Source organism: Danio aesculapii, chromosome 17 (assembly GCF_903798145.1).
Source record: "Danio aesculapii chromosome 17, fDanAes4.1, whole genome shotgun sequence".
Taxonomy (NCBI): Eukaryota; Metazoa; Chordata; class Actinopteri; order Cypriniformes; family Danionidae; genus Danio; species Danio aesculapii.
Window position 1 is genome coordinate 20,131,748 of NC_079451.1, and position 72,089 is coordinate 20,203,836.

A 72,089-nucleotide genomic window follows, 5' to 3' on the forward strand; every position below is an offset into this window, starting at 1 on the left:
ATAAAAGTTCTCTTATTATACTGTTTGTGTTACTATTATCCAAAGGCCATCAATGTGTAGATGCCAAATAGAGGTCAAGGTTTTGACATCAAATCCATCTGCATTTTTGACGTGTTGTTTTGATGTCGTTTTGACAAAGGAGTCTGCTGGGAATGATATGAGCCATATTTTCAATTTTTTCCATGAGTATAAACAAACAGCTAATTTCTCAATTGTATAGTGACTCTGAAAGAGGTCATGAAAACAATTTACTCTTAGTTTTCCTGTTTAAATTCATAGCACTGGAGATGCTGATCTCTAAAGGATAAATGAATAGGGTGTAGAGAGACTGGTTTGGGGAATCCTCATCGCTTCACTGTATTGTTATCAATAACCCTTCACAGTATTTAGTGAGTACAGTATATACAGTATGATCTCTTGTTCAATGTCACAAGCACTTTGTGCATGTGGACATGGAGTAAGGGAACAAAAAACTTTTTTTTATTATTATTATTATAAACACCTAATAACTTTTCAGCTTTAAACTTTCCTCATTCCTAATATGAACAAATATGGTCCATGCAGCAGGCCCTCGGATGAATCCTTCAGGAGCTGTTTTCAAAATGTGATCCATGGATAATCAGTGTAAACGTTTGTTTTTGAAAGAATAAGTGCGTAATTCTGTATTGTTGGAGAATGAACTGTGATGCTTCACAAACATGCCAAGAAACCCTGCAAATAACATCAATTTGCGATTGCAAGTTAACAGTTGCAGTAAAAACTATTGTGAAAAATTTAAATATCAGTATAAAAAATATAAATATAACCTATCAGTTGGGTTGGTCTATATTTTACCCAAATTTGGGATATTAAAACCCAGCATTTTTAGAGTAGCTACCGCTTACAGTATCAAAATATACATGCAGGGTTGGTTTATTTAACAGAACTATAGCTTAGAATTACTATAATACTTGCTAAAATTGAAACACAGAATTACTAGACAACAGTATTAATCAAAAGATGAACATTTATTAATAAGAGACACCAATGGGCAGAAATAGAATGTTTGGTAACACTTTAGTTTAGGTCACAATTCATGCTATTAATAAACAGCTAATAAGTGCTTTATTAAGCTGATAGTGTTAGTTAATGGTTTGTTAATACCGTGGATTGTTAATACTTAAACTAAAGTAATAATTTTTGTAATTATTATATAAATGATTTCCAATTACATACATTTAAACTGGTTTAACAATCATTTTAGAAATTAAAAAAAAACTAGCATTTAAAATATTTTTGTTTGTTTTAATTGTTAAAGGTTGTTCAGTAGCACAACATTAACTCATCTCTAGAGGGAAAAAAATCTCAAGAAAAATTTAGCATATTAATTTTGTTAAAGTACATTACATCCAGTAATGTACTTATATAGTAAATATACAGTGCTCAGTATAATTGAGTACACCCTATTTTGAAAGTGAATATTTTTATCCATTTCTCAGTAAATATAGGCTGTTTTTTGGTGCATTTTACAAAACAGATTTACTAAACAGATATATTTATTAAAATAATAAATTAGTCACCAAACATGTTTAGAAATTGAAAGATAATACAATTAAATTCAAGCAAGATATTGCAAAAAAAAAAATTAAATAAATTACAACCAACAATTTTTTTCTTTTTTTTGTTTCTCTCGATTTTTAATCTTTTAAAAATTTGTATTTATTAGTTTTCAATAACATAGAAATTTGGCTGTACTAGTTTTTGGACCGTTATCGTAAGTTATTATGTTAGATAAGCTGCAGATTTGGCTTCAGTACGGACTAATCTAATGTATATGCACAAATATAATATAAAGATATGAATTAAAAGATAGATTTGTGAGGGGTGTACTCATATATGCTGAGCACTGTATAATAAAGAATTTCTGTAGTTTTTTAGTTACCCATTACTTTGCCCTTATGAGTTTTGGTTTATTTTCTTTTACACCCAAATTGTTGTTGAATATGGACAGACCCAACCCAACAATGTGTTCCCCTTTCTGATGTCGCCAATGAAATGTATAAGTTTGATTAATTTTAAAAACACTTTTTCTAAATAATACTTGATACTCTTTTTGTATCATTTATTGTGTATATATTTATTAACAAATATGGGATGGGACTTTTTTATATACAGTATGTATCTATAGCAGAGTCAGTTTTCTGACGAATCTTTTTTATGAAATCATTCTAAATGATCTATTTATGCAAATGCAGCTGTTTTAGTTTATTATTGATGTCTGATTTGCTTTGAATGTGCATATTTAAGTGTTTTTTTTTCTTTTTACTTATCTGAACTGTTAAGCTCCAATAAAAGCCTCTTGAGCTCTTGTATTTTGTTTGGCTCTCTCTCTCTGTGTGTCCTGTGGTTTTGGGCTTGATGTATCTAAGGCAGTTGTCATGGAAACCGGCTATGCTCCAACAGTCCATCTGTCTGGTGGACAGGAAGTGGGCGACTAAATAGAGAGTTCTCAAATCAGCAGTGGCCTCGAATACCCCCTCAGCCTCAGTTCCTCTCTTTCAAGCTCCTTAGAGCAAACATTCACTATGGGGATGAACCAAAGTTCACTGTTTTGTTAGGGTTAGCTAATTTTTTTTTTTACATATGTGATTATATACATAAGTGGTTCTCAAACTTTTCAGCCCACGACCCCCGAAATAGCAATGAGTGACTTGCGACCCCCACTAAAAAGTGCAACCATATTTTTTATATTCAATTATTAATTTAATTTAATATTAACCTTACTTGACGTGACTGGTGAGCACAATGTTTACAGCACAATTCTTTTCTTGTTTTATTTTGGAGATTGCCACTCAGAGATCATCCTCCATGTTCAGTTATGGCCTGTATTTATTTTTAATGTACGTGAATGCTGCAAAGATGTCACAAAGTTTAGGCTGGTGCCATTTAATCAATCTGCTACAACTGACGCTATGGCTATGTCAAGAATCTAACGTAAACATCCCAGAGGTCACAATACAATGAAAAATCCATTCATTCATTTTCATTTCTGCTTAGTCCCTTTATACAATGGAAAATTATCCTAAAAAAAATCAAATGGATTTGCTCTTCAGTGTTTGGACTTTGAAAAGCAGTGAAAGCACAGTAAACCACACTGAACTGAACTAAACTGAACTTCAACTCTGAAAACTGGACTGATACAGCTTCAATTTACTAGACACAATCTTCATTATAAAAGCGAAAATTGAAATAAAGATGATGGCTTTTTATTTGCAAGTGGTATTATTAATGTAACAACTTTATCTTTGGTAAGTTTGGTATAAAATATGATTAATAGTTTAATAAACTGTAAAATATTTGGAAATCACCAAGTGACCCCCACTTTGGGAACAACTGATTTATCAAAAGCAAATGTTTCAAACAATGTTTGTAAAAATAACTCATCAAAATATGGGTGAAACATGCTCCACCATCATTCAGCTTGATGTACAGATTTGTGTAGATTAAAGAAAATTATTTTGACCAAAAACAGATTATACTCAAATTGTTTCAAATTATTTAAATTATTTAACTTCTTGCAAGGAAATAGGTGAAACTTTATAGTTCAAAAGTTACGATTGTTAAATTTTGAGTCAGCATCGTGATCCTTAAAGTGTTTTAATGTGCCATCAAATGATTCTTGACAATTTGAAAAAAAAGTATGCTGACAATTTTACAGAAACTTTTGTTACTCTGAATAACATTTTTGATGATTGATGAATGTTTCTGTAAAAATGAATGACATTATGTTTTTGGTGAGATGAAAAAAATATATATAAGACTTTTGATTTAATGGGTTTGATGGTTGAAAACACATTTTAATAATTTTTTTTAAATTGTTTTGTTAGAAGGAAACAAATGGTCAGATTTTTATTAGAGATTGCCAACAAAATAAATAAACTGTATATAAATAAACTGTATATATATATATATATATATATATATATATATATATATATATATATATATATATATATATATATATATATATATATATATATATATATATATATATATATATATATGCACACACACATACTTTATTAGGTGCACCTGTCCAACTGCTCATTAATGCAAATTTCTAATCAGCCAATCACATGCAGCAACTCATTGCATTTTGGCATGTAGACATGGTCAAGATGATCTGCTGCAGTTCAAAATGCACATCAGAATGGAGAAGAAAGATGATTTAAGTGACTTTGAACATGGCATGAGTATTTCAGAAACTGCTGATCTGGGATTTTCACGCACAACCATCTCCGGGATTTACAGAGAATGGTATGAAAAAGAGAAAATATCCAGTGAGCAGCAGTTCTGTGGGTGCAAATGCCTTGTTGAGGTCAGAGGAGAATTGCCAGACTGGTTTAAGCTGATAGAAAGGCAACAGTAACTCAAATAACTACTCGTTACAACCAAGGTATGTATGAATGCACAACACGTCCAACCTTGAGGTGGATGGGCTACAGCAGCAGAAGACCACACCGGGTGCCACTTCTGTCAGCTAAGAACAGGAAACTGAGGCTACAATTCACACAGGCTCACCAAAATTGGACAATAGAAGATTGGAAAAATGTTGCCTGGTCTGATGGGTCTCGATTTCTGCTGCGACATTCGGATGGGGACAGAATTTGGCTTCGCAACATGAAAGCATGGATCCATCCTGCCTTGTATCAACGGTTCAGGCTGGTGGTGGTGGTGTAATGGTGTGGCGGATATTTTCTTGGCACACTTTGGGCCCATTAGTACCAATTGAACATTGTGTCAACGCCACAGCCTACATGAGTTTTGTTGCTAACCATGTCCCTCCCTTTATGACCACAGTGTACCCATCTTCTGAAGGCTACTTCCAGTAGGATAACGCACCATATCATAAAGTGCCAATCATCTCAGACTGGTTTCTTGAACAACAATGAATTTACTGTACTCAAATGGCCTCCCCAATCATCAGATCTCAATCCAATAGAGCACCTTTGGCATGTGGTGGAACAGGACATCCGCTTCATGTATGTGCAGCCGACAGATCTGCAGCAACTGCTTGATGCCGTCATGTCAATATGAATCAAAATCTCTGAGGAATATTTCCAGTACTTTGTTGAATCTATGCCGTGAAGGATTAAGCCAGTTCTGAAGGCAAAATGGGTCCAACCCGGTACTAGTAAGGTGTACCTAATAAAGTGGCCAGCGAGTGTATATTGTAAAAGTTTGTTCATATTTTAGTCAAATTTAAGTGTATATACACACACACATAATTTATTTACATTTTAGCTTTTATAATGTGATACATACAGTAGATCTGGTTTTGACCGTCAGAAGTTTACATTTAACTCTAAAATGCTGAGTTTTTTTTACTAGATTTGGGCCAAACATGGACAAATCCATCCATTGGTTTACATTTTAAAGTATTTTAAATAAACCTTTAACCCCAACATTTGAATTTGTCCATATTTAAATCAAATTTTGGGCTAAAAGAACATATCAATTTAGAGCGTACATCCACACAAATACGCTTTTAAAGAAAATATACTTCATAGACCTGCTTAGTTTTAACTCAGGGAAGGTTTAGTCACAACAAATGAGCATCTGCTTTGTGTTTTACCTCTCCGTCTTTCCTCCACATGCTACAATTTTCCATGAAGCACTGCTGTCCTTATGCAACCTCCTAATGTTGACCACCTAAAGTTCCAGCAGAATTCTCAGATAGCCACATTGCTTCGGCATGTTATCTTATTATATAACACCTTATAAAGCCATGGATTCAGCGTTAGTCTGACACTTAGACTTTAATAACACATTTAAGAAGAATAAGTGCTTTTTTTATTGCATTTACATAAGCAGAAAGATTCTCCAACCTGAACAAATCCATAAAGACTGCATTTTATATGTTTGCTGTTGTTAAAGTAGTTGACGTTATGCTTGATGAACTAAGGTGTAGCTTTAAGAGCAAAAGTAATGACTTTGTTTTGGACTTGTGGGAAGTTTGACACACTTAATAAAATATAGGTCAGCAGGGGTATTAAGGAGACTGCTCTTCCTGTGTGCATCTGTGTGTGTCTGCACGCACACAAAAAAAACCCCGTTGTGTTGTTTGCTTACATTCTTGTCATAATCTATTTCTTTTCACAGCACTTGTTTATACTCAAGTGGGCAAAATGCTGAACGTCCTGTAAAAAAATCCCTGCGGTGACAGAGATTCAGGTTTCGTCGACTAATAACTGGGGTTTTCATTCCCCTTGGCCGGAAATGGTTACTGTTTACTTAAAACCAGACATTCCAGCTCAAAACACCTCACTTATGGATATGAAAACAAAAGGGTTAGGCACACGTTGAAACGGTTAACCCTGTGTTATTCTAAACCCTGGGTAAACAAACCCTACACATTTTCCTTTGTAAAGTAGCCAGGGTTAACAAATCAATCAGGTCTGTTTCATCCTAAACACTGGGTTAACATCTTATTTGCATTTTTACAATGTAAGTGTTTTTGACCATCCAAATGAAGTGCTACCTTTTTACATGGAGGCTTTAGATTTGTGCATCCCCATATAATGTATGGCAAACCTATATACAGTTGAAGTCAGAATTACTAGCCCCCCTTTGATTATTTTCTTATTTTTTAAATATTTCCCAAATTATGTCTAACAGAGCAATGACATTTTCACAGTATGTCTGATAATATATTTTCTTCCGGAGAAAGTCTTATTTGTTTTATTTCAGCTAGAATAAAAGCAGTTTTTAATTTTTAAAAAAGCATTTTAAGGTCAAAATTATTAGCCCCTTTAAGCTTTTTTTTTGATAGTCTACAGAACAAACCATCGTTATACAATAACTTCTTAATTTCTCTAACCTGCCTAGTTAACCTAATTAACCTAGTTAAGCCTTTAAATGTCACTTTAAGCTGTATACGTAGAAGCATCTTGAAAAATATCTAGTCAAATATTATTTACTGTCATTGTGGCAAAGATAAAATAAATCGGTTATTAGAAATGAGTTATTAAAACTATTATGTTTAGAAATGTGGTGAGCCTGTGCAAAGTGTAGCCTCAGTTTCCTGTTCTTAGCTGACAGGAGTGGCACACGGTGTGCTCTTCTGCTGCTGTAGCCCATCTGCCTCAAGGTTTGACGTGTTGTGCGTTCAGAGATGCTCTTCTGCATACCTCGGTTGTAACGAGTAGTTATTTGAGTTACTGTTGCCTTTCTATCAGCTCGAACCAGTCTGGCCATTCTCCTCTGACCTCTGGCATCAACAAGGCATTTGCGCCCACAGAACTGCCGCTCATTGGATATTTTCGCTTTTTTGGACCATTTGCTTACACCAGTGTTTCCCAACCCTGTTCCTGAAGGCACACCAACAGTACACATTTTTCACCTCTCCCTAATCAAACACACCTGAATCAACTCATCAGAACATTAGAAGAGACTCTAAAACCTGAAGTTAATGGGTCAGATAAGGGAGACGTACAAAATATGTACTGTCAGTGTGCCTCCAGGAATAGGGTTGGGAAACACTGGCTTACACAATGTGGCAGTTCTGTGGCAATGTAATTAATGTCATTAGCAAGTTTAGTCCAGAATTTTAGCCTAAATATAGACATTTTGTCAAAATAAAAATAAATTAGTAGTAGTAATAATAATAAAAAATAATAATAATAAAAACTGGACGTCTTAGGCAGAGTTCACACAGCATGATTTTCATAATCATTGAAACACTGTTGTTTTCACACTGCATGACTATATAGGGTAGCGTTCAATTGCTGCTGTGTTCATACTGCATGATAAATCTGTGACAGGAGAATACAAACTGCACTAAACTAACTACACTAAACAATTGCCAACAATTCTGCTTCACAAACGCACAGGAGAAGTAATAAGATCACATGTGAGACTGAAAATAAATGCAACAACAACAAAAAAAAAAAAACATGTGGAGGTGAATAAATAATTTTACAATGTTTATTGTTATTGTTAAGCTTATTTATTCTGATATTTTTGTCTATAACTCGAACTCTCCACTGCTCTGTATCATGCTCTTTCATTGGCTGTTGGTCATTGCTGATATGTTTAGTCACTGCAGCATGAGTTTAAATCACAGACAAGTCCAGATATTTAGCATGGCAAATAATTCACAGTCATTGATCAAAAATCTGCGACAATCTCTGATCGTCGTTGTGAACGAGCAATAATTTGCCACCAATTTCTGGCTTTTTCTGCGATTTCACAAAAGGCGTTGAAAGCAAATATTAAGGCTAAAATCTTGCAGTGTGAACTCAGCATTAAGCCGCCTTTCCTCTGCACACACAGACCGGAAGTCAATTATTTCTAATGGAGAGTAGTCAGGGAGCTGCGTGGAGTTCTGATCATCTCTGTATGCAGAAAATTTTGATCCGATTTGAGCTGCGGGCACGTTGAAATAGTTGAATAGTTGAAATAGTCCTGTGACTAGACCGTATGCGACCGGCTGACCGGATGTGATGTATTCCAGTGTTGTCCAAGCAGGTCCGTGCGCACGAGATGAGAAATAGTAGTTTTCATTACTAACATTTCTATTCATAAATGAGTAATAAAATACATAATTTTTTTATGTTGCCTCCACATTCCCTCCAAAATTTTAAGCAGTCTATGAGTTTCAAGTATTTGTTCATTCAACCATGGTGAACGCACGTAGAATAAAAGCTCTTGCCTTTGCACTCCTTTATTGCGGAGACTGCGAGAAGCTTCTCTCCCATGGTGCACGACAAAACTGAAAATTCTGTGCGACTGCCACAAGGGGCGTATTCCGACCGTCGTGTCCAAATGTCGCGTGCCGTGGAAAGGCAGCTTGAGAGAAAATCTGGCTCAGTGAATTTTTCTTTATTTTGACATAAGGCTTGCAATGATCCAAAGTTTTTACGACAAATGGTTTAGTAGCTATGCCCCCCAAAAAATTTAGCACTGTAGTGCCACCTATGTGGTGATTTTGTTGATTTTTTGTGACAATGTAGTGTTGGGGGCTACTACCATCTAACCAAGTTACTGCTCTCTAGCCTAGTCATTATGGTCATTAGTCCCTTTATTAATCTGGGGTCATCACAGCGGAATGAACCGCCAACTTATCCAGCATATGTTTTACGCAGCGGCTGGCCTTCCAGCTGCAACCCATCACTCGGAATCATCCATACACACTCTTTTACACTTGTACACTACGGACAATTTAGCCTACCCAATTCATCTATAGCACATATCACCACAGCCATATCACCCTGCAGCCCAAGATACTCACTGAAGCTAAGCAGGACTGAGCCTGGTCAGTACCTGGATGGGAGACCACATGGGAAAGCTAGGTTGGTCGGAAAAAGAGAAAACTAGGTTAGAAGTGGTGCTAGTGAGGCCAGCAGGGGGCTCTCAAACTGTGGTCTGTGTGAGTAAAAGTGAAGGGGACACTACACTGTCAGTGGGCGCCGTCTTTCAGATGAGACGTTAAACTGAGGTCCTGACTCTCTGTGGCCATTAAAAATCCCGTGGCACTTCTCATAAAGAGTAGAGGTGTAACCCCAAGTCCCTCAATCGGCCTTTACGATCATGGCCTTCCAATCATCCCCATCCACCGAATTGGTTCTATCACTGTCTCTCCACTCCACCAATAGCCATACACAATACATGTGCCATATAAATACATAATATAAATACACATTACATTACATGTCTTTGGACTTGTGGGGGAAACCGGACCACCCGGAGGAAACCCACGCAAAAATGGGGAGAACAAGCAAACTCCACATAGAAATACCAACTGACCCAGCCGAGGCTCGAACCAGCGACCTTCTTGCTGTGAGGCGAACGTGCTACCCACTGCACCACCGAGCAGCCCTGATAATAATTATAATCCAAAATACAAAAATACATGTGGAATAAAACCCCACAAGCGGATTAAAGTATCATCAAGTGACATCAGAATTAAGCATCAGACTTTTCTGTAAATATACTTTGAATGGAGGGACTTAAAAGAACTTGAGTTTGGAAAAGCAACATATTTAGTAAATGATGACAGAGCTTTCATTTTGAGTAAATGAGCCCTTTAAGTGCACTGTGAAGAACCAATATAAACCATCCCGGCCTTATGCAGCTGTGACTATTTAGGTCTGCAGGATTGTGCCACAGCGGCTCTGAATCAGCAGACTCTAACTGAATTACCTCAATACTTGACGGTACAAACACACCCTTCTCTCGCCCACTCCTGACACAACAACAGCCTATTCTACTGCTGCAGACCTTAACTAATCCCTTTCAATCTGACAGATAGAACAGGTACAGCAATGTAAACATGCATGTCAAATCTGACCTATATTCTTGAAAAGGCATAGGATAGGGTTATTTATAGTCAACAGCGACGGTTAAAGTATTTCCCGCTCGGAGGCCTTGCAAGCTGAATCGGTGTCCTGTGGGCGACTTGGCCATCAGCCCATACTGTAAACTCACAGGAGCCCCAGTCTCAACTGCCCTGACTATATATGGTCTAAAATATCAATATTAAAAAACTCTTAAAGGTATATGAACCATTTTAATCAATTAAAAGGCTTCTATCATGCCCCTTAAACAAGATGTGAAATAAGCCATTGGTGTCTCCAGAATGCATCTGCGAAGTTTCAGCTCAAACCACCGGTCATTAATTATATCCATTAGAAGTTGTCACTTTTTGGGTCAGGGGAAATTCTAGCTTTTTTGCACCTGTGCCTTTAAATGCAAATGAGTTTTCGCCACACAATCCACCCACAATCATCTCTGCTTCAGAAAGATACCAAATGACAGATAAACACAGCAAAATGACGCACAGCAACTCAGACACTTATGAAGCAGAGACCCACAGTCACAAATACCACAATATGCTATGAAAAATACAAGTGTGTTTACTTCTTCTTGGGGTGCAGCTTGATCATAGCTAGTTGAAACAGATCTTTTGATCACAATCTTTGTAAATCCTGTCTGATAATAGGCCTATGCATTATTACTGAGACATGCCAGTAATACGTGCCTGTCAATGAATATTGGTGGGCGGGGAAAAACGCACTGCTGTTGTACATCACAGTGCAACTGCTCTGCAACCTCAATTTTTTCCTTTTTTCGTCTGTTTTATAAAAAATTAAACTAAATAAATTAAAATTGTGTTTATATTACTCTAATATGACTGTACACACAATACCACACACATTTCTGTTCAAACAGCTTCCAAAAGTTGCTTTTGCATGATAGGTGCCCTTTAAAGATATGACCAGCTGCAGTTCACTTATTGGCCACCAGTGTCACTAATAAAAAGTGTATCTAAATTGGGCATATTGCCTATTGTCACGGATTGGCCAGGCTCTTCCACCAGTATCACACAGCGAGCATCATCACCTGAGTTCTAATCATGCACCCTATCACTCTATCACTCATTGTCCGGGCTCGTTTATACGAAGCGGACTCATAGAGAGTATCTCCTGGTATTCACTAGCAGTTAAACTCGTCTCTTGTACTTACCTGGTCTCTGTTTCCTTCCAGTCTGTCCAGCGTTCCCGGTGTCCTGTCAGAGTTCTGTGTTTCGTCAGTCTGTCTTTCCCGCAAGCCCTCTGGTGTGTGCATTCGGTCTTCCTCAGTGTCCGTTATCCATCCTGCTCCAAAGAAGGACTATCAGCTCAATCCGAACTTCATTCACTTTCCTATTGTTCTCCTTGTGTGGCTCTGCAGTCAAAATAAACATCGCTCATCATTTACTCACCCTGTTTGTCCGTCTGCTTCCCTAACACCTATTATTTTTGTAAAATGTATATGCATTACTTTATATAGTAATTTTTGGAGAAAAAAATTATTTGTTATTAAATATAATATAAAAATATACATATGTTAATTTACACGTTTCTGTATTTTGCAATTCATGTTTTTCAATTATTTACATATATGTTGAAATATGGGACATTTATTTCTGCTCAGGTGACTTTTGATGTTGCAAAAAGTTGAACAAAGAGGCTTTTATTGAAATAGTATTCAATAAAAGTACAGTACAAAAAAACTAATTAGCTTCCTGTACTTTACAACTTGACACAGACAGACAGATAGATAGATGGATAGAACCCCACTGGCTATGGAAGATTTTATTGTCTATGTATAAGAACATTTTCAATGTCATAATTCGCTTAATTTGGTGCAAATATTGAGCATATGATGCAACTGTTGTATCCCGTACTCAATATTTGTGTCAAATGAAGTGAATCAAAGAGCATAACCCATCTTTCAGCTTTTACCAGTACTCAGTGTACTGTATAAGTCTATGTGCACATATTACCCATGGCGTTTAAAGTGCCCTTCGGACTGAACATATACACAGCCTGTGATTTGGAGCCTCACTAAAGATGTCTGATGACTTTAGAAGGTTCAAAGGGTTTCTGTCCCCCAATCACACGATCACATGACTTTATTTTAATTACGGTATTGTTCCATTTGTTAAAATAGTATAAAATCATCTTGATCACTTGTAGTTTTAACTGTAGCCATTTTATTTATATTTAGACATACAGCTTGTATTAAACTTAATACACTTATTACGCAAATACATCTCATTCAACATCTACATTAGACATAACCTATATACTATATAACTGCAGTTTAACTACACTTAAATATAATAACAACTTTAACTAATAAAGTTATTAGTAATTAGTTCATTAAATTTAGTAACTAATAACTAGGCCCACAAGAAATCTGCACGTGCAGAAATCCACAGAATTGCGCAGATTTGTAGCCCATCATTGAGTCTATGTATTTACTTGTGTAAATGTGTGTAAATTTATATTTATCCAGTTTTTAAATTAATTTGACTAATATTATTGTGATTTAATGATAGTAATATAACAATGTTCATATGATTCATTTAGAATACAGTTTATAAAGTATTATGTTGTCTTTTATTAGACATATTATAGGAGAGACTTGCTTTGTTTACCAATTAAGTGGATCTAATTGGATTTGCATCGTAACTTCAAATACAAGTTAAAAGTGTATTATTTTTCATTCCATATATTAAGTTTTTAGTTTTGATACTCCCAAAATCATTCCACGTAAATCTACAGATTTTTTACATAATTCTCCGCAGAAATAGCTAAAAGCGTCCGCAGATTCTGTCTGGCCCTACTAATAACCTTAACTTTTCTGATTTTGATTGTAATGCAATAATGTGCACCTTTTGTAAAGATGATCTAAAACAATAATTATTGTGAAGAGTGCTATACAAATAACCTTGAACTGAAAAAACTCCATATAAAGATTTATTAAAGCAAAAGTAAGTAAAATACCCAACTCACATTCTTCTTATTTGTAGTATAAACCAAGAAACCTTTTTCCTAATATACAACATTACCAACTGTCACAGAGATGAGTTAATAAAACTTTTTTTTTCCTGCAGGTGTCATTCCTCTCCACCTGTTGTTTATGGTTTTGATTGTCTTTTTTTCAATGAGGGTGGAGCTTGTTTACACAACATTCATTATTCAATGATTATTTCTACTCATTGTCTTTGTTGATTTGCATGTGCATCAGTCTTGGCCCTAGTAGACTACCATTACTCTTTTGTTGAATGATCTGTTTCTATGGTCCTCATTTGTAGGTCACTAAATGCTAAATAAGCTAAATAGTAAACGTCCACTAGCATAAATGATTTGTACTGACCATACTCGTTCAAAGCTTTGAAAACAAACTTTTATGCAACATGTATTAACCCATAATCAAATCCCAATCTGGTTAATATTCTTGAGCTTCGTTTGCTTTGTGATTGAACACAATTAAAGATGTCCTTGGAATGTAACCTTTGTCACATTTACATAAAAGTGTAACAGAACACCACTTCAATTCAATTTCCTTATTAAATATTCTGAAATGTTGATGAGTTATGTAAGTCTGGGAACATTTATGACACGCTCAGGCATATACAGGTATCCTTCGTAATTTGACACGAATACAATTTGATAAAAGGTACATTTGAAAATGCCTTTAAAAAGAAGATTGTTTACTGGCTTTAAATGACTTTGTTCATCTGTTTTGACCCAATTCTGACTGTGACTTATTGTTCTTATTGACTGTTTATGACAGCATAAAGTGTATACCTTCTGTGCACAACCACAGTGCAAAACTTTATGACTAAATTATGACTAGATCTCACAAAAGAAAACATAAACTTAATAGTAACAAGTACACTGGTTGATGCTACAATTAAAATTATGTTGTTGTTGTTGTTGTTGTTGTTGTTGTTGTTGTTGTTGTTGTTGTTGTTGTTGTTGTTGTTGTTTTAAACACCCTTATCACCACAAAATCAAGGAACAAGTCTGGGCTTTCTGAAGATATGAATCAAAGGAGCAATGGAGAATAATAGAAAGTACAGCGATGAACCATGAATGAGATGATCAGTATATTCTGTGAATGACTTAATTTGTCAGGTCTGTCCAGTTTGACAGGACTTCAGGAAGTCAGTTTTAATGTTAAATAATGGTGTGTGATTCTGTGATGATCAGAATTGTTGTTGTATCAATGTAAAAAACAAAACTTGCATTAATAAAATGCAAATTGTCATCTATTTTCCAAAAAACTAGCAAAAGCATGTCTTGAGAAACCACAATACATTGAAGCCTATTAGAATGCAGTTAAAAAGACCCTATAAAAGCCAAGCAAATGTTTTTTAAAAGATATAATATTAAGTAAAATCTTCTTCCCAAAGGTTAGAATGTGTCTTAAAATGCTAATGAAATATTAATTTTATACAACAGTTCAACAAACAAGAAGTTAATATTGGGTGTTTTACATTTCAGACAACTTAAAGATCTCAGAGCAACAGTTTTGCTCCTGAATTATTCCGTTTTTGGATAAAGTATGTATGTCAATGATTTAATGATTAGAGATAGAGACTGGCAGTATGTCAAAGGTCACACACACAAAACATACATACACACACACACACACACACACACACACACACACACACACACACACACACACACACACACACGGGAAAGTTTGATGCCAGGCTTTGAAACCTGTGTACAGTAAACTATAGAAGTAAAGTGGTTCTCAACCAGCCACCACATTGTGTATTTAAATTACACACTTTGTTTGTCATAACATGCCGTGCTCTGAGTGACATCATTCTAGGTTTTTGCTTTCATTTGTATGGTGGCTCTGAATTTCAAAACACCTTTAAAGTCAGAGTGACATAGAAGTTGCTGAGACTTTTACTTCAGTAGGTTGATGTATTTCCAAAACAGAAACAGAATATTGATTAGCGGGCGGGGCTTTCTTTTTGCGCTTCATTGCTCCTAACAGCAAAAGGGGTGTGGTTAAGAATATCGTGGCTGAAATGGTCAAACTGACCTCAACAGACAAGGATCGCCACACCAAACGTGAAAGCAAATGGTCAGATTTTGATTGCAGATTCCCCAAAACAAACTTTTTTCAATGGATTAACATGGATTAATTGATCACCTAAACAATCACAATGTGTGGTAGCAAAATAAACATTGTACATTTGGTTTCACACAGACTTTAAAAACTATTTCTACGGATGTGAACACCAGAAAAATTCAAACCCAATCAGAAATGTTTTCTGTGATTGACATGTGAGATCCTATTTTAAAATGTGCCGAAATTTCTGACTAAAATATTTCAAAGTCTGTGGGTAGTGAATTTAACACAATCATGCTAGAAGCCAACTTAATTTTTGATTTCACAGGGATTATAAATATAACGCGCCAACATGATTTAAAGTCACAAAAGTCACTACGCACAGCAGACCAGATGATCTTGTCAAATGTGCCACTCAGCACCTTACATACCACAAAACAGGACCTGTTTTAAAACAAAACTGACGTTCTGTCCCGAGCTTTGCCCTTTCACCCAGATACACACCCACCTCTAGTGAAGCAAGTGAGGAGTTTCTGTTGATCAGCCTGTTGTTGAGATCTGCGTACATCTGAATTGCCTGTATGTGCTGCCAAAACACACAAATGCACACGCACGCACACACACACACACACACACCATTTAATAAACACCGATGATTATCTAAGTTTTTGATTAACTTTATTCAGATCTAAATAACAAAAATATGAAATATGAGTAGAAAATTGTAGTAAACACATGACATCATGCTGTAATTTCAAAGTCCCTCAAATAGGAGAGCATATTGCGAGCGTAATACAACAGGACAAGCACAGTAGTATATTTAACACGTCTATTAATAAGTGACCTCTGCTCTTCTTTGGGTCGGAGCCGTTATGTGAGAACTGGTGTTGGGTGCTGGGAGGACTGGAACGGGCTGGGAATGGGGTGATGTGAATAGAATAACCTTTCCTCCAATTTCCTTCCTTTCTCTCTCTCTGTCTGGCCCACTTATATCACAAACATGCCTCCCGCTCCTAACGTGACTCCTACACTTCCCACTGCCGTTGGCAGAACACAGGCCTTCACTGCTGAGCTTATGTGATGCTCTCTAACGCTCATCTGCTGCCACAGAACATGCTGCTTTACCAAGTGCCAACCAGCAGACAAACAGTCATGTGGCATCACTCGCAAATTCGAGCTGCATTTGCAGCAGGGTCGAAAATGACATTAATCGCTAAGAGGGCAAATTTGAAAGAACTTTATTTGTTCATAAGGGCAACAGTATGATTGTGGCTTTGATAAGTTCAAAAATGATGCAGAAAATATTTTATAAGCCCATTTGATTACCCTGAGATAATAAAAATATCCTGGAATGAGAAGCTCTGTATTGATTGATATTTGGATTGGTCATGAATATTATTGAGCTCAGCTCTGACACTCCTCAGCTCATCACTACCTGCTCTCTCCTCTCTATCTCACGCTTACACAACAGACTCTGAAATAAACACTTGCTAAATATTCTTAACACTTTAACAAATATAGTAAATTCTTTTCAACTCAAGTGGTGGAGAGGTTATTTTTTTCATCTAGCAGGAGCGAATGAGATATCTTTAAGCCATCAGAGTAGCTTAGTTTGCTCCTGAGTAGTGTTGTGGATGAAATACAGACTAAATGATAATTATATTTAACAAATATGACTAACAGAGATGTATTTAGAATTGTATTTTGAAGCTTTAATGTATATGAAGACACATGCAGAAATCAATATCTACTTCTGCATAAACAGATGCTTTTAAGATGATTATTGGCATTCTTTCACTCCAGAGAAAAAAAACAGAGTATAACTACTCTAGCCTAAAATGTTGAATATAATGCAGGAGGGAATACATGTCTAACTCAATTCTTGTATTGTATTGAGTTGTATTGTGATGTCATTACTGCCCTGTGCATTGAGGATTAGATTAAAGTCTGTTCCACCCCAAGTCTATTCACCTTATTTGTCGAGCACGAGCGGGCGCAGCCATTTAAATCTTTTTGGCTCGAGACTTCCGGTCTCATTCACTCCTTTTCATTTTTAGACGTTAAAAACTGCTTGTTCACAAAACTGCTTGTTCGATTACTGCCTGGCGGTCCTATGCCGACCCGTCCCCTCTCTCTGCTACCATGCTTTCCTGTCAATTCTCTACTGATTTTAAAAAAGGTGAAACCCCCCAAAAAAATAATTAAAAAAAACTGCTTGTTATGCTGCTTGATGTTGCAAACTGATGTTTTCTTTTTATATGATGAGGCAGCTGAATCGAAAGTTCTGAAACAATTGCTAAAACAAGCACACTTCCACATAGAAGAATAAGGTCAATACAAAATAAAGCATTTTAACAGCAGGCCTACATTTAATATTATTATTGCTTTTTTATTATTTTATTAAGGTTTTCACCTTTTATTGGGATAGGACAGCGGAGGTTACAGACAGGAAAGTATTGGGAGCAAAGAGAGGGGAAGGGTTGGCAAAGAACCTTGAGCCAGGACTCGAACTCGAGTCACTGTGAGCACCACAGTGCTATATGTCAGCGCACTTAACCACTATATTGTCACCAACACTATTGCTTTTTTAACTATATGTTTGAGAAATAACAATAATACTACTAATATTAAACTTTATTTAGGCATAGAGTATCGAGTATACATTAACCATAGCACTATTTCTTACACATTACATTATTTTCGTTTACAGTTTTTTAAATTTGAAGCAAAGATTTTGGGGCCACAAACTTTTGGTAATTTTCATCCTGCATTTTGCAGGTATATATCTTCAAACTGAAGTGGACTTGAGGTGGTAAAATTTATATTAATTAGATGATAATACAAAATAAAAATGCCTGTATGTTGGTGAATCTGTCTTAAACAAGAGTATGTTACTATTAAAATAATTTAATTGTCACCATTAATTGTGATAATGTAAGCTATTCTATTTTATTTGTGCATTGCAAAAATATTCTTTTACAAATGTGGAAATCTGATGCTGTTCCCACCTTTAAAATGTGGTCTAGAGTACTTGGAATTATGGTACACTTAGAAGAACTAAGATTCACACTGAGTGAAAAATTGTCCATTTTTAACAAGGTTTGGGAACCATTCATATTATTTTTGCAGATGGACTGGACTGATAGACCTTTACAAGACTATTGTATGTTAATTTACTTATTTTATTTCATTATTTATTTTATAATTATCTTATAATTATTTTATAATGTCTCTTTTGGTTTTATTGTCCATATACAGCTTGCTCCAATTTTTAATTTATGTCCCAGCCAGTTCCATATTATGATTTTAATGTTATTCATGTATGCTTTTTATTTTATTTTTTATGAACCTTCCATAAATATTTTGATCAGTGTTAGATGGGTGGGGTGGGAGGTAGGGTTTTGAGTTCCTTTTTGTAGTAAGCTAAATTCGCTGTGAGTACTTCCAAGAGAACTTTGATATATGGTCCATCTCTTTCTTGTAAGGATTTAGGCGGTACTGTATGTATGAAACTTTTTTCAATTAAAATAAAAATAAAGAGTTTTTTTAAAGTATGTACAGTATATTAACTATATTTATATCATAGCTTACATTATATTGGCTTTCCTATCTTTTTTATCTTAATGATGTTATAAATTATTACAACCCTTTATTCAACATGTTTTTTACATTTACAAGCAACTTTTGAGAGCATGTTGTTTTTACTATATTACTAATAAATTTCCTCATCTCTTATTACTGTCATAAACAGAACTAATTTAAATTCAAGCAGGTAAACTCAAAGGCAAGTTAAATGATGCAATTTAGGGCTGCAGAAATCATTATAACATCTTTTTCCATCTGCATCACCTATTTTAAGGAAAGACTCGTGCGTAATGCAAGTTTTTAAATGATTCCCTGGCAGCCGAAATGACTGATAAAGAGCTTAAAGTGGAGATAAAATGCTTGGAAGCCTGACAGCACTGGAGCTCAGTCTCTCAGTATCAGAGTGTATTTGTGGCATGGACTGAAAGAGATATTCCCTGAACAGATTTTCCTTTCGAAGAACAGCCGCTCTTATACAGCACTTTTACAGCATCATCTATCACCTGTAGCGACTGTGATCAGAACATCCTGACATTTTCCAGGATGATTTGGTTTAACATCGCTTAAATGTCACTGCTTCTGAAAGCAAATGCATGAGTTCCAGACACCCCATCCTCTCAGAGAGGGTGTGACGAAAACACCATGAATTCAGGCAAGACAAGAGCATTTTAGACACATTATAAAAACAGAGAGAGTGGCATTCATATCACAACTATTTGAACTATTGTCTGGTTAAAGACCATTATATGGATTCAAATCAGAACAGAGATTAAGGTAAGATATATTATACTGTAAACAAATATAAAATAAGACATTATTAGAGTTGTTCTTTCATGTTTTAGGTGTATTGCAGACATTCAATCTTATCAGGGTAATTTACACACATTACAGCAGGTGGATAAATGATATGCTGCAGAAATCAACAGAAATGTCCATGCCTATTATAAAAATTAAACTAACATCAGATAAATACTTTAAAAGAATGCAATGTTATGTTTGGAATTATGTATAGAAATGTTATGTATGCAAGCATGTCTGTCTGTCTGTCTATCTATCTATCTATCGCAATGCCCCAGTATTAAATTGGCCAATAAGCTGATAATTTTGGAATGTTGCGATCTATAAATTATGATTTATGCTAGATTCCTTTTTTATTCTATTTTTATCTATCTATATTTTTGCAATTACAATATCTGAAATATTTTTTTCCAAAATTATATTTCACTTATGTGTGAATGTATTGACAAACTTTAAGCATATAAAGTTAAAGTTTCACCTAAAAACACCTATTTGGTATATATGATCTGTTTGGAAATATTTTGAAATCTCTCAAAAATTATGGAGATCTGAAGACTGGCAAATCAAAAGCAAATATTTAGCTTATCCTATTAGCAGATTATTTAGCTTGTTTAAAGAAAAAAAACACTTAATTTTGGCATTTTATTTCTTAAAATGAGACTATGTTTTGCTTGTCTAGAAAATGCTTCTCAATTTAAGACTAGGACTAGAAACAAGACAAAAAATCTAAGTAAGAAAATCATTTTTGCAGTGTATGTTCAAACCCTTGGGCAAAAATTTAATTTAAATTGGAATTGTCAAAATGTTACCCAATGTAGGGTTAATACAAACCAGAATTTGTAATGTTTGTATATAATTATAAATGAAAAAAGTAAACATATGTCATTAGCTGACATTTTTTACAAGCTGGCAGTGTTTAAGCATTTAATGTGCATTGGTATATTGTTTTGCTAAGATAACTGGCAATGATCATATCATATTAATCATGATTAATCCTTTAATATTGATTAACACTAACTCTGACACATGCTGTCATGCTATTGGAATTGAGAAAACTAAATATGTGAACACATGAAACCCTACAGTAAAGTGCACAAACTAAAGTGTGTTCAAGCTGCAACTCGACGGTTAAACCACTAAACCACTCATCTTTATTAACATTAATCACTGTTGCAACAATACAATTAGCCTGACATCATGTAATTGAACGCTTAAGTGATCAAAAAACGCGAGTTTCTAAAAACAAATGCGCGCTTGTGTTGCCCCTGTTTGGCTTCTCGTGCTGTGTTACCTCGCCATTACATGTTTAAGCTGACCAGACGCACAAACCTTTTTCACTATTAACTGCTGCTCCTCTAAAGGCTGTGACCTTTCGCCCAGATCCGGACTCTTCAGTTCAGCAAGTTTACAGTGACACCGCTGACTCCGAGCACACGCCCACCGGCAGCCACGCACCCCCGCTCCGCCAATCGCGCGCCAATCACGCACTGATCACGCGTCGGCCTTCACACCATTGGTCAAGGTCTCACACACATTTGTTTTTCATTGGTGGCGTGTTGCCACCCGCCAGACTGTTGTGAATTTTGTTTTCTATTTTTTTCTGGAGCTTGTTTTACTCAGCTGCTGGTAAAGGCGCACTGAATTCCGGTGTGAGTCGCGTCACCGAACGGGAGGAGCAGCTCCGTGTCTTTGTTCTGCTCTACTTTTCATTTAAGAAATTTTTCTTACGTTCTGATCAATGTCAACACGCCAGTTTACGAACATGGAGGAAATATGTGAGGTAAGCGCGGAATATTTAATTATGTAACATTTATATTGGTGTAAAACTGTTATATTTGTGAAATGACTTGTTTACAGTTAGCTGACACTGGCTGGGCATTGTTTATTATGTTTTACTGGTACTGAGGCGCATGACGTCAACTCTCACCTAAATATTACATTGTAACTACGTTATTTGTCTCAGCATCATGAAATATTACATTGTATCGAGTCGTTGTAAACTTCTGAAAACAAGAAGCTGTTCGCTCAAACTCATTACAGTTGACTTATAATAATTTTACCTTTAGTATATCTTCTGTTATGTGTTATACAAGCATAAGCATTGCTTTTAAGGATTTACCGGCATCCCGTTACCCTCATTTAACCTTTAATTTATATGGAAACAAGTATTCATTGTGTAACACTTATTTTCTTGTTTTGAATGACCATATAGGCTTGCATTTTAAGTTCAAATGCAAAAAAAAAGTGCCATCTGGATTTTTTTTTCTAAATTGAGCGTTTTTCTCAGCCACTCATGTTTATGTTCAGTTATTTTACGATAAAAGAGATGAAAATAATCTATTCTTTGCCATAAAATAGAGATTACTGAATCAAGACAAAGGAGCCTGCGAAAATGGTAACATTAGAAGAAAATTTCAGATAGCACTTAGAGGTTTTTGCATCTGAACTTAAAATACATGTGTATTTTTCAGCTGACTGTTCAATGTTTTTGCATTTAAACTCTTCTATATATAATATTCGGTGGACAAAAGTAACGTTTTACATTTTTTGCACTTTTATATCACATCAATGCATTAAATTATGTGAAGCACTGAGGCGGATTGAGATGAGCATGCTGCACATGCTTACTGTATAGAAGTCAGTCACGTGTGCAGAACCTTATTGACCCTGCTGTAAAAAAAAGTGGATGCTGCTCGCTGATGGTGTTATTTCTGAAGAGCAGCGGATGGGAGGGGCGTCGCTGTCAGTTAAAGTTTTCTGGCCTCTGGCAGTTTTGAGCAGTTCCCGTGTCTATCAGGGGGTTTCAAGTTTTGCTCACAGCCATTTCACATGGCCAGCTTGTGAGCACGTCATTGTTTTGGCTTTATTTGGCTGTGGGAGGAGTGACTTGAGCGTAGTGAGAGAGGGTCTCTCCAGACGGGCTGCATTAAAAAGGGCTCCTCTGTTGCTCTGTCATACTGCTTCTGGATCCATGAATAGATAAAGACAAGAGAAAGACTCATTCAGATCCACCCAGCAGCTGAGCTGTATGTGTCACAACAACCAGAAGACTTCCTTTCACCCTTGATATATAACGTTACTATATTTTTTTTCTTTTTTTGTGGTTCTCAGGGAGCTCGGATGGAGGTCTTTGAGGATTTTTTAGACGTGAAGAAGAACAGTGATCACTCCTCATGCAGTGCTCTGGAATACAATGATCTTGAGGCTGCTGAAGCCTTGGTTTACATGAGCTTCTGGAGTCAGATGTCTCCAAAACCCAACGTCTTCAAATCTCGTCCTCTCACGCCAGCGTCAGACTCCTGTGATTCCCTCCTGCACCCTGAACCGCCAGAAACCCCAAAGGATTTCGTCTCACTCTCTTCTCTGGTAAGTAGAAGATAAATTATGTTCACTTCAAGCTCTGTTTCATTTGTCAACATTCACACCGGCGAACCTCACACTGCTTTGGCGCCACACGGTGTAACTCAAAGCTCTTATCAGAACTTGATTTGTTTGCTGAAAACTTTGGGAGGGTTTTATGGCACCCTGGACAGGTGGCAGTCTTTAGATAAGCTTCATTTGCAAATCGAACTTCAGCACAGGCTTCTTCCCTGTAATTGCATGGCTTACCTTGTGCCATAATGATGCTGAGAGATGAACAGACAAAACAGAACAGCTGTGAAGCCAGCAGGCACAGAGAAATTCCACAGGTTCATTTACTTGTTTGCCAAAGACCTTGATTTTTAGGGATACACCAGTATTAAAATGGCTTAAGTAAATTAGAAACACAACACTAGATGTACAACATGTGCTACATATTGCATTTAACGTTGTTGTTCAGTTATTAATGTTTTTTTAATTAATTTAAGTGGAAAAATAGAATAAAAAAGGAATTTAATCTAGCATAAATCATAATTTATAGATCACAACATTCCAAAATTATCAGCTTATTGGCCAATTTAATACTGGGGCATTGCGACAGACAGACAGACAGATAGATAGATAGATAGATAGATAGATAGATAGATAGATAGATAGATAGATAGATAGATAGATAATATTGTACAAGTACAATATGCACATCTTAATAATAATTGTCCTCTCTACTTGCAGTGCATGACCCCACCTCACAGTCCCAGCTTTTCTGAGACCACCAACATCACACCAGTGCCAGCCTCTCCCTCCCCGCTGACCCGGCCCTGTCCCAGCCACCCAAGCCCCCAGAGATCTGCATGCCCCACCATGGCCTCCATCACTCAGGTACCCTCCTCTGGACATCCCACAGAAAGGACCACACCCCCACCCTGCAGAGCCATGGCAACCAGCGTAATCCGCCACACGGCCGACAGCTTCCTTTACCAGAACATTCCACAAGCTGCCCAGCCACAAAAGACTGAGAAAGCTCCCTCATCACCTAGCTTGTGCCACCAGCCCCAGACAGACACCACAACAGCATGCCAAAGCAGCAGATCTCCTTCAAAAGAGGAAAAGCTTTTCATTACGTCAACTCCTCAGTCGCCACCTCCAACCTCTAGTCCACCAATCATATGCCAGATGTTCCCCATGGCCCAACCTGGAGTCATTTCAGCCACATTTATTCAGAAGCCCAGCCCTGGGGTAAAGTCTATTCTACCACAGCCGCTCCTGATGAGCTCTCCGGTGCCTCAGGGGACAGTGATGTTCGTGATGCCCCAATCGCCAGTAACTTCAGCTCAACCATGCCAGCAGACTGTTGTGACCCTAGGCAACACCAAGCTCCTGCCTCTGGCTCCCGCTCCTGTTTACGTGCCCTCAGGGCAGAGCAGCGCCACACAGGTCGACTTTTCCCGCAGGCGCAACTATGTCTGCAATTTCCCAGGCTGTCGAAAAACTTATTTTAAAAGTTCCCACCTGAAGGCACATCTCAGAACCCATACAGGTAAATATAGACCTCAACCTTTAAAGCAAGGGTCACAAACACTGCTTTTGGAGAGCTACAGTCCTGAATATTTCAGCTCCAACTTCAGTCCCTTCTGAAACAGCTAATTAAGTTATTTCTGATAGCTGTGGTTGGACCTAAAGTCTGCAGAACAGTAGCTCTCTGAGTTTGGAGGTCCTTGCTCTTAAGTCTTGATAAAGTCGGTTATCTAACATGTCTTCTAATACGTCTTTCAGGAGAGAAACCTTTCAGCTGCAATTGGGAAGGCTGCGATAAGAAATTTGCTCGCTCTGATGAGCTCTCCCGGCATCGGCGAACACACACAGGCGAGAAGAAGTTTGTCTGTCCGGTGTGTGAACGACGATTTATGCGCAGCGACCATCTCACAAAGCACGCACGGCGACACATGACCACCAAGAAGATCCCATCTTGGCAAACAGAGGTGCGGAACCTCAACAAGATCACCGCAGCCAAGACTTTGCCAACTGGCACAGCACTGCCTGTCAGCATGTTGCTGCCAGCCTCAAACTGACTCTGATGGAGACTGAACTTTCAGAGATGAAATGCAGGGACTCATTTTATGACTGCTGAATCTCTCGTGGGCAAAAATCTGATTTATGCACTGGACTCCTGTCTTTTTTGCTGCACATATATCGCACTCTGCAATGGAACATTTTGTTTACTATGGTGTAAAAGATTTATGCACTCTTTTGCCAAAGTCTTTGTACTATGTTTGTCTTAAAATTTCTTCCTTTTTCTTCTTTTTTGTATACATTTATATGTACAGATCTAGCTGAAATATCTAGTGGAACTACACACAATTAGAAAAAGGAAAATATATGTAAAAATGTATATGTGGATAATTATCTGCACTGTGATTATCAAATAGAACTTTTATTTAATACATTTTTTATTAAACAATGAAGATTAAGTGTGTTTTGAGTGTTGTTTTTTATACTTAAGAGCTTAAGTCGAATATATATAAATCCTGAATTCGCAGCTTCTAAAATATTCAGCAGTTTCTTTGATATGGGTTTGGGCCGGAGTGTTTTTGTTGTACTTCAGTTCTTCTGCTTGCTGCTCTTGGCAGTAAATGAACTTACATTCTCACATTGCTGACACACCCATGATGCACCCACTTCCTGTTGGATTCGTAAGAATCCTGGACCTTTTGTTTCGGGCATCTATCCATTATCTCCACAGCAAGTTAACACAGGCCATTAGATCATAGGGTTTGTACAAAGTTCATGACATTACTTTTTGTTTATAAGAAACTCACCTAAATGAATAGATCATTAGTTTATTTCTAAGACAGGTTAAGTAGATTCAGCTAACATGTTTGATTAATTATTCTAGACTTAGGGTAAATATTGTTTTGGTGTACGTCAGTATATATCAGAATAAAGACCCTGATTCATCCTTAAAAATCCTTCATTTGCCAAACACATGGAGTTCTGGCGATGAAAAACAACCCAGCCTATATTAGTTTTGGAAAGGACACTGCATATTTACGAAAAAAAGGGTTTGCTTTGTTCATAGCTTACCACTGGCTTGATAATAAATGGTGTGTTTTCCAGTAATACAAATGCTCCCACAGAGATTGAGACCGGATGTCTGTTATTACTGCTCACACCACAGTCACCTTTTAAAATGGAAAAGAATGCAGTTGTGTGCTCGATTACTCAATTAAATCAAGGACCAATCAGTTTTCAAGACTAACTGTAGTGGTAGGAGGCGCGACCAATCAGCTTTCAGATCGGTGCCCCGCCTCCTGCCTTACTGACCGACTTTCCCCAACCGTGAAAAAGCCATGATCGATTGTCCCAACAATGCAGCAACAGCGACACCGTGTGTTTAACATACATTTTTCTTTAACTTAGATTGGGTGAGAATGAAATATTACATTTATTCTATAAGCCAAGTTGTTTAATTGTTACAAAACAATAAATAAATGGATTAATAAATTAATATAAAACTGGACAAAACAGCCAACAAACCAAACCGCTCCTCCATTTTGTCAAATTGTTTGTGTTTGTTCGGAGAGTTCCCAAACATATCAATTTAAGATTAAAATCATATATATATAAAGCTTATATTTAACATTTCAACAAGTCTAGTTTCCACATAGTGCAGATAATGTTTTCATAAAATGTATGTTTTTTTATACTTCATGTACATAATTGTCATCTCAGAAAGAAGATACACTGTTACAGTATCAATGTTGACAAAAAAATCCTATTTCACACACATTTCATTCACATTTTGTCTGGTGTTCCTATAAACTCAATGCACAATGCCTGTTTTTCCCATGATTTTCATTGCATGCCTCAAAAGAAATTGTATTCAGCAAAATGGAGGCTATTTAATCTGGCGAACATACATCAGGGTGGTTCAGTATAGTCAGGGGGCCTCCATGAAACCACTAAAACTGCTGATGTGCATTCCTGTCATAAACGGGTGGAGGATTTTGGAAATGTGGTCAGGAATAGTAACTAAATTATCCACTCCATAAGTTTTTCTCTCAGGCAAGCTGTTTTACAGCATAAAAAAGTCTCAAAAGCAAAGTAGGACTTTTATTCCTTTCTTTCTTTATTAAAATAATCTTTAAATTCCATCCTGAACTTTGGTGAATAAACAGTTGAGGCACAAAATTTCTTAAAACACATACATACTTGAATATCTATGCCTCAAAATATAAAAAATAATCCATAATGTGTTGTACTGACATGAGAAATTATTTTCATAAATCTGAATAAAATGATTCATAATGTGTTGTACTGATACATCAATAATCATTTTCAAAAATCATTTTCTTTTCCTGTCTCAGAATGAGATCATGTCCATTAACTAAAATCCCTTTCGATTGTGTTCATGAGATCCTCTTCTGAAGCATCATAGATGATAGGAAAGGACAGAAAGGAGCCACCACCAATTCCATAACCTCTATTAAAAAGGAAAAGATAATTTCATAGTTAATACAGGGGTTTTATCTTTTTAGTAGACATCTACAACCACTATATGCTAATTGAATTTTGTTAAATATAGTTAACACATCAATATTTACTTTCTTCTAATTTACCACTACAAAAGATGTTATTACTGCAGCTTTTATTATTTTTCAATACACATTTAATGTCAATAAATCATCAAATGCTTCATAAAATTCCTTGTCATATTTCTTTTGATTAACCACTAAAAATAAATGAAGTTGTATAAAATTTTACATTAAAATGTTGAAAATTAAAACAACATTAATAAAATGTATCATATATATATATATACACACACACATCTATACATACATCCATACATATATATATACACATATATATATATATATATATATATATATATATATATACATATATATACATATATATATATATATATATATATATATATATATATATATATATATATATATATATATATATATATGTATATATACACATATATATATATATATATATATACATACATATATATATATATATATATATATATATATATATATGTATATATACACATATATATACATACATATATATATATATATATACATATATATATATACATATATACATACATATATACATATATATATATATATATATATATATATATATATATACACATATATATGCATATATATATACATATACATATATATAATAATAAAAAAACATTAATAAAATGTATCATACTATATATATATATATATATATATATATATATATATATATATATATATATATATATATATATATATATATATATATATATGTATATATATATATATATATATATATATATATATGTATATATGTATATATATATATGTATATATATATATGTATATATATATATATATATATATATATATATATATATATATATATATATATATATATATATATATATATATATATATATATATATATGTATATATATATATATATATATATATATATATATATGTATATATATATATATATATGTATATATATATATATATGTATATATATATATATATATATATATATATATATATATATATATATATATATATATATATATATATATTAAAAACAAGAAATTTTAAATGAAATTGTCCTCCAGTAATGGTCCCAACTGGACAAAGCTATCTCGTGCAGTTCGTAACTTTTTGATTTAGTGGCTAATTCATATGAAAGTCATACAAATTCGTATCTCATTCATACAATTTAATATGATCCCAATGAGGGTTGGGTTTAGGGGTGGGGTTTGGTCTACCTAAAATGACCTAAAATTATGTATTCATGTGAGATCAGGCTGGACTGGACAATGAAGCTATTTTACTTTTGAGAATACTTTTGTGTGCACATAAAAATAACACAAATAATGATTTTATTTAGCAGTTTCTTCTTCTCAGTGTCAGTATAGGGTGCATGTTTAGAAGCTCTATGCACTGATGTATACCCCGGATTATTATTGAATAAAGTCATTATTATTTTTTTTTTTGTATGGGCACACAAAATTACTCTTTTAGCTTGATAATATTCTGATTTAACCCCTGAAGGCACATAGTCTGTTTTAAGGATGTTTTTGGTGTTTTTCTCAACAAGTCTGCAACTTTGCTGTCTATGAAAGATGAAGAAACTCTCTGGTTTAATCTACTGTAAAATGTATCTTTTTTTGTTCTGAAGATGAACTATAGCTATAGGGGGTTGGAATGACATGAGGGTGATAAAAGTGAGGATTCAATTTTAAATTCAATGATTGTCAGTTTTAGTCAACTTCAAAAAAGTTCTTTTAAAGTCAAAAAATATTAAATACATCACTACTCTATGAAAGACTATAGAATATCATAGTTAAAGTTATTTTTCCTTTTTTTAAATCGATAAATCTAAAATCAATAAATAGTGAAAACAAAATGCACAAATGAAATGCATCACTATTTATTCCTTAAATTAAGATTAGCATTTCAATTAACACTACACACCAGTCCTCTCAACCAAACACTGCACCAGACACAACCTAACTTCTTTCAGTGGAAATGATGTGTGTCACTTTGAGATCAATAATTAATGAAATACACTTACTGTGCTGTTGCTGGGCTCTCTGGGTTGGCACAACTCATCTCCTTAGGAGGCCTGACCTGTTCAGAAATCCAGGAAATAGATAGGGATTACTTTCTTAATGACTTAATAGTTTCTACCCTATTAATAATTCAGTTGACTCAATTGTCAACCGTTGAGTCATTGTCATTAGTCTGTTGGGAAAGATGAGATTGTATTTTCAAGAGAAGTAAAATGTTAATATCAACATCAGTCGTACCTCTTCATGAACGTTAGAGGTTGGTTTGTTCACCGAGTTCACTTTACTTTTCTCATGTGTTCTCCTGCCACTGTAAACCTTGTTGTCGACTTGTCTTTTGGCATTGTAAAGCCCAGTTGTCTCTGGCATCTTATGGGACGTCCTGTTTAGCGTCAGGTCACACTCTGAGAGAATTCTGTCCATTTCATCCCCGAGGTCTTCGGCTGAAAACTCAGAGTCCTGCCCTTCACTGTTACAGCATGACTGGACTCTTCTCCTGACGGACAAGCGCCGCTCTGAGGTTTGGCTGTTTGACGGACCAAACAAATGACTTCCATCCCGGTGACTCTCGCTAAAACTGGCGTCCTCTCTCTCTTTATCTGTAACAGGTGCGACTTTTTTCATCCTGCTTTTTACTGTGCCCATATTTCAGATAAAACATTTTCAAAGCACTGTTGCCATTTCTGCATGCGCCCACAAAATATCCCAACAGCAAACTTTCCAATGTGACAAGACGACTGAAACTCTAACATTTATGAAGCAATCATAGTGGAATCCCGAAAAAAGAATGTTATATTCGGAAAGTCTTTTTATCTTGTTGAATTCAATTCTTCAATTGTTGCATCCAGCGACGCGACGCAGCACAAACTACAACGCTCTCATAATCAAAGAACGCATGACGCGTCTGTCAGAGTTGTGGATGACGTCGGCTCTCATCTAACCAATCAGAGATTTTGTTTACAAACTGGAAGCGTCGCGTCCACCTCAGCCATCTGTCATAACATGAGTGAACTGGATCTGTAGTTGTAACAGCTGGCCGACGTTATAAACTACAAAATTATAATACAAGTCTCTCACGAAACACAAAAGCTGTAACACATGAGTAAATGTATTAACTTTTTAATGAATACCCTGTAAATTCCCATTTCACATCATTTTCAGCATCATCAACTTTATCTTACAAACAAGAAAGCCTAAAATTGTTCTAATTTGACAACCTAGATGCTTAGCATAAATAGTAATTGTACTTAAAGTACACGATAATAAAAATGTTTGGCTAGTATACAGTATTCAATCAAGTTCTTGTAAATAAATGCAGTACATCGTTTGTGTTACAAATGAGTGCTTTGTAAACAAAGAAAAACAAGAGGAAAAAATGATACCAGATACCATATTAACAATTGTAAAAACAAAATCAAACACTTTTTATATTAAACATGGTGAAACTGAAATTAATATCAAAATATTATATTAGTTTAACGAATACTTAACAAAAACATTTACAATTAAAAATAATTACACTATTACAAGTCTAAGATGGGAAACGATGCAAAAAGAAAGACAGATTTAAATGGTACTAAGAAACTATGCTGATGAATATGGCTAAATCACATCATAGTATACAAACTGTGTATATATGTATATACAGTATATATATGTATATATATATATATATATATATATATATATATATATATATATATATATATATATATATATATATATATATATATATATATATGTATATGTATATATATATATATATATGTATATTTATATATATATATATGTATATTTATATATATATATATATATATATACATACACACACACACACACAGGCTGTGAGGGGCACCTCAGCTAATGAGGGCAGAGGGGCAGTGGCCACTGTAATGGCACTATATATATATATATATATATATATATATATATATATATACATATTATTATATTAGTACATTATTAGACATACTGTGAAAATTTCTTGCTCTGTTAAACATCATTTGGGAAATATTTAAAAAAGAAAAATAAGAATGGGGGCTAATGTTTCTGACTTCAACTATAAATATATATACATGTATACATATATATGTATATACACACACACACACACTTAAAAAGGAAAATATAGCTACAGCTTATAAAAGACATTGTAGACACTATAAAGTCAAACACAGTTTTGCATTAACTACTGCACAGCAGTAGGTTATTTCAATTGCTATCAATTCAGCAAAGTGAAGACAACTGGTTAAACTGCTGTTGCTTAAAAGCATTGTACCGGGCAAACTAAATGGCCCATAGAATTAAAGCAGCAGTCTGCATGATCTCGTCTTTTCATCATTATTGATTAATCAGTCCGACTAATTTGCTCAGATTCCTCTTTGTGCCTCAGACGTCGCATGGCTACTGTCTAACAGACCCACAGGATCTAAGCATCCTGTTTTTTGCCATTGTAACAGTGTGAAGGAGTATTATTTTCTCAGTTACTGTATGGTACAGCGCTCGGGGGTCTGCTCTTCAGTGACAGCACTGCTGGAGGTCTGGCATTTTCTTTTGCCTTTAGATGGAGCAGCTGTACCGTGATCTATAGTGTGCTGCAGTAGGTCTTTACTCTCACTAGGTGGCAGGTTGTAGAAGAAGTACTGTGGTGCCATCTGAATGAACCTGTCACAAGAAAACAGAAAAGAAACCATGGGGAAAAATATAAAAGGCTTGCTAGCATTGATTAAAAAGAGGTTTAAGATATGAGAATGATATTAAAGATTGAATATTTACTTTTCAAGATATAAGATTTTTTTTAAGTAAAATACTTTTAAAAGGCTATTTTGTAACAGGAAAGGTAAAATACAGAAAATAATAACAAAACAGAACAATTATATAATTAAGATTTTTTTTGACAAAACAATTTAATATAAATTTTTTTATTTTATTTAATAGTTGCCATATATGAGTTATTGTGTTGAAATATGGGGGAATACATATAAATCTAATTTACGATCCGTATGTACAATTCAGAAAAAAAGCAATTAGACTCGTAGAAAATGTGGGGTATTTGGAGCATACAAATCCTTTATTTTTTAAATTAAAGATACTTAAGTTTAATGATTTGGTTAAATTTAAAACAGCACAATTTATGTTTAAAGCTAGGAATAAACTACTTCCAAAATGCATACAAACGTTTTTCGAAGAACGACAAGGGGGATATAATCTGAGAGAAGAACTAAATTTTAGGAGGTTGAAAACAAGAACAACTTTAAAAAGTTTGTTTATGTCTGTCTGTGGTGTAAAACTATGGAACAGTCTAGATCTGACTCTTAAACAATGTCAGGATAATAATCGATTTAAAAAGTTGTATAAATATATGTTATTAAAGGAGTATAACGATGAAGGTGATTGAAAAGGTATAAAAAGAGAAAGGTATGATGAAATTTTAATTAATGGCTACCTGCAGTACTAGGTTTTTTTTGTTTTTTTTCTCTGGGTTTATGTTACAAGGTATACGGGTACAAAATGGAAGCAAACATATAGTTTGTCGGATATGCCAAAAGGATAGAATGTGTTCATGTGAAAGGAAGAGATAAGTAAAGGAAGAAATAAGTTTAAGTAATAGACGAATGATGTATGTGGTAATGGGGTGGGAAAATAATAAGCTTGTGCTTCATCCCACTCCATTTTCGACCATGTTGAAATGTATTCTTTTGTTAATGATATTTTATGTACGATACTTTGTTCGAAAATAAATAAATCAAATCAAATCAAAATCAAAAAATCAAATCAATCAATTACTTATTTTATAGACAATTTTTACTATGGTATACAAATACCTGGACTGATGAAATATTATATCATACTATATAAAACATCGAAATCCAAGAATTGAACCAGTAAATACAAAAGGAAGAAAAAACAACAATAAAATAGATAAAGCAGAGTGTGTACGTTCTTATACTTTAATAATTATTACCGTTTTAAACGTTTCTTTCTGTAGTATCTCACTTCTTAAGTGTGTTTTTGCTTTGTCATTACACATTTGCTCAGTAACAACCTCATCTGGTTACAATCTCTCTAGTAGCAAATCTATCCAGTTAGTTTGTAGCTATATTTTCAAAATGGAATAATAAAATAAATTTTGGTAGCAGGTCCTAAAACGAAAACAGCTGGAGATGTTCTCGTCAAAGCAGATGATGCAGAACTTACTCGTGCGCTGAGATCTGAGAGACGGTTCTGATACAGTTGTTCTCTGACAGCGTGTGCTCATGGTACAGAACCCACTCCGGCAGGTTCTTCTTGTTCACCTCAAGTCCATAGCCGGACAGCGGGTGGATCTGAGCCACATGTTTATGGGTTAACATGAAGTAATTCCCTGACCCGTCGATGTCCCTCGCCACCTGGAAAACCACACGCAGATTAAACCATGCTTTAAAATAGTGGTTTAGGAGCACTGAAACACACTTAAATATGTAAACCACTGTGCCATTTACTAATCTGACTTAATCACAGATGTACTGTCCTGAGGCTATAATTTGAAGAGAATTAGTGTACTGGTTTTCACTGCTGGACATTAACAGTGCATTTGAGAAAAGAGGTTAATCCGCTTTCTTATTCAGATTTACAGAGACTTTGATGTTTTACCATTAGCAAAATCTACTAACTACATATTTTACAGTTAGAGTCCAAAAATAAAAGTTGTCACAGCTGCCGACGGTTAATATGCATATTAAAATAATGTAAAAGCACATTTACAAATATTTTAAAAATGATTTATTATCTAACTTTTTTTTAAATTTAAATAATTATTATTTTATTAAATGACAAAATTAATATTTATAGTTTTTGTTTCTTTTATTGTTACAACATTAAATCACAAAAATATTTCGGTTAAATAACACAAAAAACTATTTAAAAAATAGAAAATGTATCTTATGAAATGCTTCTCTGTTGTCGAGCACAGATTAATATGATTTATTTATCCATTTTCAAATGCACATTATAAGTGATTTCAGCACAGCACATGCAGAAATGTCCGCTGTTTCGTGCAAAGTGCACCTCTCCAAGACACTGCCAAAAAGTGTTATCATGAGATCAAGATTTTATAACAAATATTAAAAATAGCAATTTGATGAACCATATTGCTTCCTCGGGCATTGTAATAATCAATAAAAAAGGTACTGGCCAACTAGCAAATAACATTGATTTTAATTCACATTTGGCTAGTGTTCATATTAGACTCTGATTACAATTATAAGTATATCACAACTATATCCACACCTGCATGAAGAATCCAGCTAGTAGGGCACGTCTGACGTTTAAGCTGTTGCTCCTAGATCCAAAGGCGGGTAAGGACACAGGCAGCTCTAGGCGTTTCAGGATTTCTGTTAGCTCAGAGCGTATGGCATCTGCTGTCTGAAGAGCAGCCAGACTGAGGAAATGCTCATCACACCACTGCTCCACTTTAGAGTCTGAAATACAAATGTGAACGTGAAATCGACACAATAAATAATAACTGATACATATTATCAGTGCTGGAGATACAAGTAATGTAATCTGATTAATTATTTATATATAGTTAATACCAAAGTTACTGTTTCAAAGAAGTAATGCAAGTTTTGTTTTTCTCTCTTATCATATGTGAGAGAAATCACACAAGTGTAAACATGATGGTTACTGTAGATCTGGATCAAATGTAAACATAGATTTACCCATCTCATCTCACGTGTAAATAAAAACAGTCAAATGCATATTAGACAAACCTGCGATAATTAAACGTTAGCACAAATATCCAATGAGTATTTCATCTGATTTTAGTAACTAATGTCTTTGCTGCTAAGCTTCTATGATCCAATTCAACAATACTTATGAGCAAAAATGACTTTACATAAACATAATGCATTACCATCAAATTTAGACTTTTATTTTGAAAGGCCACTTACATTTGCCAAAAACATTCATTCATTCATTTTCCTTCAGCTTAGTCACTCATTTAGCAGAGGTCGCCACAGCCAAATGAATGCCATATTGACAAAAAGATTATTTACACCAAAAAACAAGTAAGCCAGATCCTGATAAATCCAGATACGTAAAAGTAATGTAAAGCATTACTTTCCATAGTAACTGTAAAGTAATCTAGTTACTTTTTAAAGAGTAACTTTAATTTTTAAGTAATAATAAAAAAAAGTTAAAATAAAAAATAACTTTTCCTAAAGGGACAGTTCACCTAAAAATTAAAATTCTGCCATCATTTACTAATCCTTGACTTGCTCCAAACTAATTTGAGTAATTTTGTTCTGTTGGAAGAAGATATTTTAAAGAATGTTGGAAACCGGTAACCATTGCAATTAATAGCATCGTTTTTTAAATAATTTTTTTTCTATTTGTCAATGATTTGCAACATTCTTGAATACATCCCATTAACAGTGGATGTTAGGGTGCTTTCACACTTGGTTCAATTGCCTAGACCGAAGCCAAGTTCGATTGTCCCCCCTTGCCACCTTCTAGGCTGGTTTGTGTTCACACCGTCTTTTTTTTTCTTCTGAACCCCATACGATTGCATCATCAAGCTGCTATCTTGTGTACATCTGTTGCTAGGTGACTGCCATGAAAGGAAGTGCCAAAATGGGGACGTCCGCATATCATGGTCATTCTGCTTTATGAATCTTTTGTTTTTGTTATCAAAACCAAAATACAGAGAGCCACTGGCGTCTATCTGCCGCAAAAAAACTCAGATCATCATGTGATGTCTGCAGAAGTCGTTTTTGGTGGAGCCAAGCAGACATTATCACTGTTTTGCGCCAAAGTAGGTGATACACAGACATACACACACAAATGAACGCTATGAAAAGTTGGCAGTTCAATTCTGTTATTTGGTACGATTGCATTCAGATCAGAAGTGAACCAGAGTTCGCACGAACCGTACCCCAGACCACATCTTTCAGGTGGACTTGGGTACGGTTCACGGGTGTGCACTCGAGTTCAGAAGACATATTCACACTAACTAAACATACCGTACTCTGACGTCAAATGAACCCAGGTGCAGACCAAAAGTGCTAGTGTGAAAGCACCCTAAGACAAAAATGCCCATTGTTGAATAATTTAGAGTCTGATTAAAAGCAGACTGAGGATGCTTCAATGAATTGCTTTATTGCAAAAATATAACACTCACATGATCCATCCTTTGCATATCTGTAGGCATTGAAGATATTAATAAGAGTGAAATGATCTCCCTCGGCATGCTGGAACTTCTGATGACACAGTAAGGCCTTCTGTCTCATTTCCACGGGGGGTGTAAGGAAGCAGCTCGGAGCTAAATTACAAAGACAAAGAACAAGTGTATTTTATTATTATTATTCTTTGTAATTTTATGTGTGTGTGTGTGAGTAATTAATTTTCAGTTTTTAATTTTCTATCTCTTTATGGGTACATATACTTGTACATATACTTGTACATATACTTGAATGGTACATAAACTTGGTGCAATAATAGTGACCTGACATGATTTCCAGATATAACTGGATGGAGCAAAGACATAGTGGAAGTGAGACACATGGTGACACACCTGTCGAGTGGATTGTACTGAGACAGGATTACCTGTTAGCATGGCAGCGATGGTCAGCACTTCACACACACAGTCAAATTCGCAGGACGCAAGCAAAGTCTTAGCCATCTGTGGCTCCAGAGGAAACTCTGACATGATAATTCCAATCTCGGACAGATTTCCGTCATCATCCAATGCGGCGAGATAGTCCAGTTCCTCTAAAGCTTGCATGAGGCCTTCAGGATCTACAGTGAAGGGAACATTCAGATGTTTCATTTATTTCAAAACAATAAATGTTTTTTTTCTAATTGCGCCATTTATTAATAAAAATAAACTAAATGCTTGATTGTTTATTGAGTGATACACTTTTTGTCTTTGTTTATTGTTAACCAGTGATGCTGTTGTTAAAAGTTTATTGCAATAAAGCTGAAATTTTAGATGATAAAATTAAACTTAGCATTAGTATTTTAATTTGTATAATTATTTAATAATAATTATAATAAAAAGATGCAGCTGTATGGGCATCCACTGCGTAAAAAAAGATGTGCTGGATATATATATATATATAAAACATACATTTAAAAATAAAATAAAAATACATTATAGTTAAACAAAATAAAAAAAATTAAAATAAAAAATAAAAAAAACAATACAAACTTTGCCAAAATATAAAAGCTGATATTGATAAATACTACAAATAATTCATATATATACAGCATTATAGTGAAGGAACTATGACATCAATTTGTATGAAGAAACCCGGAAGCGAGTTAGCATTTTAGCAGTTCCGGTTCCCTTGTCCCAAAGTCAATGGGTTTTTTGAATGGGTTCTCAGTTAAATCGCTTAAATAAGATTCGTGGCTCATCATACTCAAAATACATTTACATTTTATTCTACAACTTAAAACACATCAGTTACACCACACTGTTGATTTTTTAAATCAGTTACACTTCTTTAAAAAGACGGTTGCTATCAAGTTGCTAAATGGGACTACAGGCGGTGTTGGAGGCATTATACGTCATTGAGCTGAACTGGTCTGAAGTATTTTCATAAATAGTATTTTATAGTTTGTAGTTTTTTTTCTAATTAGGGGATCAAATTATGTGTAGATAATGCCTTCACTTGTAAAGGCCATCATGACAGATTAATTTGTTGATCATTTATTTAAATATTTTTTTATTTTTATTCAAAATGAAGATACTGCTTACCAGTGCAGCCAGTCTTTTTTCATGCTGTCAGTAATGCAAACGTGTGAATAAATTCGGAAAAATACCTACATATTAAGTGTCATTTTAACGTGATCAATTGATTTTTTCTTCATTTTTTCTTCATCTGAACACATTTAACTCTATCATAACTGCAATATTTACACTCCTCTTTAAAATTTATAGTATGTGTGACTGTATAGGCTGCTTTTCGCTGTACTTGTGATAAGCTGTGACAAAAAAAAAGAATATTGAATGTTGTTCTCTATCCATGAAGAAACTTGCAGGCATTTGGTAGACCTTTAAATCACGCCTTATCAAGGTAAGCGGGCTGTATGCACGTGCACGATACACTTATTTAAAAATGTCTTATGATAATACTATGTAAGCACATTTCTAAAACATGCAGTACATGTTTTAAAACTTTTCCCACAGAAAAAACTACCCAAATGGTGCGTAGGTCTATATACAGATGTGTTTTTTGCATATTTGTATTTGTTTATAATATATAGTGTAGATTATAAATCGAGATGTAAAATTTTTGTCATGGACCATATTTCTAAAAATGAGCTTGAAAAGTTGTCGTTAGCAGGGTGGTGCTGACGTAACAAGCGTGCGCCACGAAGGTACTGTAGTCCATTTATATCCTCATGTTAGCTTTTCAGTTCTTGCGTTTACATTTAAGATCCAAAAGTGCTAAAGGTTGTATTTTCGTATGAGGATTATCCAGTTGGACAAAACGTGCAAGCATAATGAACAGTGTTTGAACACGGAGCTTATTATTAGCAATCTTCGAAAAGCCTATGGGAAAATCCTATAGGGATTTTATCGAGGGAACCAGTTTTATGTTAGCAGCCGATTAGCCTACAAGGTGATGTCATAGTTTCTCCACTCTATAGCATTTAAGTAATACTAAAATAACACTGAACTGACCGAAATAACAATAAATTAGGTGAAAGTTTAATTAATTTGAACTTATTTACTTATTTAAAATAAGCTGAATTATTCCGTTTTTGGGGGACAGCATTCATTGTTTTATGTTCAATTTACTTAAATGTGTTAACTTATTATGATGTGTGTAATTGTGTTGAACCCAGCACTGTTTACAGTGTAACAAAAAACCTACAGAGAATTTTAAAAACCACATGAGCACGTGTTATTGTGGGAATATGTCAACAGGTTATCTATCAGCTGTTATCTGCAATGCATTTTCCCTATAGAGATACACTTGTTAGCCTGACAGCACAGATAGTAAACAGGCAATAAACTCTCACTAATTTATGGCATCATAACAAAAGCGCCTCACATATTTCCTTGGTTGCATCATAAGGTAAACAAGTTCATGTTGTTCATGGCACCGTGTTGTTTTCGTGATGGTAGCTCCACTAATGATTCTGCTCGTCTGACCGGTGCTTGTTATGAGAGCAGGTTATCTCTGCAACAATGAACCCAGTCATTGTGCTGTCGGCTCAGCTAAAGCACGGCTCACATCCTCTTAATACCAGCAGTGAGCAGAACAGACCCATCTGCACCTTGACTGAGAGCCAAGAGGACCTGACTGATCCCAGATTTGCCTGGCTGTGGTAAACAGTGAATAGCGAACCGCTTGTTTGTATTTAGATGGACTAGATTCATGTGAGCCATTCTACAAGCCAAGTATATAAACGGAAGGGGGGGAATATTGATGTAACATAGTATTGCCATATTTTCTGTGGGAATACTATATCGATACATGGATGCCCATGTCAGAAGGTTGTGGAAGGTTGCATATAACATTTATGACAGGTTTTCATTAGTTTTGGTCAGTTTATCTGCTTGACAATCCCATTTTGTTCCACAGCAATAAAATAATCGAAGTGTGACAAACAACCTGAGAAATTTAAAGTTGAAATATAGGTAATAAATTGTGATGAATATCGCAATATATTTAAATATATTTTGCTAGAATATAGTAATATATTTAAAAACACAATAATACTGTACCATGAAACAAGTATTGTCATCTTTTTTTTCACAGTAATTTGCATTGGAGAAGACTTCCCCTTAATCACATGAGTGGGCAGACACACTTGAAGTGAGCTCCAAGCAGTTTGTCTTTCAATATATCTGGCTGGCTGCTTGAATCTTTAAGCCCACTTGGTGGTTTCTTTTTTGTATCGCGCATCAGACGGTTATAGTTTGGAAGGATTCATGGCATGTGAAAGGCAGAGAAAACTTGTCATGGCGATAGTGGAAAATCTCCATGCCACTCTGATCTCTGAGATAACTTCTACCATTGCAGAAAAGGTGAAAGCAGCTATTGACTCTGCTCTTGAGAGTTTTAAACTGAGCATCGAGTCACAAGGTTGATGTGTTGATGAACTCGATTAGCACATAAGCAATTACAGCAACTGCATTGTAGCACTGGAACAGATGGTGCTAAAGTGGAATTCAGCTAATAAAGTACTCACCGAGAAAGTTATTTGATGTAAATTGTACTTTGTAAAGTAAATTGCCTGGATCTGGTTCATATCTTATTATTCATATTCCTATTATCATTCCTATGTCATTATATATATATATATACAGTTAAAGTCAGAATTATAAGCCCCCTTTGAATTTTTTTTTCTTCTTTTTTAATTATTTCCCAAATGATGAGCAAGAAAATTTCCGCAGTATGTCTGATAATATTTTTTCTTCCAGAAAAAGTCTTGTTTGTTTTATTTCGGCTAAAATAATAGCCGTTTTTAATTTTTCATGAAGCATTTTAAGGTCAAAATTATTAGCCCCTTTAAGCTATATTTTTTTGATGGTCTACAGAACAATCGATCATTATACAATAACTTGCCTAATTACCCTAACCTGCCTAGTTCACCTAATTTACCTAGTTAAGCCTTTAATTGTCACTTTAAGCTGTATAGAAGTGTCTTGAAAAATATCTAGTAGAATATTATTTACTGTCATCATGGCAAAGATAAAATAAATCAGTTATAAGAAATGAGTTATTAAAACTATTATGTTTAGAAATTTGTTAAAAAAATCTGCTCTCCGTTTAACAGAAATTGTGGTAAAAAATAAACAAAGGGGCTAGTAATTCAGGGGGGCTAATAATTCTGACTTCAACTGTTTATATATATTAATACAAATTACATGATATATTTATATATAAATATACAAATTCCAGCGTTATGGATGTGACATTTGCAGTAAAAACTCAAAACATAAACGCACAGAAAAAGTTTATGTTAACATTAAATTGAAACATCTCTTTATATTTTCCAAAACAACTAACCACAGAGTTATGGGATCAGAAAAATATCAATCTGTAAATATTTTTTTATATTTTGAATGAGGAAAATAAATATGCGTTATGGATGTGACAAAAAAGCCTGCAAGTTTACAGTATACACCATACTTTGTAAAAAATCTGTGAATTAAACTGCACAACCCAAAAGAAATAATGCTAATCTAAAGGATAAGTGTTGGCTCTTTGTAGAACAAAAATGATTGATTTTATTTTATTTGACATTTTTGCATTTATGAGGAAAATGCTGCATTATGGATGTGACACCTCTCCGCGGATATGACAGATGTGAAATTGCCACTTGTGTGAGTTTGGTAAATCAAATATAATTGTTTGAAAACACTGACAGAGACATTTTTGAATATCTTTACAGTACTACAAAATACAAGAACAAACATAATTTTTTTAAAGGGTTTTGCTATTTTGGTGACAACTTACTTTTTTTCAAGTTGACATTTGCATGGAATTGCTCATATATATTTCTGTCCTTATAGTTCATGGTAAGTTATAATTATAGTATTTTAGTAACTACTTAGCAACACCCTAAAAACAGCATATCTGCATTAATGTAAAGTTGTAAAGATTTGATTGTATAAGAAGGATCTCACCTGGTCTGTCAATGAAGTCACAGTGACTCAAACCAGCTATTTCCATGCGTTTTAGGAAAAGCACAGTGGAAGTGATGTCAGACTCTAGAAGGTGAGGGACGCTTTCAGCAGGAAGTGATGTGTCCTCTTGATACAAACAGAAACACTTGCCTGCAGAAATAAAAAATCTCAGGCTTAGAATCCAGTGCATGAAAAAATGGATGAAACTTTTTTACCTTAAGTAGTACACCTCTGTTGAAATGTATTTTTATTTTTGTAATATTTTCAATAGAGTATTTTAAGCGGTATTTGGAAATATTTAACCAATTTTACAAATGCATTGATATTATTTAGAAGTTAGTTCTTTCTTAGAAATGTAGAAAAGCAAGAGGTGCTTACCGGTCGGGCCCGCGAGTTGTTTGCGGATCTCAGCTTGGCTCTTGCTGATTGGTCGAATTACAATTGAGTTGGCTCTGATTCGAGGATTGTACACCTGTCACAATGAAACATCACCGTTTTTTATCCACCAATCAAAATGGAAAAAAGGCAGCTGATCTCAATCTCAAGCAGTACTGAATTATATAAAAAGTATGGCACTTCCACATTTTTATTAGTATAATTACATATATTCTTGACCTTCACTCAAGTGAAAGGAAAGGCTAGCCTCTAAAATTCCTGATAAAAGCTAAATCAGTACGTACATATCTTTTCTGCACTCCAGCATCAATCACAAAGCGAATAGTGTGAAGCGCCCAGAAGAGATCTTCGCTGGGGCTGCAGGTGAGGAAGACTCTCCTGCTCTTGCTCTCCTCAGTCAGCAGTGAGAGACTGTCTCCTTGCCTTGGGCATAGAGACACAGGCACCAGCTCTCCATGAGACAGAGTGAGATTGGCACCCTCTCTCCGCAAAATGGCATGGGCACATTCAATCTCCTTGAAAATGAAATGGGAAACAAAAGTTTTGATTACCATATAATTTTTTTTTTTTTTGCAATTCTACAGTATACTAGATTTAAGATTTTTTTCATTTATTTAATTATTTAATTTTATATTAATTATATAATTAATCCATATTATAATTTGTAATTTTACCACATTAATTCTAAAATATGTAAGTTTTGTAATGTTTATAATAATTATACATTTTAAAATATAAAAAAATTGAAAGCATTTAATTCTATATGATTTTAGATTTATTATATTATAGATTATTTTAATTTATATATTCATAAACTGCATTATATATATTTCTTTTTTATAAGTCTTTATTTAATTAAATCATCATAAATTATAAAAATAAATACAATTTAATTTATTATTTTATTAATTAAAAAATACTAAAAATAATCCTGAAATTTCTATTTTATTTTTCTATTTTTATTTTATTTTAAATATTGATCTTTAATATTTCTATTTATTAAAAATAAATCATTATAAATATCACACATTATTATATTTATTTGGCTTTCTATTTCATCAAATTCATTTGTTAACTAATAAAATATAGAATAAATATTTTTAAAAATGTCACGAAAACATAAACACATGTACAGTAAATGCCCAGCATTGTCTCATCTATTTAACGTTTAAATGTCTCTCACTTGCTCAGTTGCCAGAAATGCCACAATGTCTCCATGGTTTTCATTCTGGTGTATCTCCAGAGCGAGTCTAAGAGCAGAGCAGAGGTAATCCTTCACTCCTCCTCTCCCACTACCAAACAGCACTTCGCACGGCTGTGGTCCTTCCAGCTGGATCTGAGGAACAGTTCCATAGTGTCTCAGCAGCTTCTCTGAGGAGTGTGGAGCGCTAAGGATGACCAACCGAAGCTCTGGCCGCGTCAGGAGCACATCTTTGAGCAATCCGAGAAGCAGGTCTGTGCTGACAGTGCGCTCCTGGGCCTGATCGAGGACCACCACACCACACTGCTCCAACAGAGGGTCTGACATCATTTCCCGGAGCAGTACGTCATCTGTGCAGTATCTGTAAAGCAACAGATGTCATTGCAGTAGGATGACCAGATGTCACTGTTTTCCAGGTCAGCCCAATTTTTGAGTCTTTCCCAGACTGGAGCTGTTGTAATTAAAATCTGAACGTACAAAATGTTCTGCCCCCAACTTTTAACTCACTGATAATCATTGAGTTTTCAATGATCTTTTGGCCACTTAACAACAAAACGTCTGTTCGCCATTAGTTACAAGTTCCAAAAATGAAAACCAGCATGTGTGTGGTATGGTAGGGCTGCACAATACTGGGAAATTATTCTAAAATAATCTAGACATTAACATTTAATTTTTCTGCGATACATATCTTGATATTAAGTTTAATTCAGGGTTTCTGCAGGTTTCACCAAGTCAAATTTAAGACCTTTTTATGACTTTGAAGAATTAAATTTCAGACTTATATACAGTGCTCAGCATAATTGAGAACACCCCATTTTGAAAATGAATATTTGTATCCATTTCTCAGTGAATATAGGCAATGTATTTTGCTGCATTTAAACAAAACAGATTTATTGAACAAATATATTTATTAAAATAACATTTTAGTCACCAAAAATATGTAGAAATTGAAAGATAATACAATTCAATTCAAGCTAAATATTGCAAAAAAATTACAACCTACAAAATTTCAACTAAATTCGTCAATTTGTTTGTTTCTCTTGATTTTTTCTTTTTTTTAAATTTGTATTTAATATTTTTCTATAACATAAAAATTTGTCTGTACAAGGTTTTTGGACCGTTATATCGTCAGTTATTTTGTTAGATAAGCTCAATATTAATTAACAATTAATAATTAACAATAATAAATTGTTAGTTAATGCACAAATATAATATTGTGTAGCTTCCTTGTAAAAATATGAATTTAAAAAATAGATTTGTGAGGGGTGTACGCATATATGCTGAGCACTGTAGGATTTTTTTAATGGCCCAGCAGAAAAAAAATCTAATTAGATATTTCTTAGCCACATATTTATATAATGTGTCTAAACAAGCAGACCTTTGTTGTATACATACATTTTTTGCAACATAACAAAAAAAAACTCTTAAAAAAACTCAAAGTATGCACAACAGATTGTTGTAATATTAGTTATAACTAGTTTTGCTAAAAGTTTTATTGGGATGTTTTGTTGTTGGTGATTGGATGCTTGTTGAACTGATTAGGTTTTACATGAACAAAGGAAAATTAAGACCCGCTTAAAATGATTTAAGATTTAAGACAATATTTCAGTGACTGTAGGACTTTAGGTAGGAATGCAGGACTTTAAGGTCTAAATTTAAGACATTTTAAGACATTTTAAGACTTTTTAAGACCCAGCGGATACCCTGATAATTTCACCAGATGAAATGAATATCTCTATTTGGTAGGAATTCATAATTTCAGATTGATTGGGATGATATATATGACTTAATGCTTTAAACTGGTTTAAAATGTTCACACAGTCACAAGCCTTAAAAACACATGCAAACTTTTTGATAACTTTATGGTTAAACTTTTCAACTGTGGCTCCGCCAACTAAAATTCTGATCCTGCAATGTGACTAATGCACATGTGCACATTGCGGTATTGATGCTGAAATTATATATTGTGCAGCCCCAGTGTGTATGTAGCATCATTTTGCACCGATCTACTTCCTGTGGTGTAAAGTAACAAATTACAAATACTCCAATTACTGAAATTGAGTAGTTTTTCTCAGAAATTGTAATTTGCTAAGTAGTTTTAAAACGTGTACTTTTACATCTCCTTGAGTACAAGAAGATGTCCAAAATCTTTACACGCAATGACCCAGAGACTGTTTATAGACTGCGTGTCACTGATGAAAAAATGAAGGATGTGGACTGTATAAGGACTGAAATCACCAAACAGCCTTAAACAGTCACTAAATAGAACAAATGAAGAATGGAAGGAAGGGCCAAATGAAGGAAGGACCGAACAAGGAATGAAAGGAAGTACCGAACTAATGAAGGAAGGAAAGATTCAGGGAAGGAATGAACAAGCAAGCAAGGAAGGATCGAATGAATGAATGAACAAAGGACCTAATGAAGGAAGTAACAAAATATGAACGAACGAACAAATGAATGAGTGAACAAATGAAGGGAGGAAGGACTAAATGAATGAAGGATTCAAGGAAGGACTAAACAAATAAAGGAAGGAAGGAATGAACAAACGAATGAATGAACAAAGGACCTAATGAAGGAAGGAACAAAAATATGAATGAACGAATGAATGAGTAAGCGAACGAATGAATTGAGGAACAAAGGAAGGAGTAAATGAAGGGAGGAAGAAACGAACAAACAAATGACTAAAGGAAGAACAGAACAAACAAACAATGGAAGGAAGGAAATAAGGAAGAAAGGAAGGAAGGAAGGAAGAAACAAATATTGGAATATCACTAAATGCACTACAGAATGTTACGTTTACGCATCCCTGCACAAACTGCATGTAAACTTATTAACTTTTCACAGCGTAATACTCACTACTCTTGAGTACTTTTAAAAGGGTTACTTTTTACTCATATTTTGAGTAATATTTACAACAGATACTTTTATTGTACTTGCGCTACATTTTTGGGCAAGTACTGGTACTTTTACTGCAGTATGACTTTTCAATACTATTTCCACCACTGTCTACTTGTAAATGAAGAAGCAGATGTGATTGGATGGTAATTTACACTGGGAATTATCAGTGATTTGCTTAAGGTCAGTGTTTTCATTAAGTCCGCCGTTCTAATGAGTGTTCTTGCTCTTTTGTTCACCAGACTGACTTATGGCCACTCTAAAAGCTCTGATGAAGCATATGGGCATCACGGCAGCTGCCGTGGAGACCCTCAGAACGAACCCCCTCAGCCTTTTGTTAGCTATATATTGTTTAGGACAGGCGCCCCTGAAAAGGCGACGCACGTGTGGTGATAATGAAGGGGGGAGGGCAGGACTGCAGAACTCAATGGAAGAAAATGTCCAAGGCAAATGACCAAATGATGCTGTGCAGATTTTGTGTTATTTACACACCTGAGTACAGTGTCTGGGGAGCAGCAGGCCTGAAGCGGGATGCTATATCCAACCTCATTGCCGATGTTCACATCCATCTCGTCAGCTACACGCAGGGCCAGCTCCACTGTTGTCTGATGATGAATCTGAGTGCACACCACCATGCCGTTCTGATACTGCGCAGACAGGCAAAACTCTGCACACCACTGAGGGATCTGATAAAGATTAAGATAGATAACCACAGGCTGTAAGGCTATTTGAAAACAAAACCCACACACATGACATACTTTTGATGCTAACAAACTAGTCAAATTGTGAAATTGTTGTATCTGTCACATCAATTTAGTCCTATTTACTGTATAGCAAAGATAAAACATTCAAGCTATCAATAAATTAAGTTTAGCATTTGAGCACCATATTACACTTTGCCTTTACACATTACAATTAACCACAGTATTCCACATACCACCAAGTTAAACCATGGTAACTACAAATGAACACTAACTATTGTTTAATCTTGGCATTTGTAGAAAGTCGTAGTTATACTAATAGTAATAAACATCTCATAGGCATGGTTACTAAACTTCAAATTGAAATTTGAATAATATGATAATATTTTGAAAAATTCGATTAAAATACCACAACATATTTAAAACTAGCCCTTTAATATAAATTAATATATTACATTAATGAAACATAATACATAATAAAAACAAATAATCTCACCTGGGTGCTTTGTCCTGATTTAGCTGTGCCTGTAACGATCACAATCTGGCTGTTGATCAAGCTGTCCATAAACTCGCATTTCGCTCCCCACACCGGCAAACACTTTCTCTCTCTTAATAATTTGTAATATCTTGAAGAAAATGGCAGTCCGTCGAACTGATTCAACTCCAGCAGGTCGTCTGAATCAATGTCTTGACTTTCAGGGGTTTCTGATAGTTCCTCCACATCTGTTGATAGCTCCATCTCCATCGCTGTCCAAATAAATCTCTTTCGTCAGTTGCTCAAATAAATCAAACGGAACAGACTGAAGCACGTACGCCCTGTTAATTATGTGACATATTTATGGCCCTAAACAGATTACCTCCTTCCGATGAGTTTTAGGGACCGTCGCTGAACAGAGACAGACCCTTTGTGTCATCAGTTGTCCCGCTCAGCGCACTAACTTAGTGATGTCCGAATCGTATTTTGAATCGGATCTTTATTATGAACCGAGAACAGGTGGTTCGCCAGTTCGCTTGAATCGGTTCGATTGGTTCTCAACTCAGCAGCTAGACGTGTGACGTGTGTATATGTTAATTCGTGAAAGGAAAGTTTTGCTTGGTAGTTTTATTAACATGTGTGGGAGTTTATACGTTACTAATGTATTAAATGTAAAAGTGAGTTTCAATTATAAACTTCATGTTATATTTGGCACACACACACACACACACGCATACACACACACACACACACATACACGCACACACACACACTTAAATAATGATAATAAAAATTAAGTAAACGTAAAATTTGAATGATTTTATTACTCTTTAACATAATAGAATAGAACAAATAATAGCCTATTGATAGAACAAATAATAGTAATACAAATCCTTTATAAACCCAAAATAAGTCCGATGTGGTCTCTTTTTCATCTATCTATCTATCTATCTATCTATCTATCTATCTATCTATCTATCTATCTATCTATCTATCTATCTATCTATCTATCTATCTATCTATCTACATGTATTTATGAAATCATAATCATGTTGTAGCAGGCCTAGCCTATTGTAAGCTCTAAAATATTTAATTGGGAAAAAATGAAACATATAATACTTTAAAGTATGAGGGCTTAATGTTCCTACGTGATAAAAAAGTAGGCTATGTGATTCATTTTGACCGGTTCTTTACATTTAATTGTTCAAAAGAACCGATTCTGTTTCTCATCACTGACTCGCCACTCGGACGCGCAGCGGCAGTAATTTTGAGCGGTCATGTGGTCATTTAATCCCATCACAATAGAGCCACGGCTGATGCAAGTGGCTACTACAGGGCAAGACACGCGAACAATGTTCAGTAAGGATAACCGTACACTGCACAAACACAACCAGTAGGTTATTGGGTATACGAAAAAGATGAAACACACATGGTCCAAAGAGTGCGCGCACTTCTGCTCAACTGACGTCACCATGACAACCTTGAAACTCGCGGGTCAGATGTGCACAAGCACACAGCAGACTCATTAAATACACAATAAAACACATCTACAAACCAACCATCAGCATCACTGAGGGGAATATTCTTATCATCACAAGGACTCTGACTGTGACTACGACGAAGCAAGGTTAACATTTGACGTGTTCAATAATGATAGTGTGATGTCAGGACATTATTTTCCATAAAACTAAATTCTAAATACTCTATAATTCTAAAAGCTTGTTTAAATTTCCTAATCAGAGGCCTACCATATTTTTAAATAATACATTTCACACCATTTATTTATAAAACATAAAAAGTAACAGGCTAAATAAATAAATAAATAAATAAATAAATAAATAAATAAATAAATAAATAAATAAATAAATAAATAAATAAATAAATAAATAAAAGAACCCCACGTGTTTTCCAGGAGCAGTGTGTAAAAAGTATGAATATATTATTGTTAACTAATCCCTAATCCAGGAACAATGTTCTGTGGTTAGTTATTCCTGAAGCATTGCTACATGATATTCATGACCTTTAATAAAAGTAAACCAGCAGTCTACAGTTCACCCATATAACCTGAATAACAATAGTTCATACATGCTGTACAGTATCAGATTACTTCATATTAATATAGTTTGGTTTGAGTTTCAACCCTTTTCAAAAAAGTATTATTATAAGGGGCTGTTGAATGCCAGGGAAATTCACAGCTCAATTTCAGGCTGTTTATTTTCTCACATTACAGTTTCATATCACTTCAGTTACAGTGTACAACAACAGCAATAAATAAATGAATAATCTACCAAAAACATAGATTTACCCAAAATTATCTTTTGCAGCCAGTAAAGCATTGGGTGGCATACAAATCGGTTACAACCCTAACACTCCTGCCATTCCAACCTTTAGAACAGAAATTTAGAAATTTGATATGAAAGAGATCTGGTCCCCGCGTCAAGCCAAGGTGCAACAGTTCAGGTCTCCAGCCAGGTCTTGAACCCGGGTCCTTCTGGTTGCGAAGCGACTGCGCTATCTACTGAGCCACTAGATCGCCGTAGCAAACGCGGGAAAAAAACCTTGGCTTTTATAGTTATCTCTGCAGACACGGTGACTTAAATTCCTGCATACATAAATATAGAAACAATTAATATTGCGGGCTGATAAATGATGAAGTACATTACACCAATGTTGGAGAAATAGGAAAATATAGAAAAGAAATAAGAAAGAGTCTGTCTGGCAATCATCGGAGAATCATCAGAAGCCAGTCCAAAAAATACAATGCAAAATTGTTCTAGCCATCAACCAACGATGGCACACCGGCCTCTAATCATTTCAGTTTAGCATGTTCTTATTCCCCCAACACGGGTGTAATTTATTTCATTACTTATCAGCCTGCACTATTAATTAGTTGTGTATTTATTTACTTATGCAGGGATTTGTGGATTTATGTGCTCATTTATTTATCTATTATTTATTTATTGTTTTATTTATGCAGGCATTTATGGATAGATTCTTTGATTTTCTTTTTCGGCTTAGTCCCTTTATTAATCAGGGGTGGCCACAGCGGAATGAACCGCCAACTTATCCAGCATATGTTTTACGGAGCAGATGCCCTTCCAGCTGCAACCCATCACTGGGAAACATCCACACTCAGGCATTTACACACATACACTATGGCCAATTTTAGCTTACCCAGTTCACCTCTAGCGCATGTCTTTGGGCTTGTGGGGAAACCTACGCAAATATGGGGAGAACATGCAAACTCCACACAGAAATGCCATCTGACCCTGCATAGATTTGCTTATTTATCCCTTTATTTAAGAGTTTTTTCCTTATTGTTTTGGCAGGTTTGGTCCACCATAGCTTGTAGTGAACGATGACAAGAGGTACACATGTGAAACAAAAATGTTCCCAGGACCCGCTGGCTGCAATGGTCCGAATCGTTATTGCCAATCTTCATTGCCAATTGATATGAGTTGTTTTGGTTGAACTTTGGAATTTCCCCAGGCAGCTGACCCCGGGTAACGTATACAAGCGGGCGCGTTAACTGTATTTTATGTTGACGATAGGAGCGCTGTTTCTCCTCGGCGGTGGGCGACATTTTCAACTGTCGCTTAAACTGTGAACGTAGACTCTACAAAGCTCTTCGAGCAACGTGCTGTCATTTTGCTTGTTTAAATCTTTGTTTTATTTGTATTTGTAGCCGTTTTAAAGGGCAAAGACCGCTTCCCACAATGCATTGCGGTAACGAAAGACCAATCAAGGGGATTGCTGCGTTCCAGATGTGTCTTTTCCGCTCTCTGCTTGGAGATAATGTCGAGAACGCCAAACAATACGGTCTACTCGGACGTGGGAGCGTGAGGCGGGTCGTGGGACACGTAAACCTCGCCGAAGCTCACTCTTCGCTGGCCGTTTGATTGACAGGCGATCCGGCAGCAATGCTTTGCCCATGCCCCGAGGGCCACGAAGAGAGACCCAGGCAAGCAAACGATTAATCCGCCCTCCTACGGTTTCGTAGATCCGTCTCTGTTTTGTCTTGCTTGATATTCCGGCTTTTTTGTGCTTTGAATTATGTGTTGGTGGATCGGTATATTTATACATGTATTGACTTTATTCTTCAATGCGGAAGTTAGTTCCTATATATGGTTTGCCTAAATCGTGTGTGCTAGATTGTGTGTGCCTGAAACGTGTGTGGTTCTGCGGTTCTGCAGCTGGATATTGGGTTTTTTCCTTTGCTGCTATCTCCGTGGTCTCTGACCAGGCGGAAGCCAAGCCCTCCCCATCCTCACACACGCTCCGGCTATGTCCTTGGAAATATTACAAATCTTCTTTGCTTTTTTATTGACGATGTTCTCCAAACTTGTGCAGTAGTTCTCAGTCTCTTGAAGGAAACGAGCAAAACTGGCCTTTGATCCAGTTCGTCTTTTTATGCTTATGGAACTTTCCCATAATAATAAAAAGTTGCACCAGGAAGGTAATTTTCTTTGCATTTATTGACATAATAACTGCAAGTGGGTCATTATCACTACAAAGTGCTTTTGATGTCCCACAAGACGGGATCAGTCCTTTGTGAACATAATGCAAAATCTTGAAATTCTGATGTTTCAATATGGTTGGTTAAACCTTTACACACTTGCAGGTAGAATTGATAGGTAAAATGTGGTATTTCATTTGAAATACTATTTTACACTATCAGCTCTAGTAATGATACTTAAAAAATCTAATTCATATATCTTTAGACAGTTTTTTTTTAATGCACCACCATGAACAACCTTTATTAACATAACCAAATTAAACATAAACCAACATAAACCAAATTAAACATTACATAAACCGATAATGCTTCGCATAAAAGTATTACATTACACCCATAATGTGGCATGGAGCAGATGCAACAGATATGACAAAACATCTGGGAGACAGGTAACCTTATAAAATAATAAAGGTAATGAATTTTATTATTTAAAAAAAAAAAAAAAAGTATTTTCCTTTTTAGAATATCATAAACTTGCTGGATAATATAAGCCAGGAAGAATCTAATGGAAAGGGACATTTCTGTTATGAGACAAGAAATGATCTTAATGGTGACAGCATGGCTTTTTTATGTTTCTTTAACTTATTAAAAGATATGAATCATGTTTTAACTTATTTAAAGTTATACATTTTTTTCTTGATGTTATGAATCTGTTTGTATAAGTTATTACAATAACTTGAGTTCTAGTTGATCATTTGGTATCAGAAGTGGCTTATATGAAAGGCAAAGGCCTCTAGATTACTCTTATTTAACAGAATAAAACATGATCATGCCTTGATTACTTATTATTGCTTTATTATTTAATTAGGACAGTAAGATCTGACTTTGCTTAGACAAAAGTCTTTTCACTTAACAGAAATAATATACAGTATAGAACAAAGTCATGGAGCAGCGGAAAAATAATTAATATAGTGTATGACTCCCATGAGTTTGGATGACTGCATCTATATATCTCTGCAGTGACTCAAATAACTTATTATTAAAGTCATCTGGAACGGCAAAGAAAGCGTTCTTGCAGGACTCCAAGAGTTCATCAAGACTCTTTGGATTCATCTTTAATGCCTCATCATTCATTTTACCCCAGATATGCTCAATATTGTTCATGTCTCGTGACTGGGTTGGCCAATGCTGGAGCACTTTGACCTTTTTTGCTTTCAGGAGCTTTGACATAGAGACTGAGGTATGAGAAGGAGCGCTATCCTGTTGAAGAATTTGCTCTCTCCTGTGGTTTGTCATGTAATGAGCAGCACAAATGTCTTAATACCTCAGGATGTTGATGTTGCTATGCATTCTGCAGATCTCTCGCATGCCCCCATTTTGAATGTAACCCCAAACCATGATTTGTCCTTCACCAAACTTGGATCCATGTGGGTTCCAATAGGTCTTTTGCAGTATTTGTGATGATTGGGATGCAGTTCAACAGATGATTGATCAGAAAAATCAACCTTCTGCCACTTTTCCAAATGATCAACTAGAATCAAGTTATTATTTGTTGCTCTTACAACTGGCATTGACAACGACACTTTTGTTAGGTAGTGTATAAGGCAGCAACAAATGTTTTACAGAATAGAGTTAATGTAAATAAAATAACACTGAATTCATAATAGTCATTTTGTCATTGATTATTTTAATTCAATTCCTTGCAATAACCAAAAATCCAGTTTATTTTGAAGGCATTCACATTTCCCTTTTAATATTCCAATTCATACAAATAAAAATTAACATTGCAGTATATAAAACTTTTACACAATTCATTCATCACCCAGTGCAAAAACTGAGCAATCATATTGACAATTGGAAAAACAAAGTAAAAAAACAAACATCAGTGAGCATTTAATACATCCAGACGAGTGCATATAAAAGGTGAAATGTACTAGCAATGCTTTGAATAGGTAAACAAGTTCATAAAGAAACACATACAGGCTTGGCTTGAATGAAATACTGTGACGGCTGGGTTTGTTAGACTCCCTAAGCAACAACGCTGGAATATTATGTGGAAAAACTGAAGTGTAATTTCCTCCCTCAGGATGAAGTACCAAGCAGAAATCGTTCAGTCCCAGAAGTTTATGAATGACTGTGATTCCAGCTGCACATAAAGAGCCTATTTTGAACAACACGTGTGTAAAAATGCTATAGTTGTGATAACACACAGACCAGCAGTGATATTTACTTCTAACACTTTTAGTGAAAGAGGGATATTTGGCTGTTGGGTCCATGCAAGTCTTTGGGGTCAGAAAGATTATTAAATTGTTTTAAAATAATTATTTTTGTTTTGACCAAGGATGATTTAATTTGATCAAATATAAGGTAAAAACAGTGGAATATTATTATCGTTTAAAATAATAAATAACATTTAAAATGTTTTAAATTTTGATTTATTTGATATATATATATATATATATATATATATATATATATATATATATATATATATATATATATATATATATATATATATATATATATACTTCGTTGACATTGATTACAATGAAGTCACATTTTTGTCACTTTTGTACTTCTTGTTTTTCTTTACTTTGTAATATGATAATAATGTATTTATTATCTTTTTTTCATATTTTTTTAACCTTTTAAATAAAATAAACTAAATTTTTTTAACTAACACAGATAAAATTGTGGTTAGAATTATTTTCAGAACCTGTTTTTTTCAGTATTGAATGAAAATGATCAGGGTTGCCAGGTCTGTAAACAGGTTCTAGAGCAAAGTTTTTTTTTCTTTTGTCTTTTATTTTTTTGGCAAATTACAGTTGACAACTGCAAGATTCACATGATTGCAATAGCATCTCAATGCAGCCTTGATGATGCAAGCTGAGACTGCATATCTCAGTAATGCAATGTCAGACAAAATGGACTCAATGGAGCTAGTGACTTCACTGTGATGGGAAGTTTTGGGGATGGGTTTAGGTGAGCGCAATAAAAAGCATTGGATGCAGCTCAGATTGCACTGCACCAGGTCTGCATCCAGACCCCTCTCCATTAAGGACTTTTAAAGTAAATATTTTTATTTTATTTATTTAATGTTGAAAATCTTATTTAGATTATTTAAGTGATACATTTTATATGTAGTATGTGAATTTCTAATCTTTTAATTTTTTTATTCCCTTATCTGTTACAGTTTTGCCATTTGGTATTTAGCGTTTTCTTTACTCTTTAATATGACAATAATGTATTTATTATCATTTATTATTTCTTTTATATTTACTTTACATATTTAATTAACCTTTTTTATACAAAATTTGCTGGAATTTAAAGAGTTAAAAATTACCACGATAAATCGTAAATAAAAGGGTTATTTTTTTAATATAAAAACTGAAATGTTCTATTAATCTATAGATGTTTATATATTTTATGTAACATATAAATACAGTTGAAGTCAGAATGATTAGCCCTCCCTGAATTATTAGCGCCCATGTTTATACGTTTCCCCAACTTCTGTTTAACGGAGAGAAGATTTTTCAACACATTTCTAAACATAATAGTTTTAATAACTCATTTCTATTGAGATGAAATATTGAAGAAAAAAATGATTATTGAAAAAATATATAGCTTAAAGGGGCTAATTTTGACCTTAAAATGCTTTCTAAAAAATTAAAATCTGCTTTTATTCTAGCTGAAATAAAACAAATAAGACTTTCTCCAGAAGAAAAAATATTATCAGACATACTGTGAAAATCCTTGCTCTGTTAAACATCATTTGAGATATATATATATATATATATATATATATATATATATATATATATATATATATATATATATATATATATATATTATTTTATTATTTTTTTTTTTACCATAATTTGATCAGTTAAATCATCCATGCTGAATAAAATATTAAATACAAAATAATCATACTTACTCCTTATATAGATATGGAGGAATCCAGATAGATATCAAAATCATACAAGTAATACAGTACAGAAATCCTACAACCTCAAGTATCACAACATACTTCACAGAAAGTGTATACAGCACAACAAGGCTATAATAATAACCCAGACATGACAGCTGATGGATCTTGATGGCTCAGTGCGAACGCTGATACGAAAATGCATGAGATTTTAAGGACTGTGGTGTCACTACATATTGCGTGCTGTCACTGGTAGATCTCTGAACATCTTTTTCAAAACATACAAAAAAGGGACAACACTTTAAGTGTTTGCGCTATAAATACTGAATAGAATTGACATTTTTAAGCATAATGTGGATCTTTGCTTGCCAAAACATCTTGCAACTACTATGCCAGGCTGTTGTGGATGGTTGCCATGTCACTGATTATGCAGCTTTTATGCATATTCAGACATACCACTTAATCCTTAGTCAGAAGGATCTTATTTACTTATTTAATTGCAAAGAAATGTAACCACATCTCTCTTCAACAGGTGTCATATCTATAGTCCAAAGAAATCTGCATGCTTTGGACTAAAGATGTAGCGATTCTTAGTGATTCTTGCACTGGCAGAAAGCTCACAAGCACAGATGATTTTACACTTCTATATAAAACACTGGTTTGCTGATGGCCATGAGCGACTGAAATATGACTGAACAGTAATGGCTCACATCACGTTCTCCTTTATAACATGCTCTATTCAAGTAATTGTGAAGGGTTTTTTGCACTTAGTGGTTGAATTCTATTCCAGCGCTCCGTTGCTTGTTACTTATGTACTCCAGTATCCCACACATACTGCGTCATGTTTAAAGCATGTCTCGTTTAAATTAAATACTGCTCGTTCACACCATGGATGATAACTATAATCATAAATTATATGTATTAAGTATAAAGTACTGTATAGTTGTGTACGTTTTTGATTATTTGCTATGAGAAAATAGTCCTCAAACTGCAACATAGAAAAATAAAATTGCAATCTTTTTTTTTTCCAGTAGTGAATGATTACAAATGAGGGTTGCCAGGTCCCAAAAACATTTCATCCCAAATATATCTCAAAACTCAAAAGATATTTGGCCAATCACAGAATTCCTGTTACATTAAATGAAGGCCTTAAATTTAATGTTTATTTTTAAGTTTATTTTATGACAAATATCTTATGTAGATGATGTCAGACATGGAACTTTTGTTTTTTGCATTACATTATGTAACTTCTTGCTCTTTGTTAGCCAACACCCACAAATCTGGCAATAATACAGTTGATTTTCATCGCTGCTAGTTCTTTGACATCTGCTTGGTTTGTCCCGGGCTTAAGCAGTACTAAGATTTTCATCTCAAGGATCAATAGTCATTAGTAAAAGCACTGTTTATGTTGTCATTTATTTAGCCCCAGGCCACTCAAAGTAAACATAACTCTCTTTTTAGCTGATGAGAAAGGTTGTGGAGGGAAAACATGTCAGGTATTTTCTCCATCTAATTCAAATGAATGGAGACAAATAGAACAAAATCTGTATTATATATATAGTATATAAAAGTTAATAAACATTTTTAACTACAAATGCATCATGTGAGCAATGATGGCCTAAGACATCTCTTGACCGCACAAGGTGTTGGACCAAGGTATGCATTTTTTATTATTATATTTCTGAAAATAAAAGAGACTTACACTAAAAAGTTTGGATTATTCTGATGCTTTGTAAATATGAATTTTAGCCTGTAAACATGTTACATTGAACCCTGTTCACTTGCATTAGAAGGAGAAAAATGTTTTCCTTCAAAACACTAGTTGAAGAAAGTGAGCAATTCACATCTTTTGATGGCCTGCGAATGAGTGAATACACTGTAAAAACAACCCAGGCTCATTCTGAAAATGTACCATTGTATACATTTCTGGAGAGCGCCATATACCTCCCAGGAGGTACATTTTTTTTGCAGTTTTTGTTTTCGCAAATCCGCCAGAGGCCGCTGTGTATGCTTTTTAAGATCTCAAATTCCTCTTGCGAGTACCATTCACACCTGCTCTTCTCGAGTAAACCCACCTGAGGCTGCTGTCGACTGACTGACTGAGTGACTGATTGACTGACCCCCCCACCCCCTTCCCTAAACTCAACCGACAGTGTTTTCAAAAGCAATCCAGAAAAAGAAAAGCCCTCACCTAATTTTAACCACATTTTCAGATTTTACCACATTGTCACCCTGTTATTTACTTGTTTATTTTATTTTTTGGCTTCTGTTTTTGTCTTATCCGCTTTCTGAAACCATTCGTCACCAGACTCAAACCGGTCAACTCTTCTCTGCATCTCAAGACAGCCGCCATACATAGCGAGCTACTGGACATACTAGTAGCAGTGGAAAAGCCGTCCATATGGAGGTAAGTGGTCAGCGTGAAAAGAAATGGTGTCATACCGTCATACTGAGCATTCGCTTTAAAGACGAAATGCAGCCATACGTACCTCTGGCTACATAATTCGCAGAAAGATATATAGTGCTACGTTTTCAGAATGACCCTATGTTTTGTAAAAATCAATTACTTTACTTAAAAAGAGTGTGTAAAACCTTTGCCTTAAAAGCAACAAGTTGACTTAACTAAAAAAAGAGTGAACTTGGAACTGTTAAATTGACTTCATTTTTATAATTATGCACAAAGATAATCTACTTAATAATTTTAAGGCAACAGATTTACTCACATTTTAAGTAGAGTCGCTTTTTACACAGTAGGAAATGTTCATTTTCGGGCGACGACGCAGTGGCGCAGTAGGTAGTGCTGTCGCCTCACAGCAAGAAGTTCGCTGGTTCGAGCCTCGGCTGGGTCAGTTGGAGTTTCTGTGTGGAGTTTGCATGTTCTCCCTGCATTCGCGTGGGTTTCCTCCGGGTGCTCCGGTTCCCCCCACAGTCCAAAGACATGCGGTACAGGTGAATTGGGTAGGCTAAATTGTCCGTAGTGTATGTGTGTGTGAATAAGTGTGTATGTGTTTCCCAGTGATGAGTTGCAGCTAAAAGGGCATCCGCTTAAACAAAACAAATGCTGGATAAGTTGGTGGTTCATTCCACTGTGGCGACCCCAATTTAATCGAGGGACTAAGCCAAAAAGAAAATGAATGTAATGTTCATTTTTGGGGTGCATTATTTCTTAATATTTAAGATAACACGACTACAATGCAAGCCTAAAAGATATAAAATAATACTGTTCTATGATGTGATATTTAATATAATCATCTTTATAGTAATCATCCTTGGTGTGAATGGATGTCTTTAAACTTAGAAGAACAAAAAACACTACAAAACGGAAGAAACACATGATCTGTAACTAAAAATCAAATCCTCTTTTTTTTAAGTGTAAAAACCATCAGAATAATTGTAATAAAAAGTCACAATGTTCATACAGTAAGAAAAACGTGTCAAGCACAGCACATTGTTTCCTCCTCACAATAAATATACATCTTAAATAGTTGTGCAGTACCTGAGCGAGGACAGACGAACACCTTTCATTTTTTTTGAGGAGGCGCAGCACCAAGGTGTCCGATCAGCCTCTTCTCTGCAGGGAGGTCACATCGTCCAACAGAGTTTCATAGTGCAAAACGAGTGTGTTCAGATGCTGGTGAAATTCACCCAGTGCTCTGGTGTCCATATGTCAGTGATCATAAAAAGGCTGTGGTAATCTGGGAAGAGGTCTAAAGTGTAGCAGAGAAACAAAAAATAGGAGTTAGATTTCATGAATCATGTGTGCTTTTGTTAACAACATCACAGTAGGACTGACCTGTTGGGCAGTGGTATGGAGGGAGGGGGTCGTGGTACTGTTGGAATCGGGATGGCCAGAGGTGCAGGTATCCTTACATTACGCCCCATCCCGTGGCTTCTGATTAAGGGGTCTGCAGGAAGGGGTTTCTGAGGTGGACTGGGCATGGCATGATCCTACAAATGAAAACACATAGAATTCCCTGATTTAAAACACATATTCAATTATTTCTAATTAAAAAGGAGCTGAGTGGTTAGCACTGTCGCCTCACAGCGAGAAGGTCGCTGGTTCGAGTCAAGGCTGGGTCAGTTGGCATTTCTGTGTGGAGTTTGCTTGTTCGCGTAGGTTTCCTCCAGGTGCTCCAGTTTCCCCCAAAGTCCAAAGACATGCGCTATGGATGAATTGAATATACTAAATTGGCCGTAGTGTATGTGTGTATGGGTGTTTCCCAGTACTGGGTTGCAGCTGGAAGGCCATTCACTGTGTAAACATATGCTGGACAAGTAGGCGGTTCATTCTGCTGTGGGGACCTCTGATGAATAAAGGGACTAAGCCAAAGGAAAATGAATGAATGATAAAAAGGGGCTCATAAAACGTCCAAGGAGGGCACTTACTTACTTATTTTTTAAATGACTGATGTATTAATAATTTAGGTCTAAATTAAAATGCTGAAAATGTGTAAACTAATAATAAACACTCGTATTCCTCTTCTTCCCCTAATACATTTTTGGGGGTATTTTTTGCATTTCATTTGAGAACCTACAGATCTGGATAAAATTAAGAGACCACTTTAAAGATATTATTGGTTCTCTTGGTTTGCTATTAATATGTACAGTTGAAGTCCGAATTATTAGCCTCCTTGAATTATTCGTCCCCTGTTTGTTTTTTCCCCAATTTCTCTTTAACAGAGAGAAGATTTTTTCAACACATTTCTAAACATAATAGTTTTAATAACTCATTTCTAATAATTGATTTATTTTATCTTTGCCATGATGACAGTAAATAATATTTGACTAGATATTTTTCAAGACACTTCTATACAGCTTAAAGTGACATTTAAAGGCTTAACTAGGTTAGTTAACTAGGCAGGTTAGGGTAATTAGGCAAGTTATTGCATAATGATAATTTGTTCTGTAGACAATTTAAAAAAATACAGCTTAAAGGGGCTAATAATTTTGACCTTCAAATGATTTAAAAAAATTCAAACTGCTCTTATTCTAGCCGAAAAAAAAAACAAATAAGATCTTATCCAGAAGAAACATATTATCAGAGATACTGTGAAAATTTCCTTGCTCTGTTAAACATTATTTGGGAAATATTTAAAAGAGAATAATAATAAAAAAAAAAACATCAAAGGGGGACTAATAATTTTGACTTCAACTGTTTGAGTAAAATTTTCACTTGTTTTTTTTTTAATTTTGTAATTTCAAAAAAGGAATATTATCATTTAGAAGACACTTTAATATAGAGGTCATTTGGTAAAACTGCGTACTCCAAATGAATGATAATACAATGAAATACAAAACTCGTTAATTTAATCCTAAATATTTAAGCTATTTGAAATGTACAGATCTTGAAAAATCATGGTTATAATTATTTAACCATTAAACTACCCCACCAAGAAAAAAAATGTTTGGATTGCATTTCTTAACTCCTAATATCGCTAATCAACATTTTTTTAACACATCCCGTAATTTCTAAAATATCAGCCGCTACCGAATGGTTGATAAGTTAGTTTATGGTAAAAGTACCGGGCTTAATACATCTACTATGAAAAATCTGAAAATATGAAGAGTAAGACCAATTTATTTAAAAATTATTCAAAATAAAACATTTTTGAAAGTATGCCATTAAATATTTCAGATTCTCACTTAACATGAATAAAACCAAAATCCAATGTATAGTGCAATAGAATCATGTTTGTTTTATTTTTTTATTTATTTATTTATTTTTTTGTAAACCAACAAGGCTGTGTAGTGTAAACTATTTTTTAAAACAGTAAAAACATGGTTAACCGTTTGGTAGAGGGGCAGTCAAAGGGTTGATGTATATTTTAATACTGTGGTGAACAAGGCCATTGAGTCAAAAGGACTATGACTCAACCGTGTATAAACAGTGGTAACATCCCATTTCCACTAGATGGCGCTGTAATTTCACTCATCATCCTGAAAAAACAGGCGTGCAATAAGCTGCTTATTATATAAAATAACTGCTTTCTCACCATCGCCAACACCCGATTCGCCCAACACCAAAGTCAAGAGGTCATCATATGTTACCAATTTACCGGGACGATGAGCTCATGGGCACAGCTGTTACGTTTTCACAGCTGTACAGCCTTGTTTTGAGGAAAACAAATGAGAGGCTGAATTACACAAAACGCTGAGACAACAGAATCACTCACTTCTGTGTCTTTCCGAAAACAGCATTTTCCTCATGTACACTCAGCTCTACCCACTTTACTGTATGGAAGTGATTTATTCCTGTAAAAACATCATCCTAGAGAAAGCAATGTCATTATGGGAATACAAGAGCTTTTAATCACGAGCTCGCGGTGGTGTGTCGAGCCGTGAGGCCAATTTGTGAGAACAGAGTAAGTGTTTCATGGCTCCCCGAGTAAATGTGAACTCATTCGGCTAGAAAAGGGCACTCAAGAGCACTAAACAAACCATGTGGTTTGGTATGTAAGGGACTTTAATGTGAATGGCTTCAGTGAGGTATTTCAGTATAGAAAGCATGCAATCTGTCAGTCATGTGTGGCAAAGCTACAATACAGAAGCCTGAAAGGCATTTCAAATAGCACTGCTGGAAAACAAAATGTGTTAAATGGGTATTAAAGACATACAGTTATGAGGAAATAAAATATGAGAAAACTTGAAAATACTGAAATATTTGTCTGTCATTATTGGGTCATTAACACTAACAGTGCCTTAATGTCCCACAAGATTGAATCAGTCCTTTATGAAAATAATGAGAAACAATGAAAATCTGATGTTTTAATATAATTGCTTAAACCTTTACACACCTGCAGGTAGAATTATAAGTGTTTTGAAATATGTTCTTGTCAATTTTTGCATTATTCTTTCATTGAATGGATGTGATTTTGCCATGTCCCACACATTGCTCAGACAACTACAGTGAGTCTAAAAAAAGTATGTAAATTAGATCAAATTAAAATTTTAAGATTTTAAAAGATTTTTAAATATTCTTATCATCTTTGACAAGCTAATTGATCAATTTAGGACCCCCTCTGATGTACTCATTGGCATCCCCATGCCTATTTTGCCTTTCTTCAGAGGAGGTTAAAACATCTGATGTGCACACATTAAGTATCTGCATTTGTTTCCTATTTTTCCTCATTGTGTTTGAAATGTTGTCAAACATGTCCACCCTGTCAAAGTGAAATATTAATTAATATAAAAAATCAGAAATTAAAAATATATTGAACTATGTGGTTATATCAAAAATCTCAAACTTTTTTTTTTTAATTTTGATGTCTCAAATTTCAAAACTTTATACTTTATAGTGCACTTTATAGTGATAATGACCCATTTACTTGATTTATTAGTTATGGGTAGGCCCACACGGTATCTGCACGCACAGAAATCTTTAAATCTTTATCCCATCATTGAGTCTATTTATTTACTTGTGTAAATGTGTAAATCTATATTTATTTTTTTAGTTTTTAAATGAATTTGACTAATATTATTGTGATATAATAATGGTAATATTAAAATGTTCATATTATTTATTTATAATAGTTTGTAGAGCAGGGGTCACCAATCTCGGTCCTGGAGGGCTGGTGTCCCTGCAGAGTTTAGCTCCAACTTGCCTTAACACACCTGCCTGGATGTTTCAAGTATACCTAGTAAGACCTTGATTAGCTTGTTCAGGTGTGTTTGATTAGAGTTGGAGCTAAAATCTGTAGGGCACCGGCCCTCCAGGAACAAGTTTGGTGACCCCTGTTGTAGAGTAATACGTTCTGACTTTTAGTAGATATATTATAGGAGAGACTTGCTTTGTTTACCAAAAAAGTGGCTCTAGATGGATTTGCATTGTGAACATTAAATACAAGTTAAAAGGTTATTATTTTTTATTCCGTAAGTTAAGTTTTTTGTTTTGATACTCTCAAAATCATTTCACATAAATCCGCAGATTTTTTACAAAATTCACAGCAGAAATATCTAAAAATGTCCGCAGATTCTGTCTGGGCCTAGTTATGGGTTTGATCATTTTTTTAAATTTTTTATGATTTGACGTAACATTTCTTCCAAATTTCAAGTAATATATTGTCATTCCAATTAGTCAAAATAAGAAATGTTTTTATATGTTGTGACTGAAAATCAGGGTAAATCCACCCAGTATTAAGTTCCTAACTCTTCTGAATTATTGGTATTGGGTTGTCTAAAATGAATATAAACATGACTGAAAACTTAGTTTTTTAAAAATTTTTTTTCAAATAAATACAATGTACTTATGCGTGTAGAATTCAAGAGTTCCCACTTAGATATGCTTGGCGTTTAAAGCAGGTTTGGCATGCTGTCCCGGGAGAGAACCCTGAGCTCGGAGATATTTGAGCCCAGGGCTCCCGCCCGGTCGATAAGCATATCAGGAGATCCGAGATCAGGTAGGTCTCGAGAGCTACCCCTTTAGAAAAGGGAAGGAAAGGAGGAGATGGGGTGGAAGGGGGGATTCTTCCAAACGAAGATCGAGCAGTAGGGAGAAAATGATCCATTTATAGTAAACTAGAATAGCTCTGATTGGATTATTACTGATTACAGATGAGTGGCCAGACGTGCTCATTCATATCACATGCTCCTCTCGAAATTATTTGATTTGGTGGTATGGGTAGATTTAAGTGTGGGTTTAAGATGTAAGTGATGGTCAACAGTATAATTAAAGATGTAATTACAGAAATGTAAAAACATGTATTTACACAATAAGTACACTGTAACAAATGATTAATTTCACTGTAAGTACATATTAGTTAAGACCACTTTTGATTTTAAATTCAGAAGGAATGTCATTAGCAGTTTACAGAAAAAAATACATTTTATTAAAACATTTAACTGAATCATACACCCTGAGAAACTGATCATTTTCCAGTGGTCTGGTCTCTTATTTTTATTTTCTGTGTGTATATATTACATTCAAAAGACAATCTGTATTTATAATGTCTTGCGCTGGTCTGTGGGGCATATAAATAATATTAATTTGGTACAAAAATCTTTATCTGCAAATGCTATGTTTTTAACGGTGCATTGGATTGTTGTAGTGCTCAGTGTCAACAATATTTTGCTAGTTTCATCACGTCTCTTTCTGGTCTCCTTGCACGCAGCATGTGACATTCAGCAGGTTTATGAGCTTTATATTGTTATGACAGACAGTTCTATTGGATAAAACTGCAGACACAAGGTTAGTAAATGATTGTATCAACGCTGGCCTCATGCTAAGATATATTGTTTTGTTTATACTATGTCAAAAACATCACTTTCTATTCAAGTATGATGCCATATATTGCTGGTGCTTTCCTATCAAAATAAAAAAAGTCTGTTTTTATAAACTGAAGGATGAGAGGATTATTCATGTCACAGATCATAGTAAAATTTGGTTACACTTTATTTTAAGGTGTCCTTGTTGCAGTCTAGTTATTCAATTAACTACTGATTAATATGAATAAATGATACGTACTTATTTTATGGTTAGGGTCAGGATGAAGGTTAGATCTATGGTTGAATGTTTATTCATTCATTCATTTTCCTTCAGCTTAGTCCCTTTATTCATCCAGGGTCGCCACAGCAGAATGAAGCACCAACTTATTTAGCAGTTGTTTTACACAGCACATGCCCTTACAGCTGCAACCCAGTACCGGGAAACACCCATACACACTCATTCACACACATACACTACGGACAATTTAGTTTACCCAATTCACCTATAGCGCATGTCTTTGGACTGTGGGGGAAACTGGAGCCCTCGGAGGAAACCCACGCCAACATGGGGAGAACAAGCAAACTCCACGTAGAAATTTGTCCCAGCCGAGACTTGAACCAGCGACCTTCTTGTTGAGAGGCGAAAATAAAGTGTTAAGAAAAATTCTTCCATTCTTAACATTTTTGGTTGTGTAATGCATACAGCATAAATTAGTTACTATTAGTTACTATTACTATTATACTACAGGGCTATTGAATGTTTGATTCTGATTGGCTGATGAAAAACCCAAGGGTAGGCAGTTATTTTCAGATAAATGCATGGCTAAAGGAGTTCCAGGTAGGTTTTGAGTGCATTACACTTCAAAATCACTATGCTGAAGAATTTCAGTTAATAGACATCACTGCCTACAAATAAAGTTGAAACGCCTCTCGGCGTTCTGTTTGAATGGCGAAACATCAAACTCTCCAAAATTACTTGCCAAGCTCACGATTAAATTTCATATTACGAATAACCAATAAAATTAAACAACAACTGTGTCTTTAGTTTAGTTTCTAAATGTTCATTTAAGACAAAATCTGCAGAAACTCAAGTCTGGTCCGAGCTCCCTCCCCCGGAGAATTGTCATTCTATATCAATCGCTGATTGGATTTGTACTAGAAGGCAGGCTTTATTCGCCATATAGCGATCGCTGATTGGCTCCTGTACTAGAAGGTTGGGTTTCATTTGCCATATAGACAGTTACACTTTTCCCCAATCAAAAGAATGCGAGTCTTGTGTATTCTATAGTCTTTGCTACAAGCCAAAACAAAAACAAAACAAAAGGCTTTGGATGACATTTAAGAAACGAGTCTTACGCAAAGAAGCAGTTTGAGGGCAAAAACTTGACATATGTCTTGAAATACAACATCTGAAGTATAGATGTGGTAACTATAGTATAAGCAGAATAAATAACTCTACTTCATTGACTTGTAAGAAAATATCCCACACCTCAGCCGTCACCAGTTATTATTTACATAGGCTTTATTTAGTTTAAAAGGACTTAAAATGTTAATCATTTAAAATAAATGCAATTATTTTTAATGTTTATTGTAAGTTGCAAAAATTTACAGCTACACTAATCCTGATTTCAATTTGATATGTTTATACAGTACGTGTGTTAAATATTTTCAATATCGACATTAATACATACATTTTTCAATATATTTTGTCAACCAGAAGTTGCTGAGACTTTTATTTAATTAATTTTCCTTCGGCTTTATCCCTTATTTATCAGGGGTCACCACAGTGGAATGAACCGCCAACTATTCCGGGATATATTTTACGCAGTGGATGCCCTTCCAGCCGCAACCCAGTACTGGGAAACATCTATTTACATTCACACACACACTCATACACTACAGCCAATTTTGTTTACCCAATTCACCTATAGCGCATGTCTTTGGACTGTGGGGGAAACCGGAGCACCCAGGCAAACCCACGCCAACATGGGGATAACATGCAAACTCCACACAGAAATGCCATATAACCCAGCCTGGGCTTGAAACAGCAACCTTCTTATTGTGAGGCGACAGTGCTAACACTTTTATTTTAATATGAGGATAAATTGTGTATTGAAATAGGATATGAATATTCAGTAGGGTCAGGGCTTTCTTATTTTGCATCATTCCATCTTAGTAAAATACAGTTAAGAGGAATGTGATTGAGAATATTGTGACTGAAGACGTGAACCTGACATGAACAGAGAAGGACTACCACTCAAAATCTGAAAGCAAATGGTCAGACTTTGAAGATAAACAAAACTATTTTTTTTTGTTCATTGTATTAACTTGCACGGATTTATTGTTCAGCTAAAGAATCACAATGAGCACTAGCAAAATAAACATTATAAATTTTGATTTCACGTGGACTTTAGGACCTTTAAAAAGAGGATCTATAGTTTACTTACAGTTGTCATGATCACCAGCGATCTAAACATGCAGATTGCTGGAGAACTACAAATCTGCCAGTAAAAGAACTACATATTCAGTCATGCAACACACTCACACACCTGGCCTAGGTCCCCATGATTGCAAACAGACACAACTGCAGCTGTTCAGGACTGATTACACAAACTATCTATACACCTCTCAAACACACACGTTGCTGAGTCTTGTTTACTGTTTATTGACATTACAACGTGTTTCCTTTGTCTTGCTTTGCCATGTTTTGATCCTCGCCTTGTTTATCTGTTTATACCTGTCTGCTGCCTGCCTTCTGATCATCTGCCTGTGTATCTGACTACGACTCTGGATTGCCTGCATACATCTGTTTGCCCCTGTGTTGATCATTGCTTACCTGACCTCTCTAATAAACCTGCATTTGGATCCGCACCCCTGTTGTCAGTGTCACATCCCTGTTACAACAGTATAGTGTGGATTATCTACTATCTGTGTGTGCTATTTCAGGGTACGATAAGTTATCATAACACTAGCTATATGGCACTTCTATAGCAAAGCGTCTCTAGAGGTGCTGCTGGACTGAAGCTCAGTCAGTTGACTCGAACACAATGAAGTGGAGCAGCAGATGTTGTCCTTCATGGCGTCGTCTGATAGCTGATCTTCCAGTGTCCCTGAGCTGCTCTTATCATATAAAATGCATACCTCCACACACAGACATCTCTCTGTATCACTTTCAGTCCTGCGCTCGCTCTGTCTGGCTCTATGCTGCTGTTCTTTAGTTCATCTGCAGCTGGAAACTTCATGTAAGTCACTGATGTGCCTTGTTGGAAAGTTTAATGTCCTTGCTAATGTCTTCTTATCTCCTTCTGCTTTGTTTTCTGTCTATCGATTTACAAGCACAGAAACAGATGCTGTGGAAAGTGTATGAGCTGCAGTTGTACGGGACATTCGGATATATGACTTTGAAAGCTATGAAGGGTGTTGATGGACTTGATCTCTGACATTGCTTTCATAATTGTTTTGAATTGGTTCCACACAAAGAACAGACAATGTGAGTTTGTTGAATTTAAGTTACATTACATCTGCATGGCAACTAATTCTCATTAGATTATAAGTAGACCGTTACGTTGGGGTTGGGGTTAGTGTAAATTGACATGTACTTGCAAAGTTTCTTATAGTCAGGTAAATGTCTGTATAGCAGCAATATCAATATATATTAGGCAGACAGTATACTAATACTCTAATGGACTATTAAAATAAAGTGTTACCAGTTTTATTATTATTATTATTATTATTATTATTATTATTATTATTATTATTATTATTATTATTATTATAAATACTATGACGACCACCATGACAATGACTGCAATGACGACTACTACTACTACTACGACAACTACTACTACTACTACAATGATGACTACTACTTTGACTACACCTACTACTACTACAACAACGAGGACTACTATTACGCTAAGGACTACTACTACTACCACTATGACAAATATTACGACGATGACTACTACTACTACGATGACTACTACTACTACTACTACTACCACCACTACTGCGAAGATGACTACTATGACGATGATGACTACTACTACTACTACTACAACTACTACGATGAATACTACTACGAATACTTCTACGTTGATGACCACTATTACTACTACAACGACGACTACTACTACGACTTCGACAACGACTACTACAACAACGATGACTACTACTACGACGACTACTATGAACACTACTACTACTACTACAACTACTATGACCACGACTACTACATCTACTACTACAACAACTAATAATAATAATAATAATAATAATAATAATAATAATACAAAGGACTGAAACTAGAATAAAATGTTTAGTATGTTAATAACTACGTTTTTGGACTTGTGGGAGAAACCGGAGCACCCGGAGAAAACCCACACGAACACAGTGAGAACATGCAAACTCCACACAAAAATGCCAACTGACACAGCCGAGGCTCGAACCTGTGACCTTCTTGCTGTGAGGCAAACGTGCTACCCAACATGCAGCCATATTATATTATATTATATTATATTATATTATATTATATTATATTATATTATATTATATTATATTATATTATATTATATTATATTATATTATATAAAACTCTTTCTTCATAAACATTTTATTTTTATGTATTTTAATCCATTTCCCCAAAATTGTAATCAAACAAATCAAAACTCTTTTATAACTTTGCCATTAGTGTGTATCAGCACGACATGTTCACACTCTTCATGCCACAGTTTGTCAGTATATGGTGAAAGAGGCTGACAGCACTGACCTGTGTGTGTGTGTATGCAATGTGGCGTGGCAGCGTGTGGACGCCTGTCGTTCTCAGTGTCCGGTGAGGCTGCAGCGTGATGGGCATCGGGTGGCTGATGTGGACAGGCTGGCAGCGGCTCGGACATTCAGGCAGACGACGCAAACTCTGGAAACTGTGCGCAGGAAGAAGAGGCTCCGAACTAGGATGAGACATCTGTGGAAAAAAAAAAACAGACAGACAGATCTTCAAGAACAGTTCAATACAAGATCTACTGCTGACCTTAGGACATTTCCAGAAATCAATTTCTGCAAACATCACTTCACAATCCAATACGATTCCTGCTTCTTTATTTTAAGATAGAAACAAAAATGGATTTTCACAGTGATGCCATAGAAGAATAGCCTGTAAATCAATGATAATCTAAATAACCTTTTTCCCACTATATAAAGTACTGTGGGCAACATGGTGGCTCAGTGGGTAGCACAATTGCCTCACAGCAAGTAGGTCGTTCTTGTTCTTGTTCTCCCCGTGTTGGCATGGGTTTCCCCCACAGTCTAAAGACATGAGCTACTGGTGAATTGAATAAACTAAATTGGCCATAGAGTATGAGAGTGTATGGGTGTTTTCCAGAACTGGGTTGCAGCTGAAAGTGCATCCGCTGTGTCAAACACATGCTGGATAAGTTGGCGGATCATTCCGCTGTGGCGACCCCTGATGAACAAATTAACTAAGCTGAAGGAAAATGAATGAAAGAATTAGTTAATGAATAATGAAAAGTTTCCATGGATGTTAAAGGTTCACCATTGAACCATTAATAGCAATATTGGATATTTACCTATTTTTTTTTATAGTTAAATGTGATGGGCTGGCCGTTAAAATGATTACAGTAATTATCATTACATAATTTTCCTTTGATAAAGTAAAATTAGCACCTTGGCTATGTGTCAGGATTTGGAGATACAGTATATGTATTGTATTATACAATGTAAATATGCATTAAATGTACTGAAGGAACAATTAAATATAATTACAACATTGGTTGCTATTAAAGAAACACTCTACTGTTTTGAAAATAGGGAAAGTCACCCATAGAGTAGACAGTTGAGTTTTAATTTCTTTTATCAATTCAGCCGATCTCCAGGTCTAACAGGAGCACTTTTAGCTTAGCTTAGCATAAATTATTGAATCGGATTAGACCATTAGCATCTCGCTCAAAAATGAGCAAAGACTTTCGATATTTTTTTCTATTTAAACTTTGACAATTCTGTATATATATATTGTGTGCTAAAACCAACAGAAAATAAATGTTATTTTTAAGGCAGATATAGGAATTATACTCATTCTGGCATAATAATCAAGGAGGTTAACTGCTGTACTGTAGCTGCAGGAGGCGTAATTTTGTAATATTACGCAATGTCTGAAAAAAGCAACTTTTTATTTTCTGTCGATCTTAGTACACAATGTAACAACAAAAGAATCAAGCTTTAAATAGAAAATTTGGTCATTTTTGAGTGAGATGCTAATGGTCTAATCCAAATCAATGATCTGTGCTAAGCTAAGCTAAAAGTGCTCCTGCAAGACATAGAAATTAGCTGAATGGATTCAAAAATGGTAAAAACTGTTTAACACTAGAGGACTTATAACATTTATAAGAATAAAATGTGAATTTGCATTGAAGTTGAATTTTTTAAATG

General features: G+C 35.0%; 4 protein-coding genes and 1 long non-coding RNA gene across 8 annotated transcripts in view; 2 read left to right on the forward strand and 3 right to left on the reverse strand.

The window, feature by feature from the left end:
- Window positions 1–1,124, forward strand: part of grhl1 (grainyhead-like transcription factor 1) — a 43,285-nt gene extending 42,161 nt beyond the window's left edge. For both annotated transcript variants that reach the window (XM_056476791.1, XM_056476792.1), the window contains exon 15: window positions 1–1,124. This exon is cut by the window's left edge and continues 633 nt beyond it. The gene's annotated coding sequence lies outside the window, so the exon portion shown is untranslated.
- A 10,391-nt stretch (window positions 1,125–11,515) lies between these two features.
- On the reverse strand, window positions 11,516–21,213 carry LOC130244540 (uncharacterized). The gene is made up of 3 exons (XR_008839236.1): window positions 21,121–21,213; window positions 15,917–15,994; window positions 11,516–11,706 (listed from the first exon to the last, which is right to left on the reverse strand). It is a non-coding gene; the product is annotated as an uncharacterized LOC130244540 (long non-coding RNA).
- Window positions 19,682–25,619, forward strand: klf11b (Kruppel like factor 11b). Of its 3 annotated transcripts, none has more exons than XM_056477018.1 (4): window positions 19,682–19,767; window positions 22,903–23,157; window positions 23,884–24,688; window positions 24,925–25,619. In XM_056477018.1, exons 2-4 carry the CDS (start codon window positions 22,912–22,914, stop codon window positions 25,218–25,220), a joined length of 1,347 nt encoding a protein of 448 aa, XP_056332993.1. In that variant the 5' UTR covers window positions 19,682–19,767; window positions 22,903–22,911; the 3' UTR covers window positions 25,221–25,619. The 3 variants fall into 3 exon arrangements, with proteins under 3 accessions (XP_056332993.1, XP_056332991.1, XP_056332992.1); XM_056477016.1 differs by lacking the exon at window positions 19,682–19,767 and adding an exon at window positions 21,139–21,571; XM_056477017.1 differs by lacking the exon at window positions 19,682–19,767 and adding an exon at window positions 22,502–22,817.
- A 6,263-nt stretch (window positions 25,620–31,882) lies between these two features.
- dhx32b (DEAH (Asp-Glu-Ala-His) box polypeptide 32b) lies at window positions 31,883–48,499 on the reverse strand. Its single transcript, XM_056477166.1, has 11 exons — window positions 48,082–48,499; window positions 47,377–47,570; window positions 43,972–44,350; window positions 43,073–43,303; window positions 42,771–42,864; window positions 42,393–42,542; window positions 37,349–37,540; window positions 36,924–37,064; window positions 35,033–35,223; window positions 33,962–34,152; window positions 31,883–32,428 (listed from the first exon to the last, which is right to left on the reverse strand). Exons 1-11 carry the CDS (start codon window positions 48,328–48,330, stop codon window positions 32,248–32,250), a joined length of 2,193 nt encoding a protein of 730 aa, XP_056333141.1. The 5' UTR covers window positions 48,331–48,499; the 3' UTR covers window positions 31,883–32,247.
- An 11,308-nt stretch (window positions 48,500–59,807) lies between these two features.
- adam12b (ADAM metallopeptidase domain 12b) overlaps window positions 59,808–72,089 on the reverse strand; it is a 164,240-nt gene continuing 151,958 nt past the window's right edge. Inside the window, exons 21-23 of the mRNA XM_056477759.1 lie at window positions 70,414–70,608; window positions 60,238–60,392; window positions 59,808–60,151 (exon numbers count right to left, since the gene is read on the reverse strand). Of these exons, the coding sequence (XP_056333734.1) occupies window positions 60,112–60,151; window positions 60,238–60,392; window positions 70,414–70,608 (390 nt within the window). The 3' untranslated portion in view covers window positions 59,808–60,111. The remainder of the gene's footprint in view (window positions 60,152–60,237; window positions 60,393–70,413; window positions 70,609–72,089) is intronic.

Bases quoted from the DNA above. Each gene is read 5' to 3' on its own strand.
- klf11b (XM_056477016.1), top strand. From the start codon at position 21,530: ATGTCAACACGCCAGTTTACGAACATGGAGGAAATATGTGAG. The intron at 21,572-22,902 runs GTAAGCGCGGAA...TGTGGTTCTCAG, and splicing joins ACATGGAGGAAATATGTGAG to GGAGCTCGGATGGAGGTCTT. The intron at 23,158-23,883 runs GTAAGTAGAAGA...CTCTACTTGCAG, and splicing joins TCGTCTCACTCTCTTCTCTG to TGCATGACCCCACCTCACAG.
- dhx32b (XM_056477166.1), bottom strand. From the start codon at position 48,330: ATGGAGATGGAGCTATCAACAGATGTGGAGGAACTATCAGAAACCCCT. The intron at 42,865-43,072 runs GTACGTACTGAT...TCATTGTGACAG, and splicing joins CTGGAGTGCAGAAAAGATAT to GTGTACAATCCTCGAATCAG. The intron at 37,541-42,392 runs GTGAGATCCTTC...CCTTCACTGTAG, and splicing joins TGACTTCATTGACAGACCAG to ATCCTGAAGGCCTCATGCAA.